Source organism: Leucoraja erinacea, chromosome 17 (genome assembly GCF_028641065.1).
Source record: "Leucoraja erinacea ecotype New England chromosome 17, Leri_hhj_1, whole genome shotgun sequence".
In the NCBI taxonomy this organism is placed as follows: domain Eukaryota; kingdom Metazoa; phylum Chordata; class Chondrichthyes; order Rajiformes; family Rajidae; genus Leucoraja; species Leucoraja erinaceus.
Genome location: NC_073393.1, coordinates 29373581 through 29445669, shown reverse-complemented (window position 1 = coordinate 29445669; position 72089 = coordinate 29373581). Strand labels below are relative to the sequence as shown.

Genomic DNA, 72089 nt, shown 5'->3' with positions numbered 1-72089 from the left:
AGCACGGGAACAGGTCATTTGGTCTCCCCATATCCATGTTGAACATGATTTATTGGAGTGTCAACATGAGTAGTCAATGCCCTGACCGTTGAAGGCAAGCAGTTAATTTTTACTTGACAATTTTCATCCTCATCATTCGGATTAATTCCTTTGAGATAGTGATGGTTTAGGGCCTCTTTATAAACTGTGTCTGGTCTTCCATCTAGTACTCACATTGGATGCCATATCAATGCCATACCAATGGCATCCTATCCTGGAGTTTGTGTCGGATGTATTACAAAGAAAACATTAACTGCTGACAATTTATTTCACCTAATCTTCAACATCTCTTTTGAGGACACGTTACTTTCTTGAAATTACTCTACAGCTTGTATGACTGTGTCCATCGAGCAGCACCAGGCAGTATGCATTCATTTTAGTTCCACTTCATTAGGAGCTAATTAGCTCATGGGAGAGATGGTTTATTTTGCTGCTCATAGTGTAACTTGTGTTGCATTCCACATTGACAAATATGCACATATTCTCAGTACAAATCCTGATTGGTTGACTGCCAAAGTATTTACTCAAGCTTGTTTATATTTGCAATTAGTAAATTAAGTTATTCTCCCTATTAAAATGTAAGAACATTCCACCCCTTATGCCTGCTAGGCATTCAGTAAAGCCAAAGCTGAACTTGTACCAGAGTGTTCCAGCTTTAGTCAATGCTTCTTGATTCCTTAAATGCCCAAAAATCAATTGGTCTTGCTCAATACACTCAGTGACTGAGCCTCCACTGTCCTCTTTGGGTAAAATAAATTCCACAAATTCGCCAACGACTGTGTGAAAACTTTTTCTCACTTCCGTCTTGAAGGGTTGATGCCTCATTTTGATACTATGAGCCCTTGTTCTTGATACCTCCAACCAGGGGATATATCAACCCTGCATGAACACTAGCAATGTCTTTAAGACTTTTGTATGTTTCAATGAGATCACCTCTCACCCTTCTAAACTCAAGATCAGCTCTTTTTCATCCGCACTCTTCCAACTCTAACTGAATCATCCTATCAACAACTAGAGAGCAGTCCTGAACTACTATCCAGCTCATTGGAGATATTTAGACTATCTTTACTCGGACTTTACTGGACTGTGTCTTGCACTAAACGTAATTCACTTTCTCATGTGTTCCCTTTATAATGTGTTCCCTTTATACTGTGGGTGGCTCGAATGTAATCATGTACAGTCTTTCCGCTGACTGGTTAACACGCAATAAAAGCTTTTCACTGTACCTCGCTACATATGACAATAAACAAAATTAAACTGAACTTAAATTAAACTAAACTAAACCAAACATGACAACCCTGTAGCTCAGTAAACAATCTGGTGGACCTTTGTTGCATTCCCTCTAGTCCAAGTGCGTTTGTTCATAGGTAAGAAAGCTTTCTTCACTATACACCTTTTAACAACTCTTCAGCTAAAATATAATTTTACTTCGGAGTCACGTGAGTGACTACGTGAAGAACCCGCTCAGTTGCGCAGGTGCGGCATTACGTCCAGCTGTGCAACGGCGGCCCAGACGGGAGTCGGGAGCTCCCGCAACTAGCCTGAAATAAGGAACATTAGGTAAGTACCTACCTTAATCGGGCCTTGTGTTTTTTGCTCCAGCGGAGCAAAGCAGCAGAGGAAGCGGCCCCCGTTCGACTCCAGCGAAGGAGCCGACAGTGGAGGGGGATAGGCGTAAACGGGACCGCACACGCTGCGGACCACTGACAGGGTGTTGCGCTGATGCCGGTCCGCTGAACAGCTGTTAGATTAACAGCAGCGGACCGGAGGGAAATTTAAAACCCGACCGGCAACCCCTGCAGACTCCTGACAAGGAGAATCGCCGCCCGGGAACCGCTAGAATGCCGCCCGAAAACGGCAGGCAGCCTCTATCAACAAACCTTACCAAAAATACAGGTTCTACAGAATTAACTTTCCTCAAGCTCTGGAACAGGCTGGAGACAGCAAAAAACAAGTATGTCTGTCTCCCCAAGCCAGAGGAGGTCATGGAGCTAAAAAACTCCAGAAAAACGAGGGGTCACTGGCTGAATGCCAAGGGAGCTAACACTCCCACCCCAGTGCTATTGCACTAGCCATCTCCCTTGTCAAGGGATTGATGGGACCAGAGCTAGGCTGGTCAAAGAGGAAGGGTATAAGACCAAACCTCAGGATAAACGATCTCAGGGAGGTAGGGCATATGCCTCCTCCACAGTATCTACAGTACCCTCTGCTCCCTCTTTTGAGGCTATCAAGGGAGACATAGAAACATAGAAACATAGAAATTAGGTGCAGGAGTAGGCCATTCGGCCCTTCGAGCCTGCACCGCCATTCAATATGATCATGGCTGATCATCCAACTCAGTATCCCGTACCTGCCTTCTCTCCATACCCTCTGATCCCCTTGGCCACAAGGGCCACATCTAACTCCCTCTTAAATATAGCCAATGAACTGGCCTCAACTACCCTCTGTGGCAGAGAGTTCCAGAGATTCACCACTCTCTGTGTGAAAAAAGTTCTCCTCATCTCGGTTTTAAAGGATTTCCCCCTTATCCTTAAGCTGTGACCCCTTGTCCTGGACTTCCCCAACATCGGGGAACAATCTTCCTGCATCTAGCCTGTCCAACCCCTTAAGAATTTTGTAAGTTTCTATAAGATCCCCTCTCAATCTCCTAAATTCTAGAGAGTATAAACCAAGTCTATCCAGTCTTTCTTCATAAGACAGTCCTGACATCCCAGGAATCAGTCTGGTGAACCTTCTCTGCACTCCCTCTATGGCAATAATATCCTTCCTCAGATTTGGAGACCAAAACTGCACGCAATACTCCAGGTGTGGTCTCACCAAGACCCTGTACAACTGCAGTAGAACCTCCCTGCTCCTATACTCAAATCCTCTTGCTATGAAAGCCAACATACCATTTGCTTTCTTTACTGCCTGCTGCACCTGCATGCCTACCTTCAATGACTGGTGTACCATGACACCCAGGTCTCGCTGCATCTCCCCCTTTCCCAATCGGCCACCAGGGCTGGGCTGGTCTACAACAAGGGCAGGCGGACGAGAGCAGGAGTATGCCAGGGGAGCAGGATCATGAAGAGCTGCTGTGTGTCGTGGGCCACTATATGGCATCACCACGCGCAGGAAGACTACTGGAACCTAAGATGGCAGCCAGTATCAACCATCTCTCCAACAAAGCCCTGCAGGAGACGGCCTTTCTAGAAGCTTTAGAAGAGTACACAGCGCCAGAGACTTGAGAGGCACTAAAGTAAAGAGTGTCAACGGTCAAGTCTGGAGGCAGCTGGGTCAGCAGATTCGCAGTCAAGAGCTAAAAATGCAGCGAATTCTGAAGCTCCTAACATCAAATCACCGCCTTTGCTCGTTTTCCACGGAACATACTAACATGACCACCTGCCAACAGGAGTATCAGCACTAATGTGCAATATACAATATGAGATCAACAATCTAAGGCAGGACAATATAAGACCTGCCCTCAACCCCAAATATGCGGGGCTATGCAAAACCGCTGCAGCGGAAAGAGAGGCAGCTAAACCTGTGGGCCTCATGAGGGCAGGCCCGGGAACGAGCAGGACATCTCATCCGACACCCAGCTGGCAGCACCCCTCGGCATCCACCAGTCAACACCCACATCCAAGGACTGGTGAAAGCTCGGGGACCGCTGCTTATTACCCCCAAAGGTCTTTTTTAGACATGGGCCCGGAGCGGACCCCAGGGAAAATGCGCCGCCCCACCGACAGCACCAGCATACCAGCAAAACAGAGCCTTCATGAAGAAACAATGAACATGGAGGTAGGTAGTCTGGTTCCTGCCAGCTTACACAAAATAAGGGTGCTCTACTAACTGGGGGGCGATTACACTTGTTTTAAAAAAGCATGGGGTACTGTCACAAATAACAAATATATACTCAACAGTATTAGTGGATACAAAATTGAATTCAAATTGGGCATATTACCGCCAGTTCAGCATGCGCCCAAAGGGTATTTTTCCCTCTAAGAAAGAGAAGCGAGAAGGACAAGCTGAACTAAAAAGGCTCATTGCAAAAGGGATCATTGAAAATACCAAACATGAACCATTGGAATTTGTATCGAATATATTCACTAAAACTAAAAAAGACGGTGGATGTCGCATCATCATTGACCTAATATCACTAAATAAATCTGTTGAGTATATACACTTCAAGATGGAGACGTTTGTCACTGCCAGACAACTGATCTCCAAAGGATACTTTATGGCAAGCATTGATATTAAAGATGCTTACTATCTAATACCCGTACACAAGGATCATTGTAGATACCTAAATTTTATCTGGATGGGGCAACTATGGGAGTATAGAGCATTGCCCAATGGTCTAACCTCAGCCCTAGACTATTTACAAAAATACTAAAAATAGCCATGAATATTAAGAAAACAAAAGCATACTCATGGCATATTTGGATGATATCCTCATATTAGGGAAAACAAAGGAATTAGCTGTGGCAGCAGTTCTAGCTACGAAACAGCTCCTTGAGACACTGAGGTTCGTCCTACACCCAGATAAATCAAAATTGAAGCCGTTAACTACCATAGATTATCTGAGCTTCAATATCAATTCAATCCATATGACTGTTACTTTGCCAAGGTGCTCGGGTCACTATAATCAAATCATGAATTTACCCACTAAAGCTATATCAGAATTACAGTGGTGGGCAGACAATGTTTGGCACAGTTTCAGCCCTATTATTATCACCAATCCTAACTTGGCTATTAAAAACCGATGCCAGTGCTTTAGGCTGGGGAGCAACTAACTCCATATCCAGCACAGGTGACAGATGGACCAATTCAGAATCATCGTTACTACACACACTGGGCATCAACTATTTGGAAATGTTGGTCGCCTATTATGGGTTAAAAGCATATGCATTTCAAATGCAGCACGTGCATCTGCGGTTACGGATTGATAATACTATGGTGGTGGCTTATATTAACCATATGGGGAGCATAAAATCACTATCGTGCAACAAATTGGTCAAATAGATCTGGCAATGGTGTGTCGAAAGACATTTTTTAACTATCGGCTGCCTATCTCCTAGGTAAGCTAAAACACAGTGGCAGACACCAGGTCACGGGGGGGAAAAATTTATGATAACATCGAATGGATGTCAAACCCAAAATATTTGCTAAAGTTATTAAGCAATATTGAACGCCAGATATCAATTTGTTTGCAACAAGACGGAATCACCAGTTACCTATGTATGTGACTTAGGAACCAGATCAGAGGCAGCAGCAGTAGATGCCTACACGCTGAATTGGGGGAATTTCTGCTTTTTGCTTTCCCTCCCTTCTGCCTCATCAGCCGGGCACTTCGCAATACAGATGGAATCTGCCTCTGGGATATTGAAGGTGCCCGACTGGCCTACACAGCCATGGTTCCCAGTTCATCACGACATGGTGGTCGAGTCACCTATGGATTTCCCCAGTGGACCACGGTTGTTGACTCACCCAGTATCAGGCATAAGCCACCCATGCCATGAAAATATCAAACTCCGGGGTTGTAGGTTTGAATAGACCTTACCAGGGACTGGGATTATCCAAATGAACCATCACCACCATGTCGGCATCCCTGCGAACAGCCACCAAGAAGCAAAAATGGGATAAATACTGCCAGGACGCAGGGACAACATACAAAACTACTCAACCACTGATGTGCTGGAGTTCCTGGGCCATCTACACCATGATGAAAAGATGAGTTACAGTGCCGTAAATACAGCACGAAGCCCCCTGTCTGCTTATCTAAAACAGCAGGACAGCAGAGCATGGGATCCCATCCACTGATGATAAAACTTAGTTAGGGCATTTACAATAACAAGCCCCAAAACCAAGGTATACCCATGTATGGGATATCAGTATGATATTGACATATCTCAGAGGATGGCCACCAGCTAGATCCCTCAGTCTTGAGCAATCTATGTTAAAAAACGCTCATGCTTATGGCTCTCGTATCCGCTCACAGAGTCCAGTCACTCCATAAAACTAAGACTGGATAACATGGTGATCACCCCAGACCGCATCACGTTCATCATTCTAGGTCTGGTAAAAACCAAAGCGGCCAGGAACGCCCAATTCCGGGCCTACCCACCAGAGTCCAGGTTGAGTGTGGTGACCCATCTACAACAATATATAGACACAACCCACAATCTCAGAGGGAGAGAAAAAGCCCTATGGGTCAACCACAAGAAACCCCAAGATGGGGTAACGAGCCAAACCACTTCAAGGTGGCTCAAGCAGGCACTGAAAGCTGCCGGAATAGACAATAATACATTTAAATCCCATTCCACTAGGGCAGCATCGATATCAGCGGCTGAACGAATGGACGTCCCGGTTGACCACATCCTCAATACGGCAGGATGATCGAGGGAAACGACGTTCAGAATATTTTTATTGTAAACCGTTGATAAAGCCTGACTTAATTGCAGACAGAATATTACAAGCTGCAAATATTTAATTTAAGCTCAGGGGAGCTATTTATGTTGTTATTGTTAATAAATACCTTTCTGTTTCTTGAGAAAGCAGATCCATTGGTTGATTACGATAACACTTCCTCCCTCAAGAAATTCAGCAGTGAGTGAAATAAAAACTGTTACACAGTTTGAAATCACAGACCTTTGAAATCTTCACGTAGTCACTCACGTGACTCCGAAGTAAAATAGTAAGATTAAACGAGTACTTACCAGTACGAAGTTTGATCTGTATTTTATGAGGAGTTACGATGAGGGATTACGTGCCCTCCGCTCCCACTCTCATTACATAGATCAAACTAGTAAACTGATGTCTCCTTGATCTTTACTATGTTTACTTCAAATATTGTGTCTATCTGTGATTCCACACCGCTGCTTGGAAGTATGCCGCACCTGCGCAACTGAGCGGGTTCTTCACGTAATCCCTCATCGTAACTCCTCATAAAATACAGATCAAACTTCGTACTGGTAAGTACTCGTTTAATCTTACTATTAAATTGAATACATCAAATCTAGTCATTGTAAATACTCCAGTAAGCTAAAAAACCTTTTAACCTCATGCCCACAGGTCCTTCTGAACCACTCCTAAGCAGGAAGAAAGGTGCATGGAACTGCAGATGCTGGTTTACAAAAAAAGACACAAAGTGCTGGAGTAACTCAGCAGATCATGCAGCATCTCTGCAGAACATGGATAGCTGTGGTTTCAGGTAGGGTCCCAAATGAAGAAAGGTCCCAATCCAAAACGTTACCTATCCATGTTCTCCAGAGATGTCGCCTGACCCGCTGAATTACTCCAGCACTTTGTGTCCTAACTGGGAAAGGTTTGACCTGGAAACATAGAAACATAGAAGATAGGTGCAGGAGTAGGCCATTCGGCCCTTTGAACCAGTCCACCATTCAATATGATCATGGCTGATCGTCCTAAATCAGTATGCCATTCTGGCTTTTTCCCCATATCCCTTCATTTCCTTAGCCCTAAGAACTATATCAAACTCTCTCTTGAAAACATCCAATGAATTGGCCTCCACTGTGGCAGAGAATTCCACAGATTTACAACTCTCTGGCTGAAAACGTTTTTCCTCATCCCAGTCCTAAAGCTGACATGCCATTGGATTGTTGGCTCCGGCCATCTGCATTGCACTTGGGTGGGAGCTATTTTGGCAATCATTATTTTACAATAATGTTACGTTTCATCTGCTGGAAGGTCAGTCCTTGGCTCCCTGTATCAGCCTTTGTAGTTTCTGCCAAGCCTTTGTTCATTTTTTTTTGTGTTTTTCCCTTGGACGTTTTGGTATATTTAACATTTAAATAAGCTGATGTATCACCATCTTGAAATTTGACAGTTCAAAACATACAGTAGCAAAATGATTTTCCAGTATTATGTCTCCAGAGTGGTGTTAAACCAGAATAGGAAATATTAAAAAATGTTTCATTGTTTTTAAAGTTCGACTAAAGTTTACAGGCTTCTCTCAGGTCACAAAACAATGGGACACATTACATATATCAGATTGCATGCTACTTTCAAATACATATGCCGACGACTTAGCTAGTGACCAGACAGACCTTTCCCAAACCCCCTTAATTTGACCTCAACCCCTGGCAGGGATTAACCCTGGCGTTGTCAACTAGGAAATATTAAATCGATAAAATTTAGCACTTGCTCCAAAGTTTACGTTAGCATGATCCTAGCCAAAACTTCCACCCAAGACTCTTTCTTCTAAGCTAGTGATTCTTTCCCCTTTAATTAAAATATATATATTTCTGCCTTCAGCACTACACCAGAAGCTCTATTTCTGTTTGTTTTCTTTGGCTTTATAACCTGCCATTTAATTTTAATTTACAGCCAACACAAGCAAACAGGTAGCAATTCTTGGACTGTGCTCTGTGGCTGCTGCTGAAATAATTTTCTCTGGGATTTTCCCTCTTGAACATTACATGAAATGTACTTATAGAAAGTTTGAAATACACCAAGGCACATTGGTAGATTATAGGCAAACTGCTCATCTTTTCATGCTTCAATTTTTAGCATGCCTTGCGTACATTTTATCTTTTCTGAGAGAGTGTAGTCATTCTGCTAAATATATATATATATATATATATATATATATATATATATATATGCTTTTCAAACAAAGTATTATACATTCTCAGAGAGTAAGAACATTGTTGAAAAATGGGCCTTTTATCTCTGCGCAGCTTTCATTCGAACCAGAAGATGGCAATATTGTTGCATGTTTCAGAAATTGGACCGATCCGCTCATCAGCTCAAGAATCATACAATAGGAAGAATGCTGCACACAAAAGATTTTGATAAAGGTTTGACATTTAATTTAATTTAGTTTAGTTTAGTTTAGAGATACAGTGCGGAAAAAGGTCCTTCAGCCCACCAAGTCCGCGCTGACCAGCGACACACTAACACCATCCAACACGCACTAGCGACATTTTACAATTTTACCTAAGCCATTTAGTCTACAAAGCTGTACGTGTTTGTAGTGTGTGAGGAAACCGTGGAGCACCCGGAGAAAACTCACGGGGAGAATGTACAAACTCCATACAGACAGCACCCGTAGTCAGGATCGAACCTGGGTCTCTGGCGCTGTGAGGCAGCAGCGCTACCACTGCGTCACTGCGCCGCCCTAATCTTTCCAACTATTTTTATCCGAAGATATATGACATAGTTAATGACAATCATTTTCTAGGGTGGTATTGAGGGCTGTAGTGGATGGTGAAGATGGGTGGCAGTAACGGGGATTGGGGGCTGACTGCTGAAAATAGTACAGGGGTCTTGATCAGCTGATATAAATTGGATGAAACTCATTAAATGTAGGGTTTCAATTGATGTTACATCAACCAGTCAGGAAGATTCCCAGTATAATCTATTATCATCATAAATACGTTGGGCAATTTAAGCCTTAGCCGACAGTAGAAAAGTTTTCAATTTAATATTGTATTTATTCAAATAATGCTGACTAATCTAAAGCCGTTTAAACTGTCAGAAAATTAGGAATTTTCTAAAAGTTTATCTTAATGCAAACGTTGCTGCATGTTGCTGAAGAATAAAAAAAATAACAACTTTAATATTGCTGTGTAAAATGTTAATATTATTTACAATTATCTCTTTGCTTCCATTTTGTTTTAGGGACCTATTGCATCATATGATATAAAACGGAAAACATTTCAGTGTGCCTGTTTAGTTTGTAGTCAGTGGTAGATGTATATTGCTGTATTGTATGTGTTTGCGTATTAAGTGTGTGCGTCTTATGTGTGTGTGTGTGTGTGTGTGTGTGTGTGTGTGTGTGTATTATGTGTATATTATGTGTGTATGTCTATACATTTTAACTGCGCTTGACTTCCTCTGCGAATGATTTTAAATAAAATGCAGTTCGAATATTTCATTGATTTGCTGTCTATACTTTCACAGGGATGCTTTATTTAAACTGTTTTGTGTATACATTGGGTCAAACCCTGCTCACTCAGCAGGCAATTCCAAGCAGAACAACCAACATTCAGCCATTTAAACTGAAGTTCCGGACTTCCGCGCGTGAGCTGTTAAACACAGAAGGTCAGGACTTACTGAGAGATTCAGACAGCCAAGTCTGTAGGTTCTGGGATTTCTCATGGAAAATTGGGAACTTTGGGAAATTGCCACAAGGATCCTTTACAGGATCAAAATTTCCTTTAATTTCAGGAAGGATTGTGGAGCAAAAGGAAAATCAAACTAATTTGCTTCAGGATAATATTTTCAATTATCTCCAAATCTTTTTAATATATTTTATTTTACTATTACTTTAAATTTCAATTATTTTATCTTTATTTTTTCTTTATTTTGATTTAGATTGTTTTAAAATATCTCTGAATATCGGATGAATGAAGAAACCCATAAAATCAATGGCAAATTTCCACACTGGGAAACCTCCACTCCATCCTCGTTTGCCAGCTGTCAAAAGTTGTGAGGGGTGTTTTGTGGTGGGGACTTTGCAATATACTGTATCACCCTCTAACCTCTACCCTGAAGTCAAGCAGAATGCACAAACACATCGTACACACAGACACATCGCGCGCGCGTGCGCGCGCACACACGCACACACACACACACACACACACACACACACACACACACACACACACACACACACTGTCAAATGTGTATTGGGGATTGGAGAGAGTTGGTACCCATAACTATGCCTGCTCCACGTCTTTACTCACTCCACCTCATGGATGGGATTAGAATTCAATGTAAGGGCTCATCGAAGCCTGGTTTAGGATGTGTTGGTGGCAATGAATGCCAGAACTGTGCAAGCCTAACTTAATCCACAGGATGCAGAGAAACAGCTTGATAAATCTTCCACATCTCGCACAGGTAAATGCTGGTATTTAGCTTGGGGGCAGAAATTGGACTTTAGTGTCGACCGTAAAACAGAATGAAGAGTAAAACATATGAATATTGTGGAAAATGAGAATTGAGAATGCAATAACTATCTTTTATTTGGAAGAGAAAGAAGTACTTGACCTATAATACCTAGGAAGACATCACATTATTCCAGTGCCTATATGGCATAAGTATGTTTAATAAAGTATTATTTAAGCATAGTCATTATTGTAATTTAGCAAATATAACAATCGGTTTGTGCACAGCAAGCCGCATGAACAGCAATGTGATATTGAAGTTTTAAGTTCTTTACTTTACTTTATAGATACTGTTTTGAAACAGGTCCATTGGCCCACCAAGTACACAATGAGCAGCGATAACCCAGTACGCTAGCACTAGCCTACACAATAGAGACAATTTACAATGAACAGATGACAAAATAACCTACAAACCTGTACGTCTTTAGAGTGTAGGAGGAAACAGGAGCACTAGGAGAAAACCCACATGGTCACAAGGAGAACGTACAAACTCCGTACAGACAGCACACATAGTCAGGATCGAACATGGGTCTCTGGCGCTGTAAGGCAGCAACTTTACCGCTACCCATGACTGAGGAATAAATATTGGCAAGAATACAAGGATTAAATCCTGTGTCATTTTCAGAATAATACTCTGGAATCTATTGCACCTCTATGAGAGAGAAGAGTGCCAACATTAAGATCATACTGAAGCTTTCTTTTCGCTCATTTCATTAACGCAACCTGGACACATCTGGTGAGGGCACCATTTTGTTGTCCATCTCTTGTTACCCCTTGGATTGAATAGCTTACCAGCCATTTCGGAGGGCAATGAACAGCCATCATGTTTTTGGGCCTGGCATCACATGGTAAGGATTGTAGATAAAATGGGTAGGAAGGAACTACAGATGCTGATTTACACCATAGACACAAAAGTAACTCAGTGGGTCAGGTAGCATCTCTGGAGCAACATCGAAACATAAAAAATAGCTGTAGGTGTGGGCCATTCGGCCCTTCGAGCCAGCACCTGAATTTGATATGATCATGGCTGATCATCCAAAATCAGTACCCCGTTCCTGCTTTCTCCCCATATACCTTAATTCCATTAGCCCTAAGACTACCAGGGGCGCTGGGGAGATGGCCAGCCCTGCCGGCAGTCCGTTTGTTTTTTCATCTTCTGTTATTTTTAGCATCTGTTAAAAGTTTGTTTAAATGTACTTCAGTTTGTTTTATATGGAGGGGGGGGAGCCGCCTCGGACTGTCATGAGCCCCATCGCGGGGCGTAGACTTAACATCGGAGCGGATCCCTTGCCTGGGATCGCTCCCACTGCGGCCTGCAGACTTACCATCAAGAGCTCACAGTCTTGGGAGAGGCTAGTCAGGAGCTCCAACGCTGCAGAAGGTTCAACCAGCCCTGACGCGAGGTTTGATTGACCGGCGTGGGGGAGCTGATAACCCCCCGATGCAGGAGCTGAACGCCTCGACATGGAGGGCCTGAACGCCGCCGTTTACGGGAGTAAAGATCGTCCCGTCAATGGGGGGCTCAAGGCCTCTGAGCGAGGAAGAACAAAAGGAAGGACTTGAACTTTATTTTGTCTTCCATCACAGTGAGGAATGTGTAGGAGTCACTGTGGTGGATGTTCATGTTAAAATGTGTTTTTGAGTTTGTTGCTTTTAATTGTATGACTGACCTGGCCAGTGAAATTCCTCGTATGTTGCAAAACGTACTAGATGAATAAAATCTGATTCTGATTCTATATCTAACTCTTTCTTGAATTCAATAGGAATAGGTGATATTTCGAGTGGAGACCTTACCTCAGATTTATAGATTTCTTTCATGAAAGTAGATTCCTGAATCTCGTTTATTTATTACCATAGAACACCACCATACATCAACCCACTAACTGCAGAATGAACTAAATTTATCATCAGTAATGCCCATAAAGTAATGTAGCACCAAACATGAAGAGTGATGGTGAAGTAAAGATAATTTAAAAGTTAATACTCAATGGCAGCAAGCCCAGGTTCTTTAAATACTGTAGACAGTGGGTGGAAAGACTTTGGGAGATAGGAAGTTCCACAGCTTGAAGCATCAGGAAAGAATGAGTAAAGGACAGACAATTGTGCAGTACCAAAGGGAGGAAGGATATCCTGGATAGCATACAATTTTATACTTTGAAGGAACAAGACAGGAAAGTTCAGAGGAACAATGACCAAAAGTAATAAATGAAGTCATGACAAATATGAAGGGTTGTAATAGAGGAAGAATGCAGGTTATAAATAAAAGACTGGAAAGCAGGTTCCCCCCCAACTGCCTACAGGTATGAGAAGAATGTCTGAACACACTCCACAGGTGTGGGAGCAGAGTTTGGCAAAGAATTTAAATCTGAGTATTTCTACAGAGGTGTCTTGACTATACACACATATGCATACACACACATGCGCACACAGTCTAATGCTAACTGGGGATTAGAAAGAGTGGGTACACATATCTATGCATGCCCCCACCTCTTTACCCACTCAGAAAAACATAGAAAATAGGTGCCATTCGGCCCTTTGAGCCAGCACCGCCAATTCATATGATCATGGCTGATCATCCAAAATCAGTGTCCCGTTCCTGCATTCTCCCTAAATCTCTTGATTCCGTTAGCCCCTAGAGCTATATCTAACTCTCTTGCAAATACCCAGTGAATTGGCCTCCACTGCCTTCTGTGGCAGACAATTCCACAGATTCACAACTGTCAGTGAAAAAGTTCTTCCTCATCTCAGTCCTAAATAGCCTACGCCTTATTCTTAAATTACTCCATCTCCAGGATGGGGAATTAGAATTCAGTGTAGGAGCTCATCAGCTCTTGGTTTAGGATATGTGGGTGGCAATGTAGGCCAGAATGATGCAGTGTAACTTGTTCCACAATTAAGTCTCAGACCTCCTCTGAACAATTTGGAGGAGATGATGGTCACAAGTCACAACACCAATGCCAAATAAAATTAGGGTTGTGATCTCGCCAGAAGAAATGCTACGGCAGGTCCCAGGAGAGGGATGTAGCAAGAGAATTACCTTAATAACATGTGACTATAATTTGTTCCAAATTGGGCCCCACTCAACCCTTCCTTCAAGGAATAGTTCAGTAACATTGTGACATGCTTGTGGCTAAGGTCCAGAGTAACAAATCTGTCAAAATAAAGGTTTCTGGCTTTTTATCACATGATAACCAGAAAGTCATTGTCATACAGCGTGGAAATAGGCCCTTCATCCTACTTCTCCAAACTAACCAATATGTCCCATCTTTACTAGTCACACTGGTCTGTGTTTGGCCCATGTCCCTCTATACCTTTCCTAAATGTTCCTTAAGTGTTGTGATTGTACCTGCCTCAACTACCTCCTCTGGCAGCTCGTTCCATACAGCCATCACCCTTAATGTGAAAAAGTTACTCCTCAGGTTTCTATTAAAATCATTCCCCCAGGTTCTTAAAGATAGTGGAGTCAAGGGATATGGTGAAAAGGCAGGAACGGGGTACTGATTGTGGATAATCAGCCATGATCACAGTGAATGGCGGTGCTGGCTCGAAGGGCCAAATGGCTTCCTCCTGCACCTATTGTCTATTGTCGCCTTAAACCTATATCCTCTGGTTCTCGATTCCTCTGCTCTGGGCAAGAGACTGTGCATTTACCCGATCTATTCCTCTCTTGATTTTGTACACCTCTATAAGATCACCCCTCATCCTCTGATATATTTTTGTTCATTACCTGTAGGATACCAAGGTTAACTCGTGGCTTTATGGTGTTTAGTTTAATTTAGTTTCATTTTGTTTAGTTTAGTTTAGAGTTACAGCATGGAAACAGGTCCTTCAGCTCATCGATTCCAAATCAACCATCAATCATTAGGAATGTTACAAAATGTTGAGATTAAAAAAATCAAGCCTGTAATTTATCCCATCAGATAAAGCATAAAAATAACTTCAATTTGATACCTAATTCACTTTCATATCTTCAGTGTTAAAAAGGTTATGGTCATTTTCATGCTCGGAAATTAGCATCTTGTTCCCTATTGCTTTTCCAATGACGTAACTCAAAAGCTGTGATCAAAGACAGTCAAAAGCCCATAACTTTCTTAAAAATTAAGCGAACTGAATGAAATTTTCAGTTATTAATAATTGAAGCATTCTGAAACAAATATGAAACATCATACTTGGATGACCTGAAATGAAAGCATATAATTAGTTAGTTACCTAATTCTAGCTAATTACAAAATTGACCATTGTGACGGAATTAGTAATAAATGACATACCTGTTGTTTTGTCCTGATATTGTGATCCGTGATGTTGAAGGCGTTGATGGCATTAGAAGTCGCGTTTAACTTCAATCCAGCGATGCAATGGTCCAGCAAATTAAAAAAGACAACAACCCGGGAACGGAAGCGCAAATTAATTTTCTTCATCACCCCCCCCCCCCGTTGGTGGGTTTTGTAACAAAGCTGCAATCACAGATTCACACTAGTTTTATGTTATTGCACCTCCTCAACCACTCCTTATACATACGGGGGCAATTTACAGAGGCCAATTAACCTACAAACCCGCACATCTTTGTGGTGTGGGATGAAACTGGGGGCGCTGGATGAAACCCATTTGGTCACTGGGAGAACGTGCAAACTCCAATCTGACTGCACCCAAGGTCAGGATCAAACCCAGGTCTCTAGTGCTGTGAGGCAGCAACCCTACTGGCTGTGCCATTGTGCCGATCAGTTTAGATAGTTCTTAAACAAAACAGTTTACTGATGAGACTGCAGATGCTAGCATCTTGAGCAAAAGATAAACTGCTTGAGGTACTAGGTTGTCGACCTGAAAAGCTCTCTGTCTGTTTTCCCCCACAGATGCTGCCGGACCTGCTGAGTCCTCCAACATTTTGTTTTTTTTGCCATTCATTGGTAAGTCTTACAGCTGTGTAGCTCTCACCCAAAGACAGGGCTTTCCATTTGACAGTTGCCTCGCAGTTCTTTATTCCATTTGTTTCTCTATTTACACAGCCTTTCAGTTAGCTGTCAAACCAAATAGTACACGTGTACATATACTGCAGATAGGTTTTGGTATATTGGATCAGTAGAATTTTATTGATTTGAGAGATTATTTTACATTGGTGTCTCTGTTACATCTTCAGAAATCACATAACCATCTGCCCTCACCCTCTTCTCACCGTCCCTACATTGAGCCTATATCTTTTGGCCATTAAATTTGATGAGGGAAACTTAAAGGCAAACGGCTCAATTGCAGAAAAGCACACATTGCGGGCCAGAATCAATGTGGATGCATATTGTCATGTTTCCACATGGTTTCAAGTAATTATTTTTCAACATTATAAAATATAGAGATAAAAATGTTGTTCCCAATTAAACATTTTCAAAGCACAACATTTTTAAGAATGGTTTATTTTAATGTATTTTAATGTAAAATCATTAATTTTAATAGGGACTTTTAAATCACAGCTAATAATGATAGTTTATCGGGTCCTAATTAAGTTACTGAATACAAGCAAAGGGCTGATTCAATGTCAGGCATGAAAAACAATACCTTTCAGCACCTTAGGGTCTTACAATGTGCAAAGGATTTTTCAGAGGGTGGTGAGAATGTGGAATGAGCTGCCAGAGGAGGTAATTGAGGCAGGTACTATAATCATATTTAAAATACATTAGGACAGGTGCTTGAATAGGAAACGTTTAGAGGCATATGGACCAAAGATTAAACTAGGTGAAGTGTTTTATGAGATGATGATTAGATTAGGCATCTTGAACAGCATGGGCAAATTGGGCCGAAGGGCCTGTTTCCATGTTGTGTGACTCTACCTTTGATTTGCAGCATAAATAGCCTTAAACTCATTTCAGCTGTCTGCATTTTTCACCATTTGTAGATTTAGACGAATATGGCACTGGAAGCGCCTTAGACGCCGAAGAGTGAACAATGTGCTCCTCGCTGTATCCTCCCACCCTTGATATTCAGTTCCAGTCTGCTCACACAGGTGATGTGAGTTGGGTTTTATCATGCCCATTCCATTTCACCCCATGTCCAACAACAACATCTTGGGTGGTTAGTGTGTCTGTGTGTGAGAGGTTAGTTATTGTGTGTGTGACGCCTCAGGCCGCCCCCTCCCCTCGCAACCGCGCGTTGCGGGAACAGACCCAACGGGTTTGCACTTGGTCTAGTTACAAATAAAATATAATTGAACCATTGAACTGTTGATAGGTAAACATTGGAAATATTTAAGGAGGAAATTTCAGCGATTAGTGCCTTGTTAGCTGAATAGCCATCAATGATTTTAGACAATGCACAACCATCAAGTGCAGGATGGTTTTCAAGTCTAGGCTGGTCGAGAGACAATTCAGTTACAGCTAAAGTTTCAGTTGAGGTTTTAAATGGCTGAGCAAAATGCACTGTGGGCCAAAAGTATTGTTTAAATACTATAATTCAACTCTGTAATCCGTGTTCATATTTTTGGCATATTTGTATGAAATTTGTGGCATGTGTCCCTCTGAATGGAGTTTGCTACTATATAGGGATTTACCAACACAAGAAATCTCTTGAGCAGTACAATTATGTTTATTTATGAAAACATTTCAGCCAATTTTGCCAATTAATTCTGTGGAATGAATTTCATTGCTGAGAACAGCCCAGTGAATGTCCTTACATATTTGGCTGATAACGTTTCTGGTTGGCCAGGCAAGTGAAAGAGTTTTCTCAATTCCCATTGGTCATTTCAACAGGATGGAAATAAAGAAACTCACTCTGAAAGCATTATTTGATTCCTACTTTGTTTTAAGATACAAGCTGCCACTCCTGATCATGGATGAGTGCAGTGGCATTTATTGTTCAATTGTTCATTTCATCCATCCAGTCACCCTTGGTTTATCTCCAACCTTTCCTATACATCAGTTAGTCTTTCCACACAACATCTGGGATGGGGAATTCCAATACCCATGTGGTCCTCTATCGTTAAACCATTTCAAACAATTTCCGATGAAAGGGAACACTACCTATCTATAGATAGAAACAAAACGCTGGAGTAACTCAGCGGGTCAGGCAGCATCTCTGGAGAAAAATAATAGGTGATGACCCTTCGTCAGACGCTACCTATCGAGAACTACATACCACAACCATCACTGTGCCATTGAGCACACTGTGTTGCTGCTTGTATTCATGTACAATGTTATCTGATTTGATTGAAGAGTATGCAAATAAAACTTTCCACTGTATTATGATACATGTGACAATAATAAACCTGTCTAAACCTTTATTTTTACACTGTTGCACATATCATATCATAATCTCAGCATCATTTTGTAAAATTCAGATTTGTTGCATTTGTTCATTGCCTTTTGGTTTTCTGCGAAATTCCAAACAATCACCATTAATAAATGTAATCGACCAATTAGAATTACATGACAACCTGTTTCCGGATTGCTGTCTGGGCGAATGCCTGAATATCTGCAGAGCTGCACACTCTATTTTAGATATGTAACTGTAAGCTGAACATTCACCTGAGGAGGACCACTATTTCATCTTTCACTCAAAATATATCAGTTTTGAAATACCTGTACTGTACTCCCTCATCACGAGAACAGCAGCTTTAATTGAGTTCACAAATCTCTGATGTGCAGTTTAAGCATATGTGCTTTTAATTCACTGACTGAATCCACCACCGCTTGCGGATGAAGTAAGATTACTGTGTAAACCATGTAAAAATTTGACAAGAGAAAATCTGTAGTGAATATTGAACTGTATAAAGCAATAAAGATAAGGGTATGACTTTCACCAGTTTTATAGCAACTATGATCTCAGTCAATCTACTAAACAATTTAAGATGTTCAGTGTCGAGCACTATGTGTCTTGTTTTGTATATATGAACCAGCATCTGCAGTTCTTTGTTACTGCATTTTCTCACAGACAATTTAAATTAATTTTGGAATCAAATTAATTCAGATGCTTGAAATATGAATTAGGATTGTCATTCCATTACCTTCAGGATTGATGATAGGTATTAACCTGAACAGTTAACTCCGCAAATGCTGCCTGGCCTGTTGAATATTCATGGTGTTTTCTCTTTAATTACCTGTTTCTATCCTGATTTTAAAAAAACAATTTAAATCTGGTGATTCAATAAATTACTTGGAGACTATCTAGGAAGAGTTCTGAACTTGATGATTTGATGGAACAATATGTTGCAAATGCAGTTGAAATAAATACTTTCCCAAAATTATCCCTAATTCCAGATGTACTTCCTTAGGACATAGACATAGTCCATTTTTGACCGTAAAATTCATGCCGGTTCACAGAGAAAACCCACCCCAATCTGGCTAATTTTTCATCTATTCTCCTCACATTCCCATCATCTCCCCCAGATTCTACAACTCATGGCACACTAGTGACATTTCACAGGAGCCAATTAAGTACCCAAATCCCAAGTCTTTGTGATCGGGTGGAAACCAGAATACCCATAGAAAATCTATACAGTAAGAGAAAGCGCAAACTCCATTCTATGAGCTACAGCACACTGTTAATTCATTCTCACCTTAGTGTCAAGATATCCATGGAATGTGTAAGCTGGATCCAGATTGGAATAAAATGATTTGGTGTGGACGGAGTAGCCCACAACAAATGTTGCTAATTTTTTGCATTTTTGTGTGAGGATTTTCTACTTTGGCACTGGCTGGCTCCACATTTTCAAACCAATAATTTGAAGGGATGCATGGTGAAAGCAGCTAAATTGGATAAATTGAATTTTCCTTGCTAAACACCAGCAGGGGCATTTGGGCAAAATGGCTTTTTCCCTTGCTTAATTTTGTTCAGTTTACTTTACTTTAGTTTATTTTGGTTGAGTTTAGCTTATCGTAGTTTAACTTGGCTTGTTTTAGTTTAGTTTAATTTAGTTTAGATATACAGCACGGAATCAAGCCCTTCAGCCCACGGAGTATGCGTTGACCAGCGATCCTTGTGCACTAGCACTATCTTATACACACTAAGGATAATTTACCAAAGCCAATTAACCTACAAACTTGTACATCTTTGAATACCACAACCGTGTTGAATTATTGGCTTGGAGCTGTTGTGAGCAAATCATTTCCCCATCACATTATCACCGTAAAGATCAGAATTTAAGAGGAACTTAACATAAGAAAAATATTAATTAATAATTATTTTGCATCTTGCTGGGTGATGGGTGGGTGGAGATCTGAATGAATCGCTGGGATAATTCTTGTAAACCTCCAGTGAACCCTCTCTGATGCCAATACATATCTGAGGAAGGATGTGCTGGCTCTGGAGAAGGTCCAGAGGAGGAGGTTTACATGAATGATCCTGGGAATGAGTTGGTTAACATATGATGAGCGTTTGACAGCACTGGGCCTGTACTGGCTGGACTTTAGAAGATTGATGGGGACCTCATTGAAACTTACGGAATAGTGAAAGGCTTGGATTGAGTTGATGTGGAGACGATGTTTCCACTAGAGGGAGAGTCTAGGACTAGAGGTCATAGCCTCAGAATTAAAGGACATTCCTTTAGGAAGGACATGAGGAGGAATTTCTTTAGTTAGAGGGTGGTGAATCTGTGGAATTATTTGCCATATATGGCTGTGGAGGCCAAGTCAATTGATATTTTTAAGGCAGAGATAGATGAATTCTTGAGTGGTATGGGTGTCAGGGGTTATGGGGAATAGGCAGTAGATTGTGGTGCGCAGGGAAAGATAGATCAGCCATGATTGAATGGCGGAGTAGACTTGATGGTCCAAATGGCCTACTTCTGCTTCTATCACGTGATCTTATGACCTAAAACTGCCCACAATACTCCAAATACAGTCTGACCAGTTCCTTACGAAGCCTCAGCATTATATCCCTGCTTTTATATTCCTGTCCTCTCTAAATGAATGCTAACATTGCATTTGCCTAACACTAACATTTACATTGATTTAATATTTCTGTGCGATATCTCGAATTGCTTCCCCTTTAAAGGCACCGCATACAAGAGCATGAGTACCCGTCCTTAGCTATATTAAAAAATGCAAGTATTTTCCAGAGGTATCCTGGTTGCAGCTGATGAAATGGCTATTCAAGGTAGTGCCATGCGATGGCGCTGCAGAACGGGGTTTCTCCACCACTACACGTCGCCTCCTTTCACTGATGCACTTTCCCTCAATCCACAAGACTCTATGGTTCGGCCGCTGTGACCAACCAAAATTGTAAAGAGGGAGACAAATGTGCGTTGTTTCAAGTTATTATTGTCCGGGAGATTTCTGTACATTTTTGAACAATTTGTCTCTCAGATGTAAATCATTTTAGAATTTTAATATCCATATATACAGATTATAGTTCTGCTCACAAGATAAACAATCGTACGGATAATAATGTAGATATAGTCAAATGTGATGTCAGCAACGTAGAACAAATGATGAATAATCCGTTTATAATTTTAACAAACTATTTACATCAGTAAAACTTTTTACACTGTTTAAAATAATCAATACTTAAAATACCGACAGCGCTGATGTGGAATATCTATTCGGCGCTGCAGGAAAATGGGGGTGAATACTCAAGAAAAGTTAAAGAAATGATGACAATTCACATCGAAGCAGAACTGATTACAACAGTCTTAAGTTTAATACAACTACATCCACATTCTTTGGAAAATATACTTTATAAATGACACAATTGTTTAAAATAAAGCATAAACTACAGCTACAGGGAGGTTCTGTAATGTACTAATCATTCGCTACAAGTCTGTGATAACGTCCGTGTGACCATAGACCTCGGAGTTATTTCAGCGTTTATGGAATAATGCATATTCATATTAGAATAATTTGGATGTGATTGACAATAGTGCTTCGCCTATATTTCGCACATACAGAATTAGCAGAAACAGTCTGGGTCGGACCTTAATTTGCTTGTTCATCTTTTTGTGTTTGAAATTGGTGTTTTAAATTTTACAATTATACCCCATTTAAAAATACTCGGAAATTTTCACTTGCAAAACGTTGCTTTTGATTTCGCTGTTTATGTACATGACAATTATAGAGTTAAATAACACTGATAATCGGAGAGGAACAGGCTTTCAAATAAATTACACCCCCGTGTCTGAAATGTCAAGTTTGAAGCTCCGCAGTTTCAGATCACGAGCGGGCTGTGGTGGGTCTCTACACACCCCTCACGCTGTTAACTACAATATTCATTTCAGGCTACGGAAACTGCGTGCCAGCTTTACTTTTATTTTACAGAATTATACAATATGGTGTAGACCAGACGCAGGATAAAAGCGCACGTCCTTTTCACCATCTACTAAAGCATACAAACCACCTCCTCTAAAAATCCACGTGAATTACATTGCATACAGTGCGCAAGATTAGGTTAAAAAACGTGTCACAATACTGCTTTCAAATCTTTCCAAATAGCAACAAAAAACACAAAATATGTATTTTCCTCAATACACATTCAAATCAAAAAGGAAAGGGTGCTCTTTTTTTTAATTAGAATGATTTCTATTAAAAGACACGTTTATACAAGGCAAATATTGCCAGCAGAGTTCATGGTTTTGGAGTCTATGCAGTGTCCTGTATGAAGGTTAGCTAAAATTTAGAATAAATAGTAACTATTTAGATTGAGCTTCGCTGAGCTGAAAGTGCCTTCACAGATCGTATCTTTCTCTAGCAATAATCCTGGACCCACTTATTTCTTTAAATAAGGATCAACATAAAGTTTATACAGACCGGAGCGCACTGCAGATGCAGGTGAAAACCATTACAGTGCAAGGCAAGGGAGAACATATTCCACTCGGTTCTCTCTATATGGTATCACATTACACATGGTTTGATATCTTGGTAAGTCACTTGCTGATGATAGTAAGATCCATTCGTTGATGGATGCATTGAAGGAGATGTCATGGCGTTGAAAGAGAAGACAAATTCTTTCCTGTCGCACATGCTGGGAGACTGCGAATGATATCGCGGGATTCCTGCTGAAAGAAAACGAGGAAAAACACACCGATTAGGAAATACTACAATGCATCTGTTAATATAATGAGTTTTTTTTACATTTACAACGAAGTGATACAGTTAATTAAAACCTCCAAAGAAAATAAATATGTGAAGTATTGAATTAGAAATGAACCAACTTGGTCAACCAAGTTGACCAAAAAGGTAGCAAAGTATGAAAGGCCCTTAACGTTTTTATAGGTTCCGCTTTAGTGTCGGTAAATAGCTGGTTACTGTGCGCAGTAATGGTTGACAAATTCACCACTCCATTTTCATCGTTAATTATTTCATAAATGCTTGTCCACAATGCATGTTCATTATGTACGTACCATGTGTAGGAATGAACTACAGATGCTGGTTTAAACCGAAGATAGACACAAAAAGCTGGAGTAACTCGGCCGGCCTGGCGGCATCTCGAGTGAAAAGCAATAGGTGACGTTTCGGGTCGACACCATTCTTCAGAAGAAGGGTCTCGGCTCGAAACGTCACCTATTCTTTAGATGCTGCCTGACCCGCTGAGTTACTGCAGCATTTTGTGTCTATGCATGTACCATTATACTGACTATTCAGTAGTACTTATCACGCTGCACATTAGTCAGCATTGGAAAGACACACTTGAAGTCCTTGTTTTATATTAATGCTAATTTTGCAACAGAACCCAACCTCTCTCAAGTATTTAAGAAAACCTGTTACTATCACAGTTACCGAGACTGTGAACTGACTATGGATTGTTACACTGTTTTGGCGAACCTCGAAATCATGTTAAATTTCGTAGAATATTCCGAATATATTACCAAAAATTCTGTGGCCCCCTAACTTGCTTCATGGCGAGTTGGCATGTGTGCAAGATTTTTAGTCTAGTTTTGAGCAAAGAACCATTTAAATTTAAATTTAAATTAATCACTGACAAACATTTAAAAATGCATCCCGCTTTTGAAAGCTTAACGGGAGCATAAGCTAATAATCCCTATTCTATTTAGAAGTTGCATTAGCGTTGCATTCCGCATACTCTCTCAATTGAAGGTAACTGTGTCATTTGAATTTAAGTTGATAATTTGGCTGTAATATGACATTGTATACCATGACCCCGATCATCACTGCTACACACGCAAGCTACTTTACAACATAGATTTTACAAAGGATTCCTAGATTTATTTTCTCCTCTGTATCTATATCCTATATATCAATCTGTTACATTGATTCACTGAACAGGCCCAGTTGGTAAATTTATCTACAACTGAAAATCAGAAACTGACCAGGGATTACCGGGAAACGCTGTCTCTGTAGGTACATGGTGGCCATCACGGGCAAGGGAACCGATTTAGCTAAATAGCTTTCGGTTAGATTTTCAAGTTGCAACTAACTAGCTTTTTAGGAGAGCGAGAGCGAGAGGAGCTGAGATGTGTTTATTTGCTCTCATTTCATGTTGCATATTTCAAATCCACCGCAGAAATAATATTTGTTTGAAAATAAAATCTGTTCTGGGGTTGATTGGGAATGGGATGTTGTGCAACTGCAAAAGTGGCTTTCCCCCCGCACCCGCACCCGCACCACCCCCATCCGCCCACGTCTCCGCAGATTCACACAGTTCATCGCGCTTTAGGCAGGCGGGCTACCAATCCCCAGAAGACGGTTTCTGCGGCAGGGAGTCCGCTCTCCACATTCTGATGTTGTTATTGCCGTCGAGTTGGCACCGCAGTAAACACTGTCTCCGCGGGGATGGCATCGAGATGTTTTCTTTGACCAAGTTTTGGAATTTGTTGTAAAAACAAAGGGCGGTTTATTCTCTCGGTTTGTTATTTATTCCAACCAATAACCAATTATGTGCGGGGAGAGGAAGCAAAAACAACTCACTTCCTTAACTTAATGACACTTTTGAAACTCTACTGCAAGAAAACAGCTCCATCCCAGCCTCTATCATTTCCCTAATTAATCTTACTGGCGAACAGCCAAATAACAATGCATCGGAGTGAGTTTGAGGTCGAAAACATTTTATTTTTGTGCTTTACAGATGTTATCAGTGTGACCGAATCAAATTTCAATCAGCATCATCTTATTTCAAGACAGTTGGGAAAACCTTTTGAATTTTGCAACAACCATTCGCAGAAGCAAATGTAAATCTTTCAGTAACTATCGCACTTTAAAAGAAGCAGAGATGCGCTAACAGTTATTCTCATCTTGATCTAACCGTCTCCCCTTACACCAACAATATATATATATGTTTGTTATTCCTTCATATTTCTGCCTAAAATCTTCCCTCATTTGTACTTTGGCCTCAAATTACAGCTTGTGGGGAATTTTATAATGAATAATCAGGAAACGATGCCTTCTGATAAATATCATGTATTTAGGTTAACCCGTCCCATCCAATATGTCCTCTTTCACAATGGTGATTGGATTAAACATATATATGGCCTTCTTAAATGTGTAATCCAAATTAGAGACAAATCATCATCTTTTCAACACATTATCTTTACAGTTCGTAATATAGTTACATTGCTAGTGTTTTAATCTATAGTAACCCCTGAACCATAAAATCGTTCACACATTAGCCACTGTGGGGTAAAGTAATACCAGGGATCTGTACCTTGTATATCTGCAGCGTTGTGGCTATTCTGATGTAAATAGGACTGGTCTAGAGAATGCGCTTGCAGGTTTGAAGTTAGATTCGCCGACGGGTTGCACGGTGAGAGGGGCTGCTGTTTGATATAAGAAGGTCCGTTGTTGAGCGCGGATGCTGAAGGAGCCCAGGCTGACGCCGCGGTAGTGTACATGGAGTGCGTGTCCATCACTCCGCCGCCGGGCAGCAAAGGAGACGCGGACACTGAGCTGTCGGCGTGGTTGGGGTAGTCTCCCACGGATGATCCCGTACAACTTCCCATATAATGACCATTGTTGGAGGAGAGGTGGGAGACAGAATGTCCCGATAAACTCATCCCGTCCACGTTGCTTGGCAAATGTCCATTCATCATGCTAATACTACCATCTAGGGAGAGTCCGTTTGGAGCACACGAGATGGGTCCTCTAGACCCCTGGAAGTTGTACGTCTCTGGGATGTGGTTGAACCCCAATCCGTTCACCATGCTGTACATGGGCTTCAGAGCTTGGCACTTCCTGCGAAAGCCCCTCGGTCTCCGCCTGAAAGAGCCCTCCTCAAACATGAACTCGCTGGCAGGGTCAATGGTCCAGTAATGCCCTTTGCCCGGTCTGCCTAGACCCTTGGGCAGTTTGATGAAGCACTCATTCAAGGAGAGGTTGTGACGCACCGAGTTCTTCCAGCCTTGGTAGGAGCCTCGGAAAAAAGGGAATCTGCTTTGCAGGAACTGATAGATTTCGCTCAACGTTAACCGCTTGGTCGGTGCGCTCTGAATGGCCATAACAATCAGGGCAATGTACGAGTACGGAGGCTTCTCCGGGCGCCGTATGCCTGCGTTTGTTTTCTTAGTTTTGGTGGTGGAGGTGGCTGATTCCATCACAGAGCTCTGATTGTTGGGCTTCTCGATCCCCGTAGACATGGAACTACTCTGGGCCGCGCTGTGAGCCGGCGGCTGCTGAACCTCGGCCGTCATTTAAGAACAATTCTCAGCAAGGAAGTCACTTGAAACCGAAATCCGCCAAAAAGTCTCGTCTCCGCCAAGATATTTCCAAACCTTCAAGCTTTTTTTTCTCTCCCCTCAAATAAAACTTTCCTTTTGCTCGGAAAATAATCCAGATTCCCCCACACCCAAACAAAAAGAAAAGTAATATCGAGGCAGTTGTTAACAGCGCGAAGGAGGGAGCCCTTCTCCGGGTAGAGTTATTTCTTTGGTTCTGAAGCCCTTTGCAAAGGTCGCCGAGATGTGGAGTAGCTTTTCATCGCAGTTGTTCTGGGATCTGCCACGCCAAAGGGATCGCGTTCACTTATCTCTTGTCATCAGCGTTTCGAACCTCTAGGCTGTCAAGACGTAAGGAACCAGAAACTCCCCGCCCCGACCCCCCTCCCACCTCGGTCAGGACTGGTGGGCTGTTAAAGTGAATGAACAACCCGCCTTCATTAACTATTTGATGTGGTATCTGAACTTTTCTACGTAGCCCGAACTAGCTTTTTATTGGGGGTGGGTGGGGTGAGGGAAGAAATCAATCTGTAAGGCTGACCGTCCCCCTCTTTTTTCCTCTCTGAGCAAGGGAGAGAGGGAGGGAGGGAGGGAGGGAGGGAGGGAGGGAGGGAGGGAGGAGAGAGAGAGAGAGAGAGAGAGAGAGAGAGAGAGAGAGAGAGAGAGAGAGAGAGAGAGAGAGAGACGATGAATATAAATGAAATGCAGCTAATTCATCAAGAAAATAGAATAAAATCCATTTGCATCTCGTGATCAAGATCTCAAATTAAAATTACCCACATCATTATAAAAATATTTTTGAAACCACTTTTTAAAAATTACCTCATTAAAAAATCTCGGGATAAAAGTGGACGTTGGAGAATGTAGCAAAGTAAGGATGCAGAAAAAACGATGACAAAAAATGTACATGTATGTATAATTATTTGTGCTTACTTGCAAAGTTATGTTTGTCCTTTTGGAATACGAGAAATCGTTCATGACATATTGGTGTTGGAATACTGAAAATGGGAATTAGAAAAGCTCTCTCCTTATGAAAGCTGGAGTTTAATAGACAGGAACATGTACAGGATGTTTATACAAAAACAATGTAAACATCTGCAATCTGCTCCTTTAAAGAAAATTGAGTGAAATCCCATCTAATACTGTTTCCTTTCTGTAACTTATAAAATGTTCTTTGTAGCTTCACGCCTGACTGTTTAGAGATATTCTCTTTATGTATGTATTTATATATAAATAAGTCAGTACATGCTGGGTTGTGCCCAGTGCTGGCTTTGCAGTGTGCCACACACACACACCCGTACTGTCACTGCAAAAGACAGAAAAAAAAACACAGCGACACGAACGAGCAGCCTCGGCGCCTGGCATCGTTTGCAATAATGTGTCGCATCCCCTCTAACATTATCCAAGGTAAGGGACATCACATATTTTTTTTTTTTGCAAGCCTTTCAAGTGAAAATGAAAGCGTTTACACGATTAGAAGGCAAGTGTGAGACACCCGTGCTTTGATTTGATTTAGAAAGTGCCATTCTTATCGTTAGTTAGTTGCCATGTTTTATAAAGATGAACTACAAAAGCATTCGGTAAACGCAGACGGCGCCTGATTCTCTGAAAAATACTCCCTTCGGTAAGATCGTGGGATTTTTGCTCAATTTATATGTATGTCAAATGTATTTATACCAAAGATGATTTTCCTTGGAGAAGTTGGATTCTGCAATGGGTTTAGTTTGTTTTGTTTCCAGTGAGGATAGGTTTTGTCGAGGTGTCAGAGACTTGATATTTACACAATCGAAACATGTTTGCAAACAGCTAGATCGTTAAGGGTCGGCTGCGAGGACATGGAACGCAGCAAATGTGTGAACGTTTATATTCCTAACGTTTGAATCAGAGTTATGGGGCAGTTTGGAGATTGCACGTTAAAAATAATACTAATGGAATTTTAAAACATGGCAATGCAGGCCAGTTGTCGAGTCCCGGTGAAGCAAAACGAGAGCAACCAATAACATCGGTGTGAGTATCAACTTGTAGTATGTATCAACATACGCCAGTAAACTTTAGTCAAAAATAAGTTGATAAAAATTAAACAGAACGTGGCGAACAGTTTTCGTGCCTATTTCAAAGCCGACCACGAACACTTAAAACAATAACAGCAACAAACCCATTGTTTTGCACCCAATGGTGGTCAGAATATGAGGCTAGGAATCTTGTGGGACTCTTCAATAATCTAAAAGTGGATCACGCTCATAAACTCAGAGCTGTGCTTCAAGTGAATAAGACAAATTGGAACGTTATAAATATAGGTGCATTCGAGTGACATATTTGCCTAAACAATTTACAAATGTTTTTGTTAATACTTAAGGCAGATTATTGAATGAGGTATTGTCAGGGAGTCTTGCGGTGTATTCTAGTTTTTAATTTAATTTCATTGTTATGATAGAATGTATGCCAGCGCATTCTTCTACCCACGTCCTTAAATGCTTTTTTTCCTGGGTAATATTCGCAAGCTTGATCCACCTGCCCGCAGCCAAGGACGATGTTAGCAACATTGCAGATACAAGTAAACTGGTAAGGTTTTATTGCCCGTACTGATGGCAAAGTGCACTTCCAGTCCATAGATATTATTAAATTAAAATATCAACGCAAAATACAATAATGTAATTATATGCTTCATTAAATCAAATGCTGAAGACAGAGATAGCATCAGTGAATGGTTGAACAAAAGAACGACGCATTGGTGTAGGGATAAACTGCAGATGCTGGTTTAAAGCGAAGATGGACACAAAAAGACACAAAGTACTGGAGTAACTCAGCGGGCCAAGCAGCATCTCTGGAAAAAAGGAATAGGCGACGTTTCAGATCGAGACCCTTTGGCGTATTGGTATGACTGTCACTTTTTCTCATATTTATATTGAATAAGGTTTTGTCCTATCGCTATGCTTCGGAAGAATCTTTTTTAACGTGCTTCACGGTATAATACATCCGATTAGTTATTGCGCACAACCTTTCTGAGATCGATTACAATAAACAGATTGGATATATAACAAAACAATGTATTTTTACTCTGCTGGGGAATAAAGCGGAAACTAACTGGAACCGTAATATTTTATGACAACACAGTTCTAAGTAAATTTAAGTGAAAAGATTCAGTGACATTGGTTGGTGCCAACCACAAAAATGAAAAAAAAACTAAGATTAAAAAGGACTATTGATCATAAATCAAATAAATGTAACAAGAAAAAATCAATTTTATGTTTAAAATCTCAGTGGCTATGTTAATTATCGTGGCAATGTAATCCTTCAAATAATCCTTCAATGATATCCTTCAAATAATTTCTTATGCTAAACGCGTTTATATAGAGATATATATAATTTAGTTTAGTTTAGTCCATTGCCATGTGTATGTGTACCTATATGTGCATTACATGATATACATATACATCTAACGCATATATATATATATATATATATATATATATATATATATATATATATATATATATATATATATACGCATGCATATATATATATATATATATATATATATATATATATATATATACGTATATATATATATATATATATATATATATATATATATATCGCGTACACGCACACACACACATGCACAAATACGCACACACACACACATATATATATATATATATATATATATATATATATATATATATATATATATATATATATAGACACACGTGTGTGTGTGTGTGTTTGCATGGAAACACACAGTATGTATTCCGCGTAACCCCCTTTCTAATAAGCAGCTTTAAAATAACAGATCAAAATCAGATTCGACAGAGTGGTGTTGATTGTATGCGAGGTAAAAATAAGATTAATAAAAGGGGAATGATGCCGCACGTAGCCCAGGTTTGGGGTTAAGTTATTGTAAACAGGCTGTGCAATCAGTGACCCTGTTCGCCGGCGTTCGGCATTTATCAGCGCTCTGGGCTGAGGTGGGACGCAAGCCGAGACCACCCACGCCTGGAGTTAAGGCAAGCGTGTGCCCCGTCCACTCCCTTCATTTAATTAACACCAGCCGCCCCCAAGCACCCCCTCAACCGCCCACGCCACCACCACCCCAACGCCCAATCGCTTTTAACTTTTGGAAGCGTTCTTGAGCCTCTTTATAAAAGACGTTCAATTATTTCAACAACATTTCTGGATAACCACTGCAATTAGTCACAGTCCGAGGGGGTAGTGCTAGGAGTAAATTAATCGGCTGTTAATAAAATACACCCTCCCTCCCTCCCTCCCTTACCCTAAGGTGGTGACAGAGTAATATAGTGCCTACTTAAATGGCCACACAATGACAGTTCAACCTGAGAAAAATTGCCATCAAATGCTGGAATGTAGAGTTGGTTCAGTTTTCCCACGAATCCCCGCTTTATACACCTGAATAAACTAAGCGAAATAATATCTATATATGTATATAAAGCGGGGATTCGTGGGCGCGGGAAAAAAAACGGAATAGATATATAGATATATAAATTATTTAGTTTACTCCCGTGTATGTATACAGACTCACACACACACACATATATATAAATAGATATTATTTAGTTCCGTTTATTCCCGTGTATGTGTGTGCGTGTGTATATATGTATACTCACACACACACACACACACACACACACACACACACACACACACACACACACACACATACACACACACACACACACACACACACACACACACATATATATATATATAGCGTGTGTGTGTGTGTGTGTACACATACGCACACTCACACAAATATATATGGTATTCCTTTGTTTTATCCATCTCTAAATCCCACTGATGTATGAGCAATATAGTAAGGAAAGAGATGCATAAAGCAGGAGACACAACTTGCTCCGGGCCTTACTATGAATACCAACGCATAACGACTCGCTTTATTGTTGTGCAAATGTTACGAACAATTCAGCATTGAATAACTATTGGAAGAGCATAGTAAACTTACAATTTAGCAAGTGTAGAATATAGTTATACAATAACACCAGAGGATTGTCGAAATGAATTCGGATACTGGATGGAAATCCTGATGCCATTTGATATTCCCTTAACTGGAATTTATGACACGAGAGAGTCAAGGTTTACGTTGGCGTGGTGCAAAACAACTGCATATTTGTTTACGAAAAGTAATATCAAGGACGTGTTGAGGGGGGTAACGTACTTAAACGCTAACATAATTTAAAATTATGCTACAATATTTGTTAGAAGGGATATTATTATTATACTTAGTGCAGCGGTTTGAAAAGGCTCATACTTGAAGAACGCTACCAATACTGCCTTTTTAAATTACAGTCTAATCTGGGCCAGAGGGCCTAAATACTCCACATCAAACTTTAAAAAGCGGATGCATCCGGTTATTTAAACTGTAGGGATTAAAAAACAAAATGCTTCGAAATGAACTAGATGGCAATAAAATGAGTGGATTTTGCCAAGGAATGTTTACTTTGGTTTATAACAAACTCGAGTTTCATCGGGTACCCTTTCATTGCAGAAGAACACTGAATTGTAATATATATGCTACATTGTCTTCGGTTTTGTGGCTTGAATGAGAATTCAGTAACAGGGAGCTCTGGACAGAAACTTAACTTCATAAGAGAAGCCAACTTTTTTTTTTACACAAGCTCCAATTAGAAAACCAGGGGTGTAATTTTTCAATGTAAATACTTTAACAGAGCCCAATGTTTATTAAAGTGATAAATCTTTTTTGATCCAAAAGATATCAATTATTATCGTGGCGTCCCTATCTCGATCCATTTCGGCTGGCTCTTAACTAAAGGCACAGATTTTCCATGACGTTATTCCAGTGAAATATGTGACAACGATATAGTAGGGGGAATTTATAGCCTTCTCCACAGTTCAATTATGTTTTTTTAATACTTGTATCGTCAGTTTTTAAACAGAAGGTCCAATTTGAGTCTGATTTAAAGCAAACAAGGGCACGTTACTCAACATATAACCGTGTCTAGTTTTTTGTATCAGAAATGCAAATGGCATCGAACAGTAGTTGCGACAATATCATTGCTTAAATGTTCCAGCCATCCGTAGAAGACGGGCTGTTTGTTTGGTATTAGTTGACACATTTTCAGTAAGAAATAAACACGGAAAATGCGCAAATTACTGTTACAGCACTTGAAAAATCTCAACCGTGGAGGCTTGCTGTGCGCAGTGTGTGTAATTGTACATTGCCCTCGTTTATGCTCTATTGGGCCCATGTTCCATCTTCTATATTTATTTAATATTTTCTTCTATGTTTACATATAGAAAACATATTTAATATTTGATATATTTTATGGTCGATATTTGCTTGGTCGATACAGCCTAATGATTGGAAATTGCAATTCTGCAATTAAATCAGCTTGCGTGTACATACCGACCCCAGGATACTTGCGCCTGTCACGGCGGTAACACAAGCAACCAGTTTCAAATAACATTTCTGATCTAATTCGATTAAATCGGATCTATAGAAGATGAAAATATGTTCTAATTTTCTCTTAATCAAAAGGTTATTACGGATGAGCATGATCCACCAGGTCACTTTCTGTCAAATTTTTTGTTACCTGCAAGTAAATATAAATCAATAATATTTTAATATTATTAATCATTATTAATTATATTTTGGATGGGAGCATTATGTTACAAGCCAGCTATTTGGAAATATTATTAGAACTCAAATCTGTGTTATCCTTAACCATGCCGAGGTGGTTTTGTTAACATAAGATAGGAATATTTCTTTCCGGTGTTCTGGCCGTTTAGCCGAATGCATATCTAATATTATGAAATACTACATCGTATACTGCAGCACAATAGATTATTTTTTTGTCACATATTAAGTGAAGTATGATGGGTGGTCTCTGCGCAGTTTATCTATACCACTGGCCGTTTTTCAAGTTAAAATTCAAGACAATTGTTTTTTTTTAATCAATATTTCTTGAAACGAAGAGATTTAGTAAATTGAAGTCCGGTGATCAACATAATGCGCATTGTTCTTAAAATTAAGATTAAGATTAAGATAATTGCCTGTAATTTAATGGTTAAAGGTTAGAGGTACTGTACTGTAGGGATCAGGACTACAGGCTGCTCTAATTCTCACAGTATAAGAATTAACCGACGAACATTCTTAAGGCAACTGTTGAGTTTAGCAAAATAGGCGTTTGGCAGCAACTAAATCCGGCAAAAATAATTCAGATGCGCACATGTAATTATAAATACAGTTAAAACCACATGTAGATGTGATGTAAACAATTTTCGGTTATAAGATTCTTGATATTAAGTGGTAATTTAATTTTGAATTGCATAACTGGCAAAGTTGCCACTTGCCTTATAAACAAGCTCGACCAGTATCAATATATTCCAGTGGTTCACATTAAATAAACGAAGTAGCAATGTGCCTTTCTACATTCTTATGAATTATTGGCCACTCATGTTTGACGTTTCCCCCAAACCAGTTTAATCATATATCAAAATGCAGCCTCCCTGTTCATATTTCGCAGGGTAACGATATAGGGGTCGGTGATTTGGAGAAGGGGTCTGGAGCTGTTGGGGAGATTTCAGGGGATGTGCCGAATAAAAATCGCCGTGGCTCATTTGAAGCTGCATTTAACTAGCAAAACAATTTCTCTATGGCTCTATACCATGTCGCTGTGTGTTTTGTGTACATTGTGTGCAGGTAATGTGGGGGATGGGATTGCGTTAAATCCGCGTACTCTTGTCAAACAGCACTAGAGGGCTCACTACCAGGTCCTTCATTGGTTGAAAAGTACACTGACATAACCGAACTTGGCTTCAAGTAAACACATCTGATAAGGGACTATCACTGCTAAGTGAATATAATTACAAACAAATGTATATCTGAATCTACTTCGACGATGGTGGTTTGCCCAGGTCAAAAACCAGTTTCCGTCCTGCCTCACAACGATGGATACAATCGGGTGAAAATTAAGAGAACCACGCTTTATCATTAAATGAAACCACTGCAAAAATAGAAAAATGAAGCTAAAGAATGTTAATCACTTCAATATATCGTTAACATTTGCTTAGCTACCAAGAACAAACGATATTTATAAAGAATAAATTTTCATCTCTTCAAACCTTTCCATGTGGCCTATCTCACTGATTTTCTGCGGTATCTGTCATTAGGTTCTGATCTCCTGCCCAGCCCTGATTGTACTGGCTCCACCGTTGACCACCGTATCTTCAGCTGCTGAGGGCCTTTAAGATGACATTCTGTCGTAATCCCCTTTCTCTCCCCCATCCCTCCTCCCCAGCCTTTTCCCCATTTAAATCATTTTGAAAACTTACCTTTTCTTTTACCACCGCTTTCAACATTTGTGGCATTTGTTCTACGGCAGACCTTTTGCCAAATGGTTTTGGTGCGTTACTGACATATATAATTTTAACTGTTAGAAATTTGAAACAGAGGCCACACATGTTCAGCGAATCGATCAGCACTCAGCATAGAATGATAGATTACTTTGGATTTCCCCATCATCAGAATGGATTAGCTTCTGCATGTGTCTTTATCCAGAAAATATATCATACCATGTAGTAGAGCAGATAAAATGTGTAGGAAGGAACTGCAGATGCTGATTTATAACGAAGATAGACAGAAAAATGCTGGAGTAGCTCAGCGGACCAGGCAGCATTTTTAGGGAGAAAATGAATAGGTGACGTTTCAGACTGATGAAGGGTTCCGACCCGAAATGTCACATATTTCTCTTCTCCAGAGATGTTGCCTCAACCGCGGAGTTACTTCTGCAGTTTTGTGTCTATCTCCATACCATTATGAATGCGCTAAAAAAAAATGACGACACAAGAAACTGCAGGTTGGAATTTTGAGCAAAACACAAAGTTCTGGAGAACTTCAGCGGGTCAGTCTACAAGATAAAACATGATAAGAACATGAAAATTAATTGACACTAACAAAAAATACACCCAATAATAGGATCAAAGAGACAAAATGTCAAGTTCAATATTAGCATTTAACATAAACCCAATTGTGAACATACAGTAAACCGAACTCATTGCGATATATGGAAATTAAATTGGACAAGCTCGAATTGGGATAATTTCGAAATTATCCGAATTGCAATATTGAATTGGCGTTTATGAATCCGTATAAAGGAGCACGTTCTTTGCAACGTCAACATTGTGTACTTTGACAATGGATCTTTTTATCGAAAGAAAAGAAAACCCTCCCGGGAACCAGTAAGAAAGTATTTGTCAAATATAGTATTCCCAACCCCATTTACGTGAACCTAATGTAAGCGGATTCCTGACAACGTTTTAATACATAATGTCCCAAACTAGCAATTGTATTTCCAGCATAGTCAGTGATTAGAGATGTCAATGTTGGTATTTGTAAATGATGTGCAGTGCAATCCTCTACGTCTCCCTCACTTGACACACGAATCAGGTTTGCAAAGCCTGGGATCGGATTTTTCAGGTGTGATCGTGGACAAGCACTTTTATGCATTGGTGTGGGCATCTGACAAACACCAATCAAATGTTAGTGATTAGATACACTGGAATAAATGCTACCGGAGGCCAAAGATTAAAATATATAGGAATTTGATGATGTAGGATGTACTGGACAGTTTATTGCCCTGTAATCGTATGCAGCGCCGTGTGTGTGGCATGGATGATATTTCTGGATAATTAATTCCTCGATTCTGCAAAACGATTGGGTAAAGTTATTAAGATTTGGGCAATCACAACGGAACAAAATGATTATTGATCCCATCCATCATTCGAGTTTCAAATTAGTTTTCAGACCTCTTCCTTTAGTTATATTGGAGGAAAGTTTAGGATTTTTTAAATTACAAAACATTTCCGGCAGTTTCTATTTCATGTATTTTAAAGGTTTTAATTTGTTAACAGTGAGTTGCTTTTGTGAAAATAATTAACTTTGGATTTAAGTTTTCTACTGATTCATCATATACCCCCCCCCCCCCCCCCCCCCCCCCCCCCCCCCCCATTCCCCCGAGAAAATGCCCCTCCTGTCATTTTTCGGGTATAATTTAGTGATATGCCTATGCCTCCATGCACCAATAACACGCATTTCTACCTTTTTGCGCTTGTTTTAACTAGATTGGCAGAAAGCGCTGGAGTAACTCAGCGGGCCAGGCTGCTTGGTAGTGGTGTGGGCGAGGGCGGAGGGATATGACGGTGTCTGAGCATATACACGTCTCTCAAACACAGTTCAACAGCAGTCTAATATCACTGGCTGAAATTGGAGGAATTGCTCAATGGTTCCAAATTATAGCAGAAAAAATAATCGAAATAAGCTAAGAACTCAACTATTGATTTGGCTGATCTTACATTTTGTTTTCTGAGCGATTATAATGAAGGCATGTAGAGCGCAGTTCTTATTGTTTCAGACCTTAGGGGAAAACTATTTAACTTCTGTACATTTCGCACGAATTGGCAGCACAGTTCATGAAAGCGACGCTCATTGCGTGTTGCCTGGTAGTCAAATAGTGAACAATTAAAGGGTGGTATTTTCAACTGGTTATGTTTTCCCATTTGAACGGTTCACATTTTACATACAAGGGGTTTCATCTTTTGACTTGTATATTTATATTTATATATTTATTAACCCGAGAATGTTTCTGCAACCAATAAAAATAAATTGGTAATAATTGGTTATTCTTAATATTCCAATTGAACACGCACACAATGATATACAATTTGGACTTATTTTGTATGGCTACGACTTGAAATGTAATTATTCGTTTTGATTGTCACGCGTTATTTGTCTGTAATACATGTGGATATATTACTCCGTTATTACAATATTCGCATTTGTATCTTCGTTTTAAAGCAGTCTTTCCAGATATTCCAAACATTTATATAAATCAGGCCATCTCCGCTTGTTTGCATGTTCGTTGTAGACTGGTACAATCCCCGTGCAAACGCGGCGGATTGAGTATAAATAGGAAAAGTGATTGTAAACTGCTTTTGCTATATTGCAATCTCTCGGTTCCCTAGTCTTGCCTAGCTAGGTTGAGTTCTAGGCTCATGTTATATGTTATGAGGGTAAGGAAACAGACCCATCTATGACCCAACCCGGGCTAACCACGCAGCACGAAAGGACTTCCATCCTCCGGAAAATGTTTCTGAATAAACGTGGCTTAAAATTTCCTTAATACAACGCAGAGAGGAAATCCTTCCGGAGGTCGAACATTTTCCATCGGGTTCTCGAGTGCGCGGTATTTATACTTATTCATGACTGTCATCATGATAAAATATTGCAATTCGTTATTCATCAGACAAAAGATCCAAACTATTCTCAGCAGTTCGAGGTGAATGTAAATTCAGTCTTCAAAATCTAATCACGCAATTGATTAAAGTAATAAACTGAGGGAGCATCAGTTCCTTCAAGCAAAACAAAAACAACACTGAATGAATCATTTGTTCATGAAATTTTATTGTATTAGAGTACGAAGACTAAAAGTCAACAAGATAAATAATTCTTTAGACGTTAGACTTTGAGATACAGCGCAGAAGCAAGCCCTTAGGCCCGCCGAATTCGCGCCGATACACCAGCGCTCTCCTACACACTGGGAAAAATGTACAATTGTATCGAAGGCCATTAACCTACAAATCTCCACATCTTTGGAATGTGGGAGGAAACCGGAACACCCGGAGAAAACCCACGCGGTCTCAAGGAGAACGTACAGACAACACCGGTAATCAGGATCGAACTCGGGCCTCCAAAGTTGTAAGACAGCAAGTCTATCGCTACACCATTGGGATGTCTTAAAATAGCAAACCTATAGAAACATTGTATTTTCATTTTGGCGGTGCTGACAAATGAAAGCTAGAAAGCGACTCCAGTATAATTTCTTAAGGGAAATTAATATATTCTGGACGTTCACAAAAAGCAATCTTCAAACAGCTTAGATGCACCAGGTTAGGTAATATTAATTCAGAAGATTGTCATAGCATGGTAGACACTGCGATGTGATATGTGTGGGAAGGAATTGCAGATGCTGGTTTAAACCGAAGACAGACACATAATGCTGGAGTATCTCCGCGGGACAGGCAGCATCTCTGGAGAGATGGAATGGGTGACGTTTCGGGTCGAGACCCTTCTTCAGACTAGGCAGGGGAGAGGTAAACGAGCATTTGGGGATATGGTACGTTCAGCTACCCGCAATGATAATGTAGACACAAAATGCTGGAGTAACTCAGCGGGTCAGGCAGCATCCCTGGAGAGAAGGTACACAAAAATGCTGGAGAAACTCAGCGGGTGCAGCATCATCTATGGAACGAAGGAGATGGGCAACGTTTCGACCCGAAACGTTGCATATCTCCTTCGCTCCATAGATGCTGCTGCACCCGCTGAGTTTCTCCAGCATTTTTGTGTACCTTCGATTTTCCAGCATCTGCAGTTCCTTCTTAAATATCCAGAGAGAAGGAATGGGCGCCCTTTCGGGTCGATTCCCCTCTTCAGGCCTGGCAGCATCCCTGGAGAGAAGGAATGGGCGGCCTTTCGGGTCGAGACCCTTCTTCAGGTCGTCGCCCATTCCTTCTCTCCAGAGATGCTGCCTGATCCGCTGAGTTACTCCAGCATTTTGTGTCTACCTTCGATTTAAACCGGCATCTGCAGTTCTTTCTTACTCAATGATAATGTCTTACATTGGTTTGTTTTTCTACAACTTAATCGATAAAATATTCATGTCCTCATTGCCCTGGAAAAATATGACAAATTTTCCGACGACTTTGATGAAAGACAAATGGAAGAGATTCATCTGCGTCCTACGAACTGAAGCTCATCAGACCCTAGACTTTAACCAATTCATAGAATTCGGCCACATCACTGGACTTCAAATTGCTTTCATGCAATAAAATTGTTTTTGCTTCTCTGTAATGTATGGCGGCATGAGGTTATTTTTCTCAGTGATTTTTTTAAAGGGTAAATAACAAACGGCGGCTGTGAGTTGTTCAGCAAATGAAGGCTCATAAAGTTTAACATCGTTCATGATTTCCAAACTCATGCTGCTGAAAGTTAAATAAGCCAATCACTTTCTCGATGGGTGGTATCTTTGCGATTCCACATAACTTCTAAATTCCCGCTTTGATAAATCGGCGCTGTGGTCAAAAAGGGCATCAATCATAAAATATACATTCCATTAATCATGATCAATCTTGTCAGCAGACACGGCTAGTAATTTGGCTTAGGTTCAACTTCTGCATTTGTTGAACTAAATTAATCTCAAAAAAGTAGTATGGGGGGGGGTGGGGGGTGGTGGAGGTTTATAGGGCAGCGAGTCACTTTTCCGAGCCAACTTTTCTTCGCATATTTTTTTTCAGTCACTTGGGTTATTTTCTCCGGTAGAACACATTTCACATATCATGTATTGTCAATCGAAACCCGCATTGTGTGTTTGAAACACGCATGTGGTAATCTATTAAAATGAACGCAATCACGGGTTCTGAAATGATCCATATCAATCGATATAGGTGCAGTTTTCTTTGGGGCCACAAAGTCAACACGAAAGGATGGAGTTGTTCTGTGGAACAACTGGGATTTTTGAGGCGAGTTTCTTTCCTATTAGTTGACCGAACACAATAGTTACCAATGCCGGATTGCTGAACCTTTAACTCCGTCAATCCGCTCTTGGTACAGACATCGAAACAATTGATTTGCACTTTGTATCAAGCCAATACAGACTGGCGTGCACTCGTCCTTTAAGTACGAAAAATAACTTTTATTTGCTGAATCTTTACGAACTAGAAACCGGTTATGTTTTGAAGACACAGAAAAATTGGCGTCCAACGCCGCAGGGCGCATGGTGATGCGGTTGGATTGAAAGTATAATAATACATTGCCGCCTCGCTTATGTCCCGGCCCCAATAGCATCTGTAAAGCCATTCCCAGAGTAATCGTAAGAGCACTTGATGGTGATTGTGTTTGTGGTTTAATACCAAACACGATCGATAGTTTAAAACCAGGAAGAGTGGACGAACATAAGGGCAGGGTTAGAATTATTGTTGAATTCTCTCTGACGGCGAATATATAGTATTCATAGCAACGAACGGTCATTGCAAGAGTACGAACATGTTGCAAACGTGTCTTGCATGCGATAACATACAAACACCTAGAAATCCCGTTTGAATTGTATATTTTAAAACACGACTCGTTCTGGAAGATGCATTTTATTCCTCTGGTATCTTACACATTAAATAAAAGAAGTTACGTTTTGTTTTTATTTTTAACGTTTAGGTTTTAACCCCCTGCAAAGCCACAACAACAAAACAATTGTTCCTGTTCATATCCGGATCATATGACAAAACAAAATCAGAAACACACGTATACTTTATTAATATTAATACGTACGTAATTTGCCTTCGTTGTAAATATTTGGTTCAATAGTTTTAGAGCAAGGTTTTAAATGAAGACAATAGCATTAAAAAACATAGTTGGCGGATGCCTTAAGAGCACCCACGAATATGCAGCGCCGTGTCCATTTAGTTTCTTTTGCGCAAGATTCACGTTACATCAGATGGTATTCAGAAGTTAATATAGGCTGTCGTTTTCGTTTCATCAGGAACAACGTCGTTACTAATATGATTAAATAATAAATTTCGAATAAATGTCCAACCTGACATCTCATGTAAGTGATATGACACAGCGTGGAAAGAGTCGCATATACTGTATTTTGGGTAGATTTCAACCACTGGATGTAACCTAACACCTGACCAAAATCTAAAACATTCTGTTTGACCCAACAATCATGGAGGTGTAGTTAAGGTGAATATTAACATTTTTGCATTAATGGGGCACATCTACGTTTTATTGGCCACTTTTCAAAAGATATTCAATATTTCTCTGCAAGGATGCATGCTCACGGTAATGGATCCAGTATCTGATTAAATTGGGAGATTTCCTATCCCCTAGACTTCCAACATATTTATTTTACAGTCGTTATATAAACTGAAACAAGTGTTTACATTTCAGTAAGCTTGACATTCCTTGACATGTGCACGGATTATTGCTCAAAACAGGTCAATATAATTGGAGATACATTGATATATTTGAAATCTTGATACACAATCTCTCAAACTTTTTCCAAGTTATACTGTTTATATGCAGCTTGGTATGACTTAACATCATGATAACTATAGGATTAAAATGTAATACTTGGGGTTAGTATAATGCGTGATTCATTGTGGCATTCATCCTTAACAGGTATGTACCATCATCTGCTGAGTTTGGTTCAATTTTACATTGCACAAACTGCAATACTATGCACATTTTAAATGATTATAGAAAGACATCTAACAGATATTGTGTTCCCTCACAGTCTTTTCACTTCATATAATCCAAAAATTAAGTTCACATGTATATCTTTTGTAACTGCTAATGCATAGAAATAGGATAAAAGAGCACCTAAGATTACAAAAGTTAGATTAGCTTTTTTGCTCAACGTATGCAATAATTTCTGAGATTTTACAAAACTGTAAACTTAGAAAATGTGTTGATATGAAGAACTGGAGGTTTTGTGATCTGGTAAAAGTTATATGCAAGACAATAATTCAGTGTTGGGCTATATTTCAATGGAACTTCAGTCTGTTTCTTAACCAGTCACGTTGACACCAAATGACCAAGTTCTTCCTAAAATCATGGAATGATTCGAATATTAGCAGATTATAAATATTATAATTAAAATCCCTAAACAAGTTATATATAGTCAGTAGAAATGCATAAACTCTAAAATATACTATTTCTTTTGAAATTCTCCTTGCTCTGGATTGAATCTCGACACCATGAATACAGGATTTAGATGTATACAGGTGGTGCAGCATCTTACAACTAGGCCAGCGAGAAGATCATTATGTAAAAAAACATGCAATATTTTCCCCAGAGATTTCTAATAACATAGTTATTAGGTACATAAAGTACAGGACAATCTGGTCTGCATCTGATTTGAATGTGACGCATGAAACATTGCTAATACTATTTGAGATAAACCATGGGTAGTAAAAAGTAATATAAATATATATATCCATATATTTTTGTTAATCCAGTTTTAGCAATAAATGATTATGTACCTTCTGAATGGTATAATGAAGTTTCTATTCATCACATACCTACAGAATGACAATTTCACCATGTCGATCGGTAAAATCTTTGTCAATGCAAACCATATTTGTTTGGGTTCTTAAACACTGCAGTATAACATTGATGTTTATTCCTCAACAATGATTGACATCGTGGTTCAGCACGCAAAAATTCAAAAGACATCAAAAGAAACAATGCTCCACCATAACTTTTAATCAAAAATAATTTTAAATTAAAAAACATTCTCTTTAATTTTAGTCAAAATTTGTTTTTTGTTTGCATTGTTTGTGCCATCAGCCTATTATAAGTTCAGTTATAATGCCTAATGTTCATCTCCCTCCATTCTCCAAAACGATGACTGGTACATGCAAGGCCACACTCATGTATAGCCCCAGCTGTTTCTGCTTACATTTATAAACAGCTCCAAAATGCAATAGACTGTCTAAGTTAATTTTAAGCTTATTGGACTTGCACTTGCACAGGTCTAAGTGATGTGCGATACCACCCTGCCACCTCGGTCTCCCCCAACCAGCCGGTTAGACTCTTGTAGATTAGCTTTCATGTGCTCTGGAGATAGATAATGAACAGAGTGTAGAATTGTTTTGCCACTTTTACTTTGGCTTAAAGGAGGAATTGAGTAGCAGTTGCAAAAGAAGTGACAAGTTAGCTGCACCACTTTTTCAATAATTCTTCATTATTATTATTGAATCTGGACAAGAATGCGATGTAAAGCATTATTTTTAATCTACTTTGGAGTATATGTTGTTATATGAATAAGGGTAAAAAATGCCATTCAAGCTTCAGCTCTAGCTGTAATCTCTACTTGGGATGCAATGATACACTTGGTTTAAGTAGCCAGTGTGGAAAGCAATATTCTGGATACTTGCACTGGGAACACAAACAATTAACATCATAGGCATCAGTATGCAGTATAAGAGGTAAAATGACTTATTTAATGGAAACCAGATATTTTTAAAAATATGGAGGGCATTAGCTTCGGCACTTAGTGTTGTGATATTTTAAATGACATTTAAAATATTCCAGTGGAGTGGAAATAACGTATTGTTGTTCCCATTCTCAGGATATTACAGAATGATCCTGCTTTCCTTTCTCAGTATAACATGATAGGCGATGGGTGCACAGCCTATATAACATTGAATCATAATGGGCACTGTTGTCGGAGGAGGTATAGTTATGAGCTCTCTCCCATTTAAATACTGCCAATGGAACTTTTATATATTTAACCAAGCCCTTTTGCTTTGAGCTTAGTTAGCAAATACAAAGTATTTAGGTGCTTGCAATCCTAAAAGCATCCGATAAATTCAAAATTTATAAACTACGTGGGTCAAAGATACCTTTCTTTTGGCAGGGGGGGAGAGAATCATGGGAGAGTTGCTTCTCATGGACCAATGTAGAGAATAGAATGCAAGGTCAGATGCTAGTTTGCTAGTATGTCAGATTGTCACCTGCACTTCGCTTGGGAGAGAGGCATGGATGTGCTGAGCAGAAGAACTGAATGCACTTTGTATCTGGCCCCTCATATGGAATATCAAATACAGGCCCATTCATTTGAATGGAGTTGTTAATCTGGTTGAAAAAGGAAAAGAAGATGCATATCAGTGATATTTATTATTAATGTTTAAAATTAACTGAGATGTTAAAGATTTTAGAATAAATTTATGTAATTAAGGTTTTTAATCTGCTTTACTTTTGAGAGCACAAGAAAAAAGGAGCAGATTTAGGACATCAGACCCTGCAAGCCCTCCGTGCCATTCAAAATGATCATGACTCCTCTTCCATGCCATTTCTCCCTTTTCCTCTGTGCCTTTATCAAACAAACATTTATCCACTCTATTTGACATACGTCCGCCGATCCTGTTCCATCACCTACCAGAGTAGCAAATTCCAGAGATTAATTACCCTCTGTCATAGAATGATTGGGCCATATAGTGTGGAAACAGGCCCTTCGGCCCAACCTGCCCACACCGACTAACAAGCCCCATCCCCACTAATCCCTCGTGCTTGCATTTGACCCATATCCTTGTAAACCTGTCCTATACATGTACCCGTCTAAATGTTTCTTAAATGCGGTGATAGTCCCTTCCTCAACAATCCCCTCTTGCAGCTCATTCCATACACCCCCAACCTCTTTGTGTAAAAAAGGTATCCATCAGCTTCCTACTAGATTTTTCCATCCCTCACCTTCCCACTCTGTAAGAAGAAATTTCAATGTACCTCATTTTTAAATTACCAGCCCATTATCATCGCAGTTATGCCTGTCTCAGTGGGTCAGGCAGCATCTCTGGAGAACATGAATAGGTGACGTTTTGGGTCAGGACCATCCTTCGGACTCCTTTGACTTCAAACACTATTGAGTGCCTCAGTTTCTCCTTCTGAGTGTGTAGCTGCATATGGACTGCACTACTTGGCCAGGCAGCCAAAGCAGTGCGGCCACCAACTTGATTAATCCCAGAGATCAAAAGGCAAGAGTTTACAAAGAGCATGAGTGCAAAACAGAGACTGGGTCACTCTCCAATGCTTTTTTTCATCGTCTATATCTCTAGTTTCCCTTATCCCTAACCAGTCTGAAAAACCACAGCACCACATTTTACACAAGAGTGTGAACTTAACATCTTGTAAACACAATTTGAATACCATATCATTTTCCCGTGATACAGATTTAGATCATGATTGTAATACCTCAATAGAAACTACAGCAGACAAATCTTTCTTGTCCAAAGTTTAAATACCAGGAAATGAATAGTTGAGGAAATGAAAATTACAAATTATTATTTTGTTACACTGTTGATGGGTTAATTATTCCAACAGTAGAAATAGAATAAAATCAGTTCTAAGTAAAAATCAAACATTTTAAAGTAGTTTCTGCCACCTCTTCTATCTTGATTTTTGCAGTTTTTACTGAATTCTTTATTTTTGCTTAAATCTCAAAAACAGATGTTTACCGATTTTCCATTTAATCCCTGTGCTTGAATTGGAAATAGTATTAGATGAACGGTGAATGGAGAGGGATTTGAACCATTAGATTTGTGCATGGATTGATGGTTCAGCTAATTCAGACAGTAAATAGCTGAGACCACAAAGGTGTCAGGTTCAATTACCAGTCTGTGTAATGTCAATTGATCCTATTCAAAGTGGCACAAGGGATGTTAGATTTAGCCTCTCAGTCACAAGAGTTTGCTGCAGAACCTGCACACAAAATATGTTTGCCATTGCCAGGGAAACTTGGTCTTCATGATTCTGCTAAAATTAATTTGAATAATGACAATGACAATAATTTAGAATCTATGACCAATCAAAGAAACATTAGACAAGGGCATGATTTTTTAATTTTTGTTTTTTTCATGAAAACACTTTCTTGATATATGGAAAGTGTCAAAACCTGGAACAGTTTTATTAGTATTGCTCAAAATAGATTTATCAATCAAAAATGATTATCTTAAATATGAGTGGGACATCTTTCACCAATGATTTTGCTTGCTGCAAAATTACCAGAAATAAAAATGATATAAACAGCTGAATGGTGTTTATTGTTTTGATGTATATCAGATATTCTTATAATATTGTATATTTTTGATATAAAAATAATATTTTGAATTTCCAATGCAGTTAAGAATATGAGAATAAATTAAAGAATATTCATAAATATGCATGAACACAAATGGATAACTTTGTTGCTGGACTTGTTTCTGGAACATTAAACCTTGAACCTTGAACAATTATGAAAGATTATGGAACATGCATGCACAATTTGTATAGGATGTGACTTATACGTTTGAACATTTCCCCAATATTTCCCTCAAATTTCCCCAATATCGTCAAGGCCACCGGCATAATTAGGGACGAGACTTCATCCCAGTCACTCCCTCTTCTCCCCTCTCCCACCAGGCAAGAGACAGAAGTATGAAAACGCAGATTTCCAGATTCAGAGACGGTTTCTTCCCAGTTGTCATCAGGCAGATGAACCATTTTACCAACAACTAGAGAGTTACTAACTACCTCATTGAAGACCCTTGGACTCTTTAATCTGGCCTTTTCCTTGCACTAACATTATTCCCTTTATCATGTATGTGCACACTGTGCACGGTTTGATAATAATAATCTAGAGTCCGCTGACTGGTGAGCACATACCAAAAAAGCTTTTCACTGTACCTTGGTACATATGGCCATAAACTAAACTAAACTAAACTAAACTAAACTAAACTAAACTAAACTAAGCAATGTTTAATATTAATTGCACTAATTCCACTTGGGTTATAACCTGAGCTGACAAAACAAAGTGGAACAAGTGGAAATTAAAGGCAGGTTAGTTAATGAAGGGAAAATTAACAACTTATTTCCATTCCCATCTAGTGAATTGCTGAATGTGTTGCATTAGGTAAGTTTAGACTGACATGGTTATGAACTCTTATGGTGAAGAAGCCATCGGTCGCTGTTTCGAAATACAGATATAAACAATGGTCATTTAGTAAGAGAGTGAACCAATGCCTGTGTGACCACATTATAATAACATCATCTGTAAGGAAGGACAAACTGATAGAAATGACAAAAAATATATAGCTCTAAGTGCTTAGCAGCAGTGAAGTGGTTTTGAAGTCTATGACTATGACTCAAGTCAGAAACATGGCGGCCAACTTGCTATTATCATAGTAATATGATAATATTGAATGCATGAAGGAAATAAAAATAAAAATAAAACAATCTGCTTTTTATCTGTTTTATGATCTGTCCTTTTTGTTTAATTCAATTCTTCAGTTGCAATGTGCTTTTTCTCTCTATCGATAAAAAATTAATGCCAGTATAATTCATCTGTACTCTTTCGAAATAGAGCCGTGGGAACTTTTATGTGTAACTGGGCCCTAATTTAAAGATGGCCATTCCAAAAGATGGCCATTCTAATGGTGGAGGAATCCCTGAGTACTGTACGGAAATGGCAACCTTGATCTTAAGCTTCTGTAGTGGCCCCGAAATTGGAACCATCTGCACAGAGTGAGAGATATTTTTAAATGGAGGAAAAAAAACCAAGGAACATCTGCTTTTGTTGATGTTTTATGATCTGTCTTCTTCACCAAAGAATAGTCAATTCTCTCGTTGCAATGTGAGTTCTCTCCTTACCAGTAACAAATCGACTTTCACGAAGGAAATCGGGAAAACATTAGTAGTTTTCGATTTTCCAAATTACTAATGTATTCATTTTATGAAAACTGAACTGATATGTATATTAAAACATGTTTAATCATATGAAATCTTGTGTTTCAATAGCCATGTAATTAATAATCATCCACAAAGCTAAATTATCCTCTTGCATTTTATTTGCAGAATATGAATCGCTCACCGTGGGATCCTTGATCCTTGATTGAACATTGTATCATTTTCAACGAATTTAGGTGAATTCAGATTATTATTATTATTTGAAATGTAATATTAATGATTTTGAAACATTTTGATGTAACTTGAAAAACATTTTGAAGTGAGTTATACACAGCATTGTTAACACAGCACAATTTGAAGATCTTCTTTAGGGCAAAACGTTACCCAAGATTATAGGCAAAAAGATGTTTACACGTTTGGTTTATTAATCAGCTTTTATGAAAAAATAAGATATTTGCTCCCAGACTCTAGAGCAGTGGTTCCCAACGTGGGGCAATTTGATTTTTAAGGGGGGCAATTGAGAGCGACTGAGGAGGTCTGGGTCCAAATTTTCAATTTTTATTTTTTTGGATTTTCCATCAGGTAAACATATGTAGTTTATGTTTCAGATGTTATTTTGAGTAAATAATTTTTTTGGGGTAAAAAATGTCTTTATTGTGTAGTTATTACATAATCACCGCGCCATCGCTTTTCATGCACGTCGCACGAAGCGCGCGAGGCCATGTTCTTTTGAAGCTTGTTTAAACCAAGGTATTGGCGTTTTAAGCTTCTTCAGCTGAAACTTTTTAAATGATAAGAATTATATATCACCACATGGGGGGGGGGGGCATCAGGATTTTAGAGCTGATTAGGTGGGGCATGGCCAAAAAAAGGTTGGGAACCACTGCTCTAGAGAAAAAAAATCTAACCCAACCGCCCTTCCCATATAATTCAAGCCGCCAAGTCCTGCAAATTTTGGAAGTGCTGGAAATATTTGGATTTTCAGTTTTTCATAATGAATAAATAAACCTAATGAACTTCAAGTAATTGTTATCATATTTCATTTTACAGCATTGAATTTGTTTCTGTGCCTGGAATTCTATCCCACCATCTAATCAATAATGTTGGAAAAATAAAACTATTTAAACAATATGAAATCATTTATCTTTTCCTAGCCTTTGTAAAAAAAACGACCCATACAAAATATTTACTGAGCTGCTAAAGCTCAATTTTATTGCCGATAGTTTTGCAAAATTTGTGACAGTGAAAATTGCAGCAAGTTATATTTATGTATAAATACCTAAGTTTAATTTATTAAGTTGTGGCATATTTTCATTATTGGACCACCTAAAGTTTAACTTTAGTTCTCTCGCTTCTACATTGAGAACAAAACAAATTGCATTGGCTTGGCTTAAGTTAACAGGAAAGTTACTGGATTGTGTGATAAGTAGTTAACAAATTATTGCCAAAAATAGGTGAAACATATCACCTAATTTGGCTCTTAAATCAGACCCAAAATTGTAATTTAGAATGCAAAATTAGATCATATACTGTATTTTGACCAACTAACTCTTTTGTGATTGGTTTGTTTTTGTTTCTATGTCTATGTATCTGGCTCTGTATCATTCTGCCACTGTAAAAGGATATCATGTTTAATAAAAATGAATTCAAAATGAGCTAAGGTCGTAATCAACTCATGAAGTTTAAACAATATCATCTACTGCTGCGAAAAGTCCAAGCAATTCATGGATGTCATCAGAAACCTCAGACTGCATTACAACTGTTATTCTCCACACATTCATAAACTGGGGATTTGTTTTAGGTTATTTTTTCCAGATAGTACATGCTAGGCATTGAGGTTGTGAAGTTTTCTCAACATGGTGCAAGAGAAATATTGGAGTTGATCCGATCAACATGAAAACTCAGCAACATAAGATAAGCTCTTTATTCAGCTGAGTCTTCATTGTGTCAAAAAACGTTGTATTAAATATCAGCTCTGGGTTTAATTCATATTGTATGATTGTAACTCATTAACACATGGACATAAAATTTCTCTGTTGAATGAAAGGCAAGACGTTGGGCTTAAAATACAGCGTAATTTCTCCTTACTATTGTTGAAATTTCTAAATTTTCTCTGCCACATGAAAATAAACACAGAATAGGGAATTCAAGAACCAGTCGACATCTGTTTAAGGTGGGATGGAAAAAAATTGATGGGAACCACAGAGGATGGTGGGTACATCGAATGAGCTGCCATAGGAGGTAGTTGAGGCAAGTAGTAGATCACATTTTAAAGACATTTGGACAGATACAAGATTTAGGGGGATATGAACCAGATGTAGGCAAATAGAACTGGCATAATTGGGGCATCTTGGTCAGCATGGACAAGTTGTGCTGAAGGACTTGTTTTTGCATTGTTTTACATTTTGACTATGACATTGCAATTGTCCAAAGGCACAAAAATAGCTGGGGTTTTTTTTTTAACAATAATTGAAGCTTGTTGTAATTTTTTCCCATATATTCAGCTCTTATTCAACAAACAAACAATATAGGTTTAGGGTAAGGAGGCACCAGTTGGCTTATTATATCAAATTCTTTAAACAGCATTTTGAAACAGATTTTACTCAATCAAGACTACAAAGAGTAATGAAGAATCCTGAGTAAATATGTCAAGGATGTCGTTTCTCCATAATAAAGTAACAAAGCTCCAAGAAGTGAGAAAATACTAGCACATATAGTAACTACAATGGTACAAAACACTCATCTACTGCATTCCACAAGCAAATTGTGAAGAATTGGTTTAACATTACAAGTAAAGTATGATCTATTCCATTCAACATATTTGTTTTTTTTCCAAATTCAGGCCTGGATAACGTTATACGGTCCTTTTCCTAATTTATATTTTACAATGCTACTCTGATTCAAAACAGGTTGATATATTAAATTTGTTGTTCAATAAAATGTAGAATCTGCCCATTTCTATCTGTAGTTTTAGAATGCTATTTCATTAATAGCAAAAGAAAGCAATTACATAACACCCACAAAAATCCCCCTTTAGTACTCATGATTATCCAGACGGTTTACAAACCTTTCAAAGAAAATAGTTGAAAGAAATCCAAGGAAGATAAATAGGTAAATACAAGCAGATTTTCTGGTGAGGATAGATTACAAAGTTGCAATGGACTTAATAAACAGCAATATGTTACCAAAATAACCAAGTAAGCGGAAGTTTAGGATAGTCCACCACCGATTTTCCAGCAGCCTTGGTTCCAGAGTCTTTTTGGATTAGCCATTTTGCAAGACCAACAGAGGCCATGGCCTCTGAGAGGAGTCCAAGGGCATTAGAACGGTCCTCCTAGGCCATCCAGGGGCCAAGATACCAACTCGTAAAGTCGGCCTCGGAAGACGGATCTGCCGGCTCCGGCCGGGCCAGAGATCCAGGAAGTGGCTGCAGGGGACAAATTTGACTCACTGATTGTCATGGAAATCTCTATTAGGTCAAGATTAACCCCCTCCAGGGGGACCTCCAGTGCGGATTTCAAGTGCGTACACGTAATTTTGTCTGGATTAAAGGAGGTGCTGAACCACCAGTTGCCAGAAAATCAGTGGACCTGTACAACTTTAGTTTAGTTTAGACACGGCGCGGAAACAGGTCCTTTGACCCACTGAGACCGCGTGGACCAGCGAACCCCGCACATTAACACTTTCCTACACATGCTAGGGATAATTTACTCTTATACCAAGTATACAAACCCAAGCCAATTAACCTACAAACCTGTAAGCCTTTGGAGTGTGGGAGGAAACCGAAGGTCTCTGAGAAAACCCACGTGGTCACGGGGAGAACGCACAAACTCCGTACAGACAGCACCCGCAGTCGGGATCGAACCCACGTCTCTGGCACTGCAAGTGCTGTAAGGCAGCAACTCTGCCTCTGCATCACTGTGCCACCCATGAAGAGGTTATATGAATAAGCAATTAATACCACTGTGCACTTCAGTATATATACAGTGATATAGATTTAGTGGTAAAAATAAATGGAAAGATACGCGTAAATGAGGCAGCAATAAATTGGTGGATTTTGCACATTACACTTATGATGGAACATAGACAGTACAGTGGGAAGGATCTTCAATGAATCAGATCAGCTTATCTCATTCATTGAACGGAACAGTACAGCACAGCAAGAGCCCCACTAGTCTTATGGCCAAAGCAAACTAATAAAGGTTTACTCTTCCAGTTTTCAGACAGTAAGACTACTGATTTTGAATACATAAGTGTTATTTTTGAAATAATTCTGACTGATGTTGCAAGTAGGTAAACTACATGTGAACAAACAGCAATGTTACCACAGTGCTGAGATTACACTGAAGTCCCAGATTGAAGAAGCAATAAAAACTATGCCCAGTGCATTTAAATTTTATCTGCTGAGCAATAATAATTGCAATTAGGTAATTTTATCATGAGTTCTGAAAATATGATAATAAAGTCTGAACATAATCTGGCTATATTAAATGGGTGTATTTTACTAAAGTATACTAAATATGTAAAAATCTATCTTTATGTTCGTTCTCAAGTGTAACATATTAATGAATTAAAAAAATATTTTTATTGTAGTCCTTATTGTGGATGGCACGGTGGCATAGTGGTAGAGCTACTGCCTTACAGCATTAGAGACCCGGGTTCGATCTGTCTGTGGGTTTGATCCTGACACATGACCTGCGTGGGTTTTCTTCGAGAACTTCGGTTTCCACCCACACTCCAAAGACGTACAGGTTTGTAGGTTAATTGGCTTGGTATAAATGTAAAATTGTCCTTAATTTGTGTAGGATAGTGTTATTGGTCGGTGCAAACTCGGTGGGCCAAAGGGCCTGTTTCCACCCTGCATCTCTAAATTAAACTAAACATATCAGGCAGCACCTTTTTCCTGCTTTATTGAAGACTGCAATAAATTGCAGAGCATTGTGGACGCATCCCAGACCATCACACAAACCAGCCTCCCTTCTATTGACTCCATCTACTCTTCACTGGCATCGGTCAAGCCACCAGCATAGTCAAGGATGAGTCTCATCCCGATCACTCCCTCTTCTCACCTCTCCCATCAGGCAAGAGGTACAGAAGTGTAAAAACATAAACCTCCAGATTCAGGGACAGTTTGTTCTCAGCTGTCATCAGGCAACTGTACAATCCTACTAACAAGTAGAGAGTGGTCCTGAGCTACCATCTACCTGAACGGAGACCCTCGGACTATCTTTAATTGGACTTTATCCTGCACTATACATTAATCCCTTGATCCTGCATCTGTACACTGTGGATGCCTCGATTGGAATCATGTATAATTGTTCCGCTGACTGGATAACACACAAAAAAGCTTGTCACTGTACCTCGGTACACGTGACAATAATCAAAACTAAACAAAACTAAATTATGAAGAGTAATTCATTCTGTTGTTTTCGCACTGCAAGAACCCTGGTGATATTGTTGCAATCAAGCAAAATTGCCTTCTGCTTGCCTCTTATTTTAGCATTTATGTTTCTACGGCCATTTTTCATATTATTAACAGAATGCTGTTATTCTATTCAGAATATTTGGGATTTATATAAACATAGGATTGTAGAGGACTAGACAAGACCATTACAAATGTTTATACAATTTAACAGAAATTATGTAAAGAACCCAAAGCTTAATATATTAAAAAATCACATCTTTTCATCAGTGATATGATAGACTAAATCAATGTGACGTGATCTGTCCCAATACCAGTACTTGAAGTATCAAACCTGGAAGTGTTGCATTTAAAAGATAGCTATCTAATTTAAAATTGGACTGGACAATGGTTTCCTTAACATATCTTTAGAAGTCAAAGTTAATTTCTTTTGCCAATCTGTCGACACTTAGCCTGCCCTAAACAAATAAGCAACAGGTGCTTTATGCTTCTGTCACTCATAATTCCTGTAATCAGTCTGCCCGTGTGATTTGGCAGTAAGTATTGCATCAATCAGCTGAGTCTTTTAATGCTGCTGCAACCATTAAAAACCTTTACAGAGGCACCCCGATCCTCTATCTGCATATCCCAGTGGGACGTCATGCTTGGGTCAGGCAATGCATGGATACACAACTTGCAAGACTGTGTTGAATTTCTGGTAAGAATAAGTAGGACAAAAGACACAAGCTTCTTCCCGCTTGTTATAAATGATGTGATGTGCCTTTGTGTAACTCCATACATCACTATCATTACTTGACTTGGATGTAATCAAACGGCAAATGGCAATAAACATTAGAGCACTGATTTAACTCAGTCATGGATGTAGTTATAATAATTGCCCTCATAAATATTCAGAAACATATGCTTTTGATTCTCCAAACTTAATCTATGCAGCTCCAAATGGCCTTACTTCCATCCCTGCTTTCTCATCTTGTCCGAAAACCTTGTGTTTTCGGACAAGAAATGTACCAGCTTGTGTTGCTCATAGGAACTTAAAAGCTGTAGAAATCCTTTAACCTTCACAATTTTTCTTTCTTCTTTAACTGTCTTTTAATAGTCAGTCTTGATGGTCCTCCCAGTTCATCCATTTGACTTTCAATATCTCCTTTTCAATTCTTCTCATTCTGTGCCATTTAGGAAATATGGACCCTCGCCCCAGTAATTGCCTGGAATGCTTTTTATTAGCTCTGGATATGTATCATTGCATAATTTGCTGCAATCACTTTTAGCAGAGCTCTCAGGCCCTTTGATTCCTTTGAAGACAATTCCATTTGAATAATTCTTGGATATTTTCAATGTCAAGGAGTAGCTGGCTGAACTTTCACTGCATGGATATTTTACAGGATATGATTTAATGTACTCTGTGCCACAGAAAGCACTATTTGCAGGTAATCTTTTACTGTTCCAAATCCAAGAAGATTAAGAAAAAGAGAAAGATGCTGTGGGCTAGGTGCCAGCCAACCCTGATTACCCAGTGTTGCTCTGGATACCTATTGTTATTGGAACTTCTGATTCACCAAAGTCATCATTGACAAAATTGAACATGGAATAATTTAATACTTTCCATAAGTTCCAAATCTGCTCTTCCAGCACACACTCACATCCCGACTTGTTGATTATCTCCAGCATTTGGTGCTTTTATTTCAGATTTCCAACCTTAGTCAATTGCATTTTGCTTTTTGAGGGAATATCTTACATCTATCAGTGATAGTAGGAAGCAATTTGTCCAGGAACATTTCTGTCTTCACAGACTTGGTGTGTACAATGATGAGGGGAATAGATAGGGTGAGTACACAGAGCTTTTTTTCCCCCCAGGGTAGGAGAATCAAGAGTGAGAGGACATGGGTTTAAGGTGATAGGGAAAAGATGTCAATAGGAACCAAAGGGGCAAATTTTTCACACAGAATGGGGTAGGTTTTAGGAATGAGCTGATAGAGGAAGGTACAATAATAATATGTAAAAGGCATTTGGACAGGTAGAGCTGCTGCCATACAGCACCAGAGACATGGGTTCAATCCTGACCTCGGGTCCGTCTGTACGAAGTCTGTACTTTCTCCCTGTAACCGTGTGGGTGCTCTGGTTTCCTCTCATATTCCAAAGCTGGCAGGCCACATTGGCGCAACAATGAAGTTGCTGCTTTAGAGAGTCAGAGACACGGGTCTTCTCTCCAGAGATGCTACCTATCCCACGACGTTACTTCAGCATTTTGTGTCTATCTTCGGTGTAAATCAGTATCTGCAGTTCCTTCCTCAATAAAGGGAATAACATTTAAAGCAAGTTAAAGTGCAATTAAATACAATTAAAGAGGGACTGAGGGTTTCCAATGAGGCTTAAGCCTTCCCTCTTGAATATGGCAAAATTATCATTCCACCCACCAAATTAAAATAGATTTACATGCTACACTTACAGTACACAGTGGGAACATCATGCAGTGATTGTGGGTTTTCTTTAAACATGTTTTTGTCATTTGTTTATACTCTTTATGATGTTCCCGAAATAATATCTTTCATACTACCGTAATATGTATTTCACCAGATGAACCCGACTATTTGCAGATTACATTTCCGCAATCCACAAAAATGTTTTAAACCAGTCAGCCACAAGAGTAAATGATCAAACAGCGTAGAGTTCAAAAAACCTCAGTTTGAAGCCGGAATCAGATTTTCTTCTGCCAGAGGACACCAAACATTGAATATTTCTGAACCCTCATGGTGTATTTCAAAAAATGTTATTTTTCATTTTAAAGAAATCATTTTATATTAAGACACGACCAAAAAAATAACAAAGTGCTGGAGAAATTCAACAGGCCAGGCAGCATGGAGTGAAAAGGACAGATGATATCTTGGGTCAGGGCCCTTTTTCAGACTCCTTTTTGCTCCAATCTTTTAGAATCATTCCAGTATGTGGAATTTGGGAGTAACATACCAACAATTATTTTCCACCAAAATATTCATGACTGTTTAATTATCATATGTACTGACAACTCTCACTTTAAAACTATGCCCTCCAGTATTGGATGTTTTCATCCTTGTTAAAAGGCTCTTAAATCACCATATGTTTTTTTACACGTTGCCACGTTGTTGTCCATTCATTTAGCTTGTCTACGTCCCCATGAAGTCTCTTGGCATCCTCTTCATGACTCACATTCAGAATTAATTTCATGTCATCAATGTGTTTGAAATGTTTTATTTGATGCCCTCAGCCTATTTGTTGGTAATTATTATGCATAGTTGGGGCTAAAGCATTAATCCTCATTGTATCTCATTCACTGTAGATCACCAGAAGCCATTGTTCCCATTCTTTTTCTTATATGTGTAACCATCTTACAATCTGGTAAGGTACACAAAAATGCTGGAGAAACTCAGCGGGTGCAGCAGCATCTATGGAGCGAAGGAAATAGGCAACGTTTCGGGTCAAAACCATCTGGTAACACTAGTATGTTACTCCAAATTCCACATATTGGAAGCTTGTTCACCAATCCTCAAAAATCTCTGAATGATTGGTCAAACATGATCACTTTCATAAATCCATGCTGTTTCAACGCAATCACATAATTATTATCTAAGTGTCATGATATCATACCTATATGTATTTGATTCCAGCATTTTCCTCAAATACGAGGCTGATAATTGTGTATATTTTCTTTTCCCCCTTTGTTAGATGGGTCATCCATCAGGAACCATCAGAATCTCTGGAATTTTGAAAGCTGGAAATCAGACATCCACTTTCTCATTAACTATCTCCTTCAAAACTGTAGTTCACAGGTGCTGGACATTTATTCATTTCAGGCTATACTAATTCCGTTTTATATTGGACCCTTGTTCTCAAGTATTTGCGAGAGTATTTTTCTGTGCAGCCAGATATAAAATATTTGTTTATTTCCTCCCATTTTCCTTTTCTGCATGATAACTGTGGGCGATGAAACACTGGAACTTTTGCTCTTTCATTCCCAGAGATACAAATGCACCTTTCAGAGGAGACAATTATTAATTTACGCCTTTGGCATTTCATGTAGTGCACTTGGTGTTGTTTCTGTAATAAAAATAATAAAACATTTTCACCTTAAAAGCTGTCGGTGGCTATTTCCAACATTCTTTTTATTTCTGATTGCTTTCAACTACAATACTACAAGGCAGAAACGACAAGGCACAATGGCACAGTTGGAGAGTTATGCCCCTGTCCCACTTAGGAAACCTGAACGGAAACCTCTGGAGACTTTGCGCCTCACCCAAGGTTTCCGTGCGGTTCCCGGAGGTTGCAGGTAGTGGAAGCGGGTAGGGAGACTGACAAAAAAAAGTAAACTTCCGGGAACCGCACGGAAACCTTAGGTGGGGCGCAAACTCTCCAGAGGTTTCCGTTCAGGTTTCCTAAGTTGGACAGGGGCATTACTGCCTTACAGTACCAGAGACCCAGGTATGATCCTGACGATGGGTGCTCTCTGTACGGAGTTTATATGTTCTACCCCTGACTGTGTGGGTTTTCTCTAGGTCCTCCAGTTTCATCCCACACTTCAAAGACGTACAGGTTTGTAGGTTCATTGGTGTCGGTAAAAATTGTAAATTGACCCTAATGTGCAGGCGAGTGCTAGTGTACAGGGATCGCTAGTCGACGCAGACTTGGTGGGCGGATATGGCCAGTTTCCACGCTGTATCTCTAAACTAAACCAAACCACGTTATGTATTTCACAAAGTTATCATTCTCTCCTCATACACTTGCCTTTTTTAACATTGCTTCAGACAGGTAAGCTCTGTAGAACAAACCTTTACTGCCATCAATCAATTGGCACCAATATCATCAGTGTCCACCTCATCACATATCATTCTCCTGTCTCTCCACCTCTACTTCTTCTGTGCAAGTAAACTCAAAATCTATTTGTTTTCTACGTTTTCTAAAGAGAATGGAAAAGAAAGATCAATGAAATGTTAACTTGTCCCTCTCTGGCTAACTACTACTTGATGTGTCAAATGTGTGATGTGTTTTTATTTCTAAACAATGTTGTTTCAAAGACTGAAAATTGCTTGGAGTGATGTAAAAGGAAACTTAATGTTATGTCTTTCATCACGTGGAGTCATCCTAAAAAAGGTCTTCTGCTCTAAGTTTGTTTCAACTATAAGTTAAGCTGGTCAACTATATATATTTGGACACAAAAAGTTGGAGTAACTCAGCTGGATAGGCAGCATCTCTGGAGAGAAGGAATGGGTGACGTTTCGCGTTGAGTCCCTTCTTCAGACCCGACCCAAAATGTCACCCATTCCTTCTCTTCAGAGATGCTGCCTGACCCGCTGACTTACTGTGTCTATCTTTGGTTAAAATCAGCATCTGCAATTCCTTCCTATATATTTTTGGAGAAACTATTAGTACTGTGTGACTTCAGATCTTTATAAAGATTAAATGTGAATGAAGATTCAAAAAACACAAGCCACAAGAAAATAGGAGCAGGAGTAGATCACTCAGTCCCTCAAGCCTGCCCCACCATTCTATATGGGGACACAAGGAATTGCAGATGCTGGAATCTTGAATAAAACCCAAAGTTCTGGTCAGGCAGTATCTATGGAGGGAATAGAACGGACTGGCGACGTCTGAATAAGGGTCCCAACCCGAAACGTCACTCCAGAGATGCTGTCTGGCTCGCCGGGTTACTCCAGCACTTCATGTTTTACACATCTTGGTTAATCTATGTTAGCTTCAACTCCTCGTCTATGCCAGTTCCCTATAACGTTATGTTGGTTTATTTTGACTTGAGCTAACACATGCACTGCCAGTCACACTAAGAGAAAAAATATCTTATCCTTTCAGTTTTTTTTTCTGGCATTACCAAAATACTTTCAGGCTAAGCTAAATATTTTGTAAACAGTTTGCTGTGCTGTAGCTTACAAATGATTTACTGGTGTGAGGCAGAGAAATGTACTCTCTTCGGATTCCATGGCTCTGACTTCAGTACATTTGGAGGTCAGTATTTGCACGTTTACAGTTTGGAGACACCATGCCCAATGCAGTCTGAAAATAACCAATGCAGCAGAGCAATTGAAACTTTATATGAACTCACATCACAAGAGGGAACAGAGACTTCAAGATCACACATATTATGAGCATCAAGCATTGGGTTACATAAATACACTAATGCACACTTCACTGGACAAATGTTTTCAGTTGGAACAACCTAACAACTGTGTTGGAAAATAAGCCCACTGATGATTTTCCTCAAAACGATGACATTGTCAGTATTTTAGTGATTGGATAAATACTATTGTGTGAATGGATAAATACAAGAGCACAGATGATCAACTCCTGCTCATGTTCCCCATGAAATTGGGTTATGGGAACTTTTAAAACCACTTGGAAAGACAGATTTGGGTAAAAATATCACATGATAGGCAGCATTTCATCCAATGCTCAATTCCACCAGTACTGCATCCTGGTTACCTATTTGTTGATCATGGATTTCCCACAGTTTCAATTCTTCTTATTTTCCCTTTGTTTGTTAATATTGCTATTATTGCTCCTTTCTCGACTTCTTTTCTCAAGATCCACTGTATGCCATGCATCTTTTTTCTGCTTGTCCATGGAACTTTTGTGTACAGCATACTTGCACAGCAGTATTATAAGACCGATCCTCTGATTATTCCGCCACCCCAGTGGTATCACTTGTCTTCATTAAGCCTTGTACTTAGTGGAGTTACACTACTGTCAGAGATAATATATTTTTAATGGTGGCTGTTTTCACAAATGGATGGAAGTGATTGATTGTCACTACTTTAAAAAAAATTAGAGAGGTTTCCTCAGTACTTTGGCCAAATTCCCCAAGCCTTGATTCTTTAGAAAGAATATTTATTTTAGGCCCACTGAGTCTGGGCCAACCAGTGCACACCACAAACACTAGCGCTCATCCAACACACAAGGGAGAATTTGCAATTTTCCCGAAGCCCATTAACCTACAAACCTCCACATCCTTGAATTGTGGGAGGAAACCAGAGCACCCAGAGAAAACCCACGTGGTCACATGGTTAACGTACAAATTCCACACAGGCAGCACCTGTAGTCAGGATCAAACGCGAGCCTCTGGTGCAGTAAGGCAGTAACTCTACCACTGTGCCACTGTACCGCCACTTGCCCTAACATACCTGTCTTAATCATTTCACTATATTCATTAAGTTTATTCTCCAAATATAAAACAACATTATTGCTGTTACATCAGCAAAGTCCCTTATTCACCAACATCCAGATTCCATGGCCACTCCACTCAATAGGCACTAAACATGATGTTTTAGCAGAAGCCACAGATATGCCCAAGTACCACAAATTCTGAGTCAGCTCTCTTCAGTTAATTAATTCTGGCTCCTTGCATAATCACCTAACAAGTCACAGCCTACTTGCTTACCAATTTATTTTATTTATTTATTTACCAAATGCAAATCCAATAGTAAAACTATGTTAAATAACGTACTGCTTAATATGAACCCCCCCCCCCCCCCCTTTACTCACTAAAGCCCACAAACTCCGTAGACAGTGCACTGAGTGGGCGTTGGATGCTGATCTGCAACACCCTGTGGCTTAGCTTTTCGAATGACTTAAGACCATGAAAGATTTCTCTGTGAGACAAATACTACTTTTAGTAAAAGGTTCAGTTTTGGTTTTAGAGTCATCTTCAGTTCATTGAATCATTGGGTGGCACAGTAATGCGGTTGGTAGAGATGCTGCCTCGTGCCACCAGAGACCATGGGTTCAATCCTGACCTCGGGTGCTGTCTGTGTGGAGTTTGCACATTCTTCTGCATTAATCTCCTCTGCTTGCTCCGGTTTCCTCACACATCCCAAAGACGTGCGGGTTGGTAGGTGAATTGGCCTCTGTAAGTTTGGCCGAGTGTGTGATGTATGGGATAACATCGAACTGGAATGAATGGGTGATTAATAGTCCACATGGACTCAGTGGGCTGAAGTGCCTATGTCCATGTTGTATCTTTCAATCAATCATAATTTCACCTTTGTGATTTTTAAAAAGCGTTTGGGAAAACATTGAACGGTTACCTCCCTCAAGAAAATGTACTCAATTTCAGGCTTAATTTGTGCCAGATTGCTGCCTGCACTCAAAACAGAAAATTAACCAGGTTGAACAGGTATATATATATCACCCATAATAACAGTTTTTAAACTGATTGACAACTCACTCCAATTCATTTTAAATGAGATTTGCATTGAGCATAAATTTCAGATCTATCCCACAGAATTAATGGGCTAAAGTTGTCTGAGTGCTGGTTCGTTGCTATTTTACCCAAAGCATGAACCCATACACCAAACGTCACAGTTCTGTGAAGGGGAATATTCAAATACACATTATGGACAGAGATAACAAATAGTTTTAAGTCAAGTCGAGTTAATTTTCATGAGCACATGTACAATAAGGTCCAAGTACTATGGAAACCTCCAACCCCAAGCTTGCTACCTCAGTTTACAGATAAAATAGTTTTATCTTTATTGATTTCATTATATAAGTATACATAAAATAGAAGCTATAATAATGGATCATTCAACAGCTCAGAAGTTAGACACAAAATGCTGGAGTAACTCAGCAGGACAGGCAGATCTCTGGATCGAAGGAATGGGTGATGTTTGGGTCGCGACCCTTCATTCTTATTTCTGCTCTGCCACCAATATGATGTTTCAAATCAAGTCAAGTTGAGTTTAATGTCATATGCACACATACAGCTATGGTGAGGCACTTCAATTGTGCCTCAGTGTCACTCTCATCCACGTATGCCTTGATTCTCTTAATATCTCTGCCTGATGAAAGTGCTCCTCAGCCCCATCCTGCCCGTCCAACCACATATTTTGAGACTGACCAAATATCATTCTGGGCACTGTAGCCAGGGAAAACATAAACTTCCCACCTACCCTTTCAAAAACCTATATAAACGTACCTTTATGACATCACCTCTCATTCCTTTGAAATCAAAAGAATAATGTCTCAATTGCTTAATTTCTCCTCACTTACAATAAATATGATATTGCAAGAATCAATCTGGCGAACCTTTGCTGAACTCTCTCAATTGCAAATATATTCTTCCGCAAGATTGAAGAACAACCTTGTATGTGATACTCCAAATCTGGTTTGGCTGGGCTACTGTATGTTATCGGATGACGATGTTCCCACACTTGTAATCAAATCCTCTAACAATAAAGGCCAACACAAAGTTTCCTTTCTTAATTTTTTTGCTGAACATGTATATTAGTTTCCAGTGATTCCTGTACTAGGATATCCATAACCTTTTATCAACTTGGATATGTAGGGAATGGAGGGATGTGGATCACTTACAGACAGAGAAGATTAGTTTTACTTTGTTTCGTGTTCAGTAAAGACATTGTGGGCTGAAGGGTCTGTGCCTGTGTGTACTGTTTTATGTTCTATGTTCTTCAACCAATATAGTTGAATGTACATGAGACTCAGAAAAGTGTTCGTATCTACATGAGGCGCCGCCTCGAGAGGGCAACATCTATTATCAACGATTCCCACAATCTGGGGTCTGAGGACGCAACCCTGAGGGGTTCCTGTGTTCAGGGTGAGGGGATAGGAGGTATATCTCCCCATCTTGACCACCTAGGGCCTGGCGTTGAGAAAGTCCAGGACCCAGGCACACTGGGGAGTGTTCAGCCCCAGTTCCAGCAGCTTCTCAGCAAGTCTGGTGGGGATTATGGTGTTGAAAGCTGAACTGAAATCAATGAACAGCATCCTCGCATAGCCCCCCTTCTGGCTGTCAAGGTGAGAGTGGTGTGCAGAACCTGGGAGACCGCATCATCCGTAGATCTGTTTGGACGATATGCGAACTGCAGCAGGTCCATGGTGCGAGGGAGGAAGGCGCAGATGTAGTTCTTGATCAGCCTCTCGAAGCATTTCATGACTACCGAGGTGAGAGCCACTGGTCGGTGCACACATTCTCGGTGTCCGAGCACGACGTGAGGAGGGTAGTCATTCAAGCAGGCTGGAGAGGCATCCTTTGGCACTGGTATAATGGTGGATTCTTTGAAGCAGGAAGGGACCACGGACTTGGCCAGGGAGAGGTTGAATATTGTGGTGAGCACTGGAGCAAGCTGATTAGCACAAGACTTTAGTCCTCGCCCAGATATACCATCTGGGCCTACAGCTTACCTCATGTTTACACACGTCAGAGCCCTCCTCACGTCGTGCTCAGACACAGCGAATATGTGCACGTCCCCAGCGGTGGACCTCCCTCCACCTGGCGGTGCTGTTAGCTTGCGAACAAGGAGTGATGTTGCTCATCTCCAATCGTGCGTAAAAAGAGTTCAGGTCATCAGCTAAGGAGGTGCCGGCACTCCCAGTTGAAGGGGGGTTGTTCTGGTAGTTAGTTATAGTCCGTTGCCCCTGCCAAAGGCATCTGGTATCCCGCTGCTCCATCTGCAATGCACTCCCTGTACACACATGACTGTGTTACCAGGTTCAGCACCAACTCCATCATCAAGTTTGCTGATGGCACTGTGGTGGTGGGCCTGATCTCTGATAACGATGAGAAAGCCTAGCTGGAGATGGTGGCTGACCTGGCACTCTGGTGTCAGGACAACAGCCTCCTCTTGAATGTCACTAAAACTAAGGAGCTGATTGTTGACTTTAGAAGGGCTCTACAACCGAGGACGTACATGCCCCTGGAGATAAATGGGACTACTGTGGATAGAGGGATAGACATGGACAACACACACTGCCACACTGGTGAGGAAGGCAAGGCAGCGCCTTTACCACCTCATGCAGCTGAGGAAATTCAGAGTCTCTCTGAGGATTCTTCAGTCCTACTCGGGGGCTGTAGAAAGCATCTTGTGCGCTAACATCACAATCTGGTTTGGGAACAGCTCTGCCCAGGACAGGAAGGCTCTGCAGAGAGTAGTGTGTTCAGCCGAATACACAATGGGAACTACACTCACCTATACACCAGGAGGTGCAGATCCAGTCCCAGCAAATTCATGAAGGACCCCTACCACCCCAGCAATGGACTGTTCCAGCTGCTATGGTCAGGCAAGCGTCTCTGCTGTCACGTTGCGAAAACAGAGAGGATGAGACAGAGTTTCTTCCCACAGGCCATCAGGACTGTAAACTCTGATCTCACCAGGGACTAATTTACTGTTGTGTCTTTTTTTTTGTTTTCTAAAATGTAAACACTGGTTCTGTTCTGTTCTGTTCTGTTGTATTTGCACAATCCACAGGCATTGCCACTTTCATTTCACTGCACATCTTGTATGTGTATGTGACAAATAATGTTGACTTCACTTGACTTGATCTGTATTCTCACTGCCAGCATTGAGCAAGAGGCAGAGAGAAGCCAGAGGTCCCACACCAGCAGGTTCAGGAGCAGCTATGTTCCTACAGTTATGATCTGGACTGCACAACCCTAATCCCACTTCAGTAATGGAACGCTACAGTCCACCTCTTGCATTACCATATAACCATATAACAATTACAGCACGGAAACAGGCCACAGACTTGTTTTCTATTTGTCTATCTATGTTTACACTGGTGGCTTGATTTTTGCACAGTCTTTTTCTTTTAACTGTCTTGTACAATTTGAGTGCAAATTATATATAATTTAAATATAAATTAATTTTCCGAGTGTTGTCTGTATGTACATGTCCATGTCTGTGATGTTGCTGCAAGCAAATTTTCATTGTACTGTAACTCAACATTCAACATTCAACAATAAATTCAACTGGACTTGACTTGACTTGAAGTATGGTTTATTCAACAACAGGCTATGAAACTCTACGAAGCTTTGTTGCAGCCAGAGAGCATTTTGCTCCTCTGTTCGACATGCAGAGTGGAGGATTAGACCTGCTGAGATTTCACTCAGCTCTGTTGTGGATTCTCTTCACTGAGAGTCACAGAGTTATACAGCTCAGATTCAGGCCCTTCAGTCTACCAAGTCCCCACCCATCATCAACCACTCACTTAATCCCATTTTTTAATCAATCCATATTCTGATCAACTTCTGCACTCCCCTATTGCTAGGGTCAACTTGCAATGGTCGATCTACCACCCTGCACGTCTTTGGGATGCGGGAGGAAACTGGAGGACCCGGAGAAAGCCCACACCGTCACAAGGGGAATGTGCAAACTCCACATAGACAGCACCCAAAGTCAGGATTGAAGGCAGGTTGCTGGAATTATGATGCAGCAGTTTTGCTAGCTGTCTCCTCTGTCATCCTGGCCACTTATCAGGTCAGGTCTGGTGCAGATGCTACACCCTTTGATTTTAATGGGGCATTACAGGGCACAGATTTAGGAAGCAAGGGGCAAGATCATTTATTTTTTCTCCTTAATATTATTTTACTTTAATTATTTTTGGATGTTTTTATTGTTAACTTTTCTCATTTAAAAAATAAGTTTTAATTTACCTGGGACCCAAAATATAGCACAGAAACAGCCCCGTCAGCCCACAATGTTTGTGCCCCACATGGCACATAATCTGATCTCATCTGCCTGCACATGATCCATATCCTTCCATACACTGCATATTGAGTGCATCTAAAAGCATCTTAGACACCACCATTGTGAGTGCCTCTAAAACCGCCCCTGGTAGTATGTTCCAGGTACCCACTACGTTTTGTGTAAATAACTTGTCCTGCACATCTCCTTTAGACTTTGACCCTCTCATCTTAAAGCCATGCCCTCCAGTCTTTGATACTTCCACCCAGGGAAAATGTTTCTGCCTCTGTACTCTATCCATGACTCTCATCACTATATATATTTCTACCAGGTCTCCCTTCAGCCTCTGGTACTCCAGAAAAAACAATCAAAGTCTTTAGACTTTAGAGATGCAGTGTGGAAATAGGCCCTACAGCCCACCGAGTCTGGGCCGACCAGTGATCACCTTGTACACTAGCATGATCTTTTAATACAATCATCCCACAGCAGTTGGTGGAGAAGCTGAAGCTGTTAAAGGTGGATACTGGCACTTGCAACTGGGTCCTTAACTTTTTATCACAACGGCAGCAGACAGTCAGGGTGGGCAGTCGGACATCAAGAACCATCGCTGTGAGCACTGACTCACCCCAAGGCTGTGTCCTAAGCCCCCTGCTGTTTAGTCTGCTTACACATGACTGTACTGCTAGACTCAGCAACAACTATATCAACAAGTTCGCTGATGACACAGCAGTGGTGGGTCTCATCAGCGACAATAATGAGTCGGCGTACAGGATGGAGATGGAGCTGCTCACAGAATGGTGCAGATCCCACAACCTCTCAATGTGGAAAAAACTAAAGAGATGGTGATCGACTTCAGGAGGGTTGGAAAACAACATCACACTCCACTGCATATTGATGGAGCTGCTGTGGAGAGGGTCAGCAGTGTGAAGTTCCTAGGACTCCACCTGGCGGATGACCTGACCTCTACGACCAACACCACAGCAGTGATCAAAAGAGCTCAGCAGCGGCTCCACCCTCTCTGGAGACTAAGGAAAGCAGGTCTCCCCACTGCTCATCTAAGGACCTTCTACAGGGGCACCATCGAAAGCATAATGACCTACGGCATCACTTCCTGGTTTGGGAGCTGCAAGGCTTACGAACAATATCAACTCAACAGGATAGTGAAGACAGCCAGCAGGATCATTGGTGCCCCACTCCCTTTCCTGTTTGAGATCTACACAAAGCGGAGCATCAGTAGAGCCATCTCCATCATCAAGGACCCCTACCACCCATCACACCACATCTTCTCCATTCTGCCATCTGGGAAGAGGTACAGGAGCATCAGCTGCAAAACCAGCAGGATGCTCCACAGCTTCTTCCCACAGGCAATATGACTGATTAACGGACTGTGTCCCCTCCCCAAATATCGTTCACCAACACATTCAACCTCGTCCATACTTTGACAGCTAGGCACCTGTCAAAGCAAAGCCACTGTTGGTCGGAATATCTGTTTTTATTCTATTGTACATTTTAGGCCTACTTTCTGTTTTTAGACATGGTAATTATAATTTGTTTTTAAAGCTCTATGTATTTATCCTTTTTTACTAACTACACTGAATGGAAACTGATCGAGCAACGTTTTTTAGTTTCCTCTGTGTATGCAAGTACTCAGTGAAAATGATATTAAAGAAATACTGAATACTGAATCCCACACACTAGGGACAATTTACAATTTATAGGAACCAATTAACCTAAAAACCTGTACATCTTTGCAGTGTGGGATTGTAAAACATAGCACCTGGAGATAACCCACGTGGTCACAGGGAAAAAGTACAAACTACATACCAACAGCACCCGAAGCCAGGGTCTAACCCGAGTCTCTGGCGCTGTAAGGCAGCAACTCTACCGCTGCACCACCGTGTCTCTCTTTGCAGCTAATACCCCCTAATCCATGCAGCATACTTCTATTTTAGTGGATGTTCGGAGAATACCAGAGACATATAACCACTATTAAAATCACTTCATATTTTTACAATCAACAAAGACTCCACTTACTTCCGCCATCTTTGCTGTTTGTCAGAGGCTGTCAGGAAAGAGGGGTCTTCTATGTGCTGCCCAATACCCTGTTGTCTGCAATGCTAGAAGCCTCTGAGATACGCTGTTTGCATCCGGACCAGGCAATTTTAGGGCGGCACGATGGCACTGCGGTAGAGTTGCTGCCTTACAGCGTCAGACACCCGGGATCAATCCTGACTATGCATGCTTGTCTGTACAGAGTTTGTATGTACTTTCTGTGACCTGTGTGGGTTTACTCCAGGAGCTTTGATTTCCTACCACACTCCAAAGGCATACAGGTTTGTAGGTTAATTGGCTTGGCATAATTGTAAATTGTCCCTAGTGTGTGTAGGATAATGCTAGTGTAGGGAGATTGCTGGTTAGCACAGACTCGATGGACTGAAGGGCCCGTTTCCCCGTTGTATCTCTAATCTAAACTGTAGGATTACGATCACCGGGTAAGGAGACTATTGGAAAAATATAACCTGCAAACCAGTTGTAAGGTGAGATGGCGTGGTAAAGGAGTGGTCAGTAGCAGAGATACGCATCAGTGCTCTGGCTGAGGGAACTCCTGTAATGTGCAGAGAAACTAAAGAAACTTTGTTTGGTCAGCATCCGAGCGGAGAAGATTCAGAGAAGTTTAAATAGGAGTGGTCAGAATTGTGAATGGTTTTGACAGAGAGTGAAGGGAGAAACTGTTTTCACTGGCAGGGAGGTCAGTGAGCAGATTTCAAGGTTATTGCCAAGTAGCCAGAGGGAGGATGAGGATTTATTTTTGCAGTATGGATTGTGAGCTACTTTGCCCCGGCTGCTGGTGAGGGGGGAAGCCAATTCAATGTTAACTTTCAAGAAAGGATTTTATGATGCTTGGAGGAGCTAGGCTGTAGTGAGGAGGAGAAGTATGGATCTCATGGATAACTGATGAGGCACAATGGGTTGAATAGTCTTCTCTTGTGATGTATGATTCATGATTCTGTTCTATGCATACGGAAAGCACTAAGTCTGGAGTTTAAATTACCGGGGAAAATATTTTTTTGTTCGAACATATCGGGCGGCAAAGTGGTGGAGTGGTGGAGTTGCTGCCATAAATCGGCAGAGATCTATCCCGACTAGGATCTCCGGGTGCTGTCTATACGGAGTTTGTACGTTCTCCCTGTGACCGTGTGGGTTTTCTCCGAGTGCTCCAGTTTCCTCCAAAGACGTACAGGTTTGTAGGTCAATTGGCTTCAGTAAAAATTGTAAATCGCCCATAGTGTGTCGGATAGTGCTAGTGTACGGGGTGATCGCTAGTCGGCGCGGACTCAGTGGGTTGAAGGGCCTGATCCACGCTTTATTTTTAAAGTCGAATGTTGAAAGTCTGAACATCGCTCAAAGAACAGTATAGCACAGGAACAGGCCCTTCAGCCCATTATGTTCCAAATACGATACCAATATAAATTAATCTCCTCTGCCAGTACATGATCCATATCCCTCCGTCCTCATGCCCATCCCATTGGTATATTGAAGCAATGTGGCACATTCCCCAGAATACGTTGTGGTGGCCCATCCGTAATGGCAATGGTGGGTTATGCAGTCTCAATTCTGGTGTGTTCTGACATGGCTCACGAGTCAGAGAAAAGGGCTGCACAAAAACCTGTGTGTGAATGCTTAAGGTGGGAAAGTTGTTGCCCTGTAACAACCCCACCCTCTCGGCCGCAGAAGTCAGAGTCCAGTGGTATGAAAAATCATCACGACTGGAGACTTCTTGGCTACAGTGGATGGTCATGTCGTCTTTAGTGCTCCGACTAGCATTCACATTCCCCAGTGCATTGTTGCATCGCCTTTCCAGACATTGGTTCATACAGATCTCTTCCGCCTGGTCCGCCAAAGCAGACTTTCCATGAAGGATGAGCATGTCCCACTGGATTACATGGTACCAGTTGCAAGGCCACGCCTTGGCCTGACAGAATGCACAGATGGAGAAACTCCATGCTCTCATGCATACTGTGTATTGATTTACTGGATTCAAGTGGATCTTGAGTTTGCACCATTGCCGCCTGGATCTGTGTCCTATTTCTCATAGAGTCATAGAATTATACAGAATGGACACAAGCCATTCAGTCCACCATGTCCAGGGGAACTCATCAATTTTAACCCCATCTTCCAGCATTTGGTCCATAGCCTCCCCAGCCAAGGTGATTTAAGTGCTCCCCTTGATACTTATTAAATTCTGATCGCAATTCACAATGACTGGGGTTAGCTCCTGATATTCCTGCAATAAATATGTTTGCAATGTGTTTGTGGCGAGAATCTAGAAATGAGAATCATTAAATGACATTTAGTTACAGCAATACTTCTATCGTGTATATTATAGAGCTATGGGCTGGTTAATTACAGTGCCTTTTCCTGATCTTTATGCCAGTTTGACATGCACACAGTGGTGTACACATTGCAACTGAGCAGCTACTACTGTATTATGCATTTGATGCATGCAATTGCACATGGATTTCTACCTTTTTCCTCCAGTTCAAACTACAAAGTATAATGGGAGGGCAGGTTTGCCACAATGATATGATTGATAGGCAGGAAGGACATACAGACTGCTGTCTCAGAAATATATCTGAATACCTTCATTTATTCATTCACCCACTTTCTTTTCAGATGGGTTGTGGAGTAGCACTGGAATTAGCCACTAATTTTGCAGTTGCAATTTAAACATCGGTGTGATTTCTTGAAGCTCTTGTTGACAGAGAAGGGAAGATAGACACAAAATGTTGGAATAACTCATCAGGTCAGGCAGCACCTCTGGAGAAAAGGAATAGGAAAGGTTTCGGATCGAGACCTTTCTTCAGACTGAGAGCCAGAGGAGAGGAAAACTGGGGGCATGTAGAGGCAAAAATAACAAAAGAATGAAAGGTATCAAAAGAACAAGTCAAGGCCTGCAAGGATAATCAAGGAAAGGTGGAGCCCACAATGGTTCATTGTTGGCCATGGAAGAGGTGATGCCGAGGGGGTACGAACAGTGAAACTAAGCAGAACAACAGTGAAACTAGTAGTATGACTAGGGTGGGGGAGGGCCAGAGAATGCAAGGGTTACTTAAAATGAGATAAATCATTATTCATACCGTTGGGTTGTAAGCTGCCTAAGTGAAACATGAGGTGCTGCTCCTCAGTTTGCATTTGGCCTCACTCTGACAGTGGAGGAGGCCCAGGATAGAACGGTCAGTGTGGGATTGAGAAGGGGAGTTTAAGTGTTCGGCAACTGACAGATCGCGTAGGCCAAGGCATATGATCAGTTGCATCTAGGACACCACAATGCACCGCCAATAATCATCAAACACGTTAAGATATGCTTGCATGCAAATACATCTGTTCAACATACGCTTACAAATCAAATATAAATTACTATGCATGTCTCTAAACCCTGATATAAAAGGTGGAATTTTAAGGCCCAGGAGTGCAGCAGTTTAGGAACAGCTAGAGTGTTAAATTCAGGGAAACGTCCAATACATCAGGAATCCACCAATTTCCACTGAATATTTCATTGTTTGAACTTTTCACCCGCATTTCCCTTCAATGATGCAACAGTCTTTGGCTCAAATGTGCGACAACTTCATAAGCCATCTATACTTATGGGTGGATTTTAAGTTCAGGATGAACAAGGGGAGATGGTTGAATAGTACATGGGAGACCAATAAATCAATTTGAAATCAATCCTTTCATCCAAGTCACCAGGATATGTTATTATTTCTTTGTTTTCGCTCCAAATAACACAAATTGGGTTGATGACCGCCCATGCAATGCAATTTTGAGTCCAGGTTTTAAAAGATCACTCCAGCTGTGCAATTTTAAGGGTTGTAATTTCAGAGATAAAGTGAATGAAATGGAAGAATGGAGTTAAGACTGTCCAACTATGCATCTTTGTCCAGTTATACCTTTCTAGATATTCACAGACACCTGTGAGAATTTGAGGAACAATACGCTTATTGCGATGGGAGAATAAGATAGAGGGGGCACCAGGAAGGTAAAAGTAGTGAGAGAGATTAATAGCCTCCATCAAAATGATAACAGGCAGCCTTGGAAGCCTAACCTCCTTAGTCAAACCGCACGTCAAAAACCTTGGTGTGATATTTGACTCCGCATTAAAGTTTGACAAGCAAGTCAACTTTGTGGTAAAAGCTAGTTTCTTCCAGGTTTGTACCATAGCTAAAATCAAACCATTCCTCCAATTCAACCACCTTGAAAAAAATCATCCATGCATTCATCTCCTCCTGCCTTGACTACTGCAACCCCCTATACACTAACTTCAGCCAATCATCCCTATCCCGCCTGCAATTGGTTCAAATTGCCGCAGCGAGACTTCTGACGGGTTCTCGTAAAAGGGACCACACCACCCCCATTCTGGTCTCTCTCCAATACGGTA

The 72089-nt window shown here is 40.3% G+C and overlaps 1 protein-coding gene and 1 long non-coding RNA gene across 10 annotated transcripts; one reads left to right on the top strand and one right to left on the bottom strand.

Moving 5' to 3' along the window:
• Positions 1-21827: 21827 nt before the first annotated feature.
• foxf1 (forkhead box F1) lies at positions 21828-26927 on the bottom strand. 2 transcript variants are annotated; one of them, XM_055648886.1, is made up of 2 exons: positions 25503-26927; positions 21828-22899 (listed from the first exon to the last, which is right to left on the bottom strand). In XM_055648886.1, the coding sequence occupies exons 1-2, from the start codon at positions 26482-26484 to the stop codon at positions 22736-22738; spliced, it is 1146 nt and encodes a 381-aa protein (XP_055504861.1). In that variant the 5' UTR covers positions 26485-26927; the 3' UTR covers positions 21828-22735. The 2 variants fall into 2 exon arrangements, with proteins under 2 accessions (XP_055504861.1, XP_055504862.1); XM_055648887.1 differs by having other exon boundaries at positions 21828-22896.
• A 290-nt stretch (positions 26928-27217) lies between these two features.
• On the top strand, positions 27218-57321 carry LOC129705355 (uncharacterized). Of its 8 annotated transcripts, none has more exons than XR_008724893.1 (6): positions 27224-27915; positions 29010-29070; positions 29198-29383; positions 47942-48009; positions 52367-52524; positions 56895-57321. It is a non-coding gene; the product is annotated as an uncharacterized LOC129705355 (long non-coding RNA). The 8 variants fall into 8 exon arrangements; XR_008724891.1 differs by having other exon boundaries at positions 29194-29383; XR_008724895.1 differs by lacking the exon at positions 27224-27915 and adding an exon at positions 27922-28132 and having other exon boundaries at positions 29194-29383.
• Positions 57322-72089: the final 14768 nt, after the last annotated feature.

Bases quoted from the DNA above. Each gene is read 5' to 3' on its own strand.
- foxf1 (XM_055648886.1), bottom strand. From the start codon at position 26,484: ATGACGGCCGAGGTTCAGCAGCCGCCGGCTCACAGCGCGGCCCAGAGT. The intron at 22,900-25,502 runs GTACAGATCCCT...GTTTTCTTTCAG, and splicing joins CAACGCTGCAGATATACAAG to CAGGAATCCCGCGATATCAT.